A 72,089-nucleotide genomic window follows, 5' to 3' on the forward strand; every position below is an offset into this window, starting at 1 on the left:
ACATGTACTTGGCTTGGTGCAGAAGGTAGACTTTCCTTCCTTTTCTACGGACAGGCAAAGAGAGCAGCTCTTGAGATGGTTGTGGTGGGTTTGAAGCCATCGAATGGCTCACATGTTTCAAAATATCCCCTTTCCAGACCTGGGAATCTGAAAGATGCTTTTCTTGCCATTAAAATTGTTTCTTGGGTGCCTGCTGAAGACAGGCAACTTTGACTAAGCCAAGCTGGGGACCACGGCGTTATCTGGCGTGAGTGAATGCAAGTGTCTACACGACACTTGTACGATGTGGTTGGAATACTTCCTTCTCCCCTTTGGCATAATTTCTGTGAGGACAGCAACCCTGTCCTCACAGTGGAGCATAGTGTGGGTATGTTTTTATGGGCAAGTCAAGGTCTGGAATACGGATGGACTCCTGTCAGGAGGATGGTGGAAGGCTCTAGTCAAGCATAGGGCAGCATGAGGACACTGTGTGTGTGATGTGCATGTTGGGAATACAGAAAGGGGATGGAGAGTGAGAAATGAAAAGGGCCAGTTTGTGAGACAGATATTTTTAATTTCTCACCTGGCAGTACCACTTATTTCTTGACTGTACCATCTTAATTTATGAGCTTTTTCTTTAGTGGTTCCTCTAGGAGGAATTATTACTGTGAAGGAGACTATGTTTTAGAGCAGTTTTAAATTTTTCAGAAAAACTTGAGTATGTAGTATAGAGATTCACACCCACCCCCACAGAATTCTCCTATTATTATCTTGTATTTGTGAAGTACATACGTTAGAATTAGTGAGCTGATATCAACCCATTATTGACTAAAGTCCATAATTTACATTGTTTCATGCTTTGTTTTGTATAGTTCCATGGGTTTTGGCCAATGTATAATGTCATGTATCCACCATTACAGTATCATACAGAATACTTTCACTGCCTGAAAAATCGTTGTGCTTCACTTAGTCTTCCCTCCCCCAAGGTTCATCCTTTAATTGAATATGGTGACTAATGTAATAGTCAATTAAAGGTATGTGCATGTGATATATGAATGTGCAAGTATATGTGTGTGTATATATACAGAAACACACAAACTTGCTTTTAAGTGATGCAATTTCCTTCTGGCTGCTTTTAAACTATCTCTAATAAAATCAGAAGCTGCATATATGCATATATGCTCTACCTTGAGTCTGAGGTGTTTTCTTTGATGGGACAGTATTATTGTCTATCATTAAACCCATGGAAGGTCACACATATCACCTTGACACCATCATTGTGATCCTTAAGATGTCCTTGTAAATGCTGGATGCCATGGCAACCGGTGTTATATATCAGGATCCAGTGCTGCTGAACTTCTCTTAATAAATCAGGCATAATTGGCATATATGCATTATAATGAATTAAAAGTTGTTCAAGTGGAATGATTTTATATTGTGCAATATTAAGTCATTAAATTTGCTTGTCCTGATCTTCCTTCAATGTTGGTATTTTTGCTTAGCTTAAAAAAAACCTTACATTTTACTACCAATTGCTTTCAGAGTAGATAGTCAAAATAACATATTGTAAAATAGCTTCATGCATTGTTTATGTATTTATATATATATTTTTTGCTTTTGACAGTTAAACTTAAATTCTGATGGGTTTAGGTCAGAGGGGAATGAGTTACAAGACTGTCTTTTTTCTTCTTCAGTGCATTGAGGATGCTTGCAGGGCACATCAAGGCACCTGACCTCTGCCTGGTCAGTCATGGTGCTAGTTAGTCGGGTTGGTAAATAACTCATGGACTGAGTGCATGTGCCAGAAATGATTAACCCACCCACTATGCTCTCATCTTATCTTCTTGGTTGGCTCCAAATCTGGGGAGACACCAAGAAGAACTAGCTGTTCAAAGCCTAAAGGCATGGCAGAAATTAGGAAGTGTGAATGGCACAGTGTTTTGCTACTGAAAGAGTAATCAGAGGGTGAGCACATCCATCTTCTGGGAGCTTGTGAGAAATGTGGAATCTCAGGCCCCTCCCCAGATTGACTAAATCAGGATCTTCTTGTAATCATGATCTCCAGACCATTTGTGTGCACAGTGAAGTCTGAGAAGCACTGGCTTAGGGGTTAGGGTTAATGCATTGCAGAATAGGAAGGCCATGGACTTGAATTGCGGCTCCACTACTCTTTAGTGGTAGAAATCAGGCAAATTTCTCAGTTTTTGTTTCTTAATCCTTTAACATGGGTATCACAGTATACTTACTTGTTAGGGGCAAAATGACATCATGAATGTAACGTGTCAAGCAGAGCGCCTCGTGCATAGTGACGTTTGTTTCAGCTGCGATTACAGCTGGTGGGAGGGTCCATGTGACTGGGGAATCCCAACATACGTGAGAGAGAATGAGCCCCAGCTGGAAAGTGTGAAAATTAGTAAAAAATGATGAACAACCTTAGAATTTAGGAGATGCTGAGAGAGAGGAGGAACTCTAACCAAGTTCCCTAGTGACTTACAGGGCCAGGGTCCACCTTCCTAGTACATTTTGGCTTCTCTAGTATGTGCGAAACATCTTGGGTATTCAGGAATTCAGTATCGTTGAAGGTTCTTGGGTTCTCAGAAAGTAGAAAGAGGGTGAACAGGCAGAGGAGAAAGGACGCATTCCTTTAGAATCAGAGGAGGCCATGTCTGGCAGGACCTGAAATGTTATCTGGCCCATACATCCATTTCATGTTTCAGTTCCCACTGAGGTGTTGCCCAGTCTATGACTGAATACCGTCTGTGACTGAAAACCCACCACTTCTACTGAATTCACTGAGATGTGTCTGCTGTCTGTGGGCAGAGAAGTGTTTTAGAAGTTGGCTGACTCAGATATGTAATATCCAACACACAGAAAAAACAACCAGAGAATTTCAAACAAGTTATTGATTTTCGCAATCACATTTATTGAAGCATCTACTTGTTACAGGCATCAGGTTAGCTGCTGGGGACAAAAATCTGAATACAACATACAGATCATACTTCTGTTGAGTTCTTGGTCTAGATGAGGGATAGACATATAAATAATAATTATAATGCAATAAAGGCAATAATAGAAGAATGAATAAGTGGGCAGGGTAATAGAGAAAAGGGTCATTCATTTTGTTGAGGCATGTTGGGGATTGTTTGATAAGATGATTTTTGAATTGGGTCTTAATTATAGGCCGCTAGTATTTGCTGAATGAATAGATGGACATGTGAATTGTGTGCATGTGTGTGTGTCTGAAAGTGTGCATGTGCTCTTGAAGGGAACATAGCAGATGTCTAGTATCTTGTAGTCCTGAGATGGGCTCCTACTCCATCCCTCCTTCTCATCTATGAATGTCAAAACAAGGACAGTTCTTACTGTTTTCTAATAAATAATACTGTTTTGCAAATCCCACTTTAACACACTCAATGTGTGATGATAGAGATTTGTAAAACACAAATAAGAGTGTGATTAGACACAGAAAGTCGTTCTTCACTTTATAGAAGGATTTATTTTCAGAATGTTTATAATTTCTCTTTGTACATTTCAAATGTAATTTGACTTTTACTCTCCAATATTTTTTACTTAAAAATTTTTTTTTCTCTTTTTTTACTCTCCAGTATTTTGAATCTCTGTACGTTATCTTGTGATATACTAACTACTTTCAATGCAAATATTTTGTAATTCATTTGACACATTTCACCATGTTCACTTAAGAAAAACTTCTAAATATCTGAATACTTATAAGGTTGTCTTTGGCTTTTTGGACATTAGCTTAATACAAAACAGTGCTTTGTTACAAAAGGTGTAAATGACTTAGAAACAGATGAATTATATTTCTGTGAATAAATACAATTAAATGTTTAAAAGCTTGGAGAAAAATAAGTGCTCAAAACCAATGGCTGAACAGATAGGCTGGGGGTGTATGTAACCTCAAACAGGTTAGGGTTCCCTTCCAAGTCCATCTCAAAGTGTATATTTGGCTACTCATATCTGTTTATCCACACATGTTTAATGCTGGTTAGTGTTTGTAATGGACTTGGAACTGTCAAACAGAGTTAGACTACTTGGCACACACATGAAAGGAACCGTACCTTAAACCACTTTATCATACCATAGACCTACCAGGTATGGCAGGCAGTCAGTAATCCCTTATCATTTCTAGCTCTTGGCTCTCTTGCCAATGTACACTTGTTGCATCCAGAAATTGATTCTGGATTCTATTGCATCTCTGGAGTGGGCATTATTGAATCAGGTCCAGAGTTTGCTCAGTTAGATGGGACCAGTAAGCTGAATTCCCAAGCAGATCTGATGTTTGATATCCAGAAGAGGGCAGTAGGACACAGAGATTAAATTACAGTCAACCAGCCACTACAACAAACAATGGCTGCCAGCACCTTCTCAGTGTTAGACCAAACGCTTACCTTCCCTTTGATGCACCATGGGCAACATGGTGTCACTAAGAGAAGACACTAACACTTTCTGCAACCCTACTATGTGTCAAGCACTAACTAGGTATTTTTCACATGTGTTAAATCAAAACAATCCCGAGATGTAGGTGATATACTATTTCCCTTTATAATATTAATGAGAAAATCAATGCTCAGAGAACTCAAGCAACTTGCCTGAGGTCACACAACAAGTGGTAGAACCAAAATTAAAATCCAGATCTGACTCCATAGGCTCTGTTCAACCATATCAGAATTTGACTACTGACCCCACCACTCATAAACTTACTGACCTTGGGCAAGTAATTAAACCATTCGGAACTCTAGTTTCTTAATCTTTAAGGTAAGACTAACAATATCCTCTTATTTTTAAGAATTAGTGTCTGGATCAATTTTTCCATGATAATCTCTGTCCAACTGGGAAGGTTTTGTTCATTGATGACATTTTAAATTAGAATTATAGAAAATTAAATCTAGAAGAGACACAGGAGAGTTATCTAACACTTTAGAGATGATAAAAATAAGACTGGAGTGTTTATATGACTTGCATATGATCAGAAAACTTGACAGTGACAGACACTGGAACTCAGGACTGGCAACTCTTAGCCAGCTTTCTTCTCTCATCTCTCTGCATCATTTGTTAGGGATGCAGACACATGGAGATGTTGATGACAGTAACGTTGTTGATGGGGGGTGAAGATAACAATAAACGTGCCTGAGGAAATTATAGAAGAGTTACTTCATTTTAGAAGGAAATTATTATATTAGTAAATCCTGCTTCCCTTGCTCTGTTCATGAGGGAGGCCAGTATATGTCTAAGACTACAAGATTTGTCCAAGACTGTTGATTGACAGGAGGATGGGAAAAGCCAGGGTATGTATATTTATGATAGTCTCCAAATAAGAAATGCTAAAATGCAGACTCCAATCAATGCTAATCTTAGATTTACACGATTCTCTATCAGTCAATGTTACTGGCTTTCCCAAGGATCTGTGATGGAGAAGTTGGCTATTTGGAAACAATGTGGGAGATTGATCTAATGTAGCAGTGACTCCTTCAAGAGATTTTTAGGTAACCCACCATATTTTATTCCATTTCTTATAGCTTCTTCCTTTTTGAATTTAGTATAATCTTTCTAGTCCTCCAAGTCTTACACTCATAAAAAATTGGATAAGAGGAAGGCAAAGGGAAGAAAGAAAGAATGGGAAGGAGGAAGAAATGGTTTACTTTTCACCATCAAGAGGCTGAGAGGCCAAAGCATCTTGCATAAGTGTTTGAAGAATTCCCCAGATTCCACTGGCTTCTGGATTTACTGACTAGAACTAGGAAAAATGATAGTCAATTAAATGAATGCAGAGAGCTTTCTATGTAAAGTACTGGCAATCAGAATGACTGGTTTCCTTAATTCACCCAAAGATGGCTTTTTGTGTTAAAATTGTTTGAAAATAGAGGTTTATACTAGTTTAAGTGATCTATCCCATTGCTCAACCTGGGGATAGTTTCCCAGATCTTATACATTTCTTTTATTTCATCAGATCCTTAGAACTCTCCCTTCCCCTTGCAGTGCTGGGAAAAGAACTTCTCAGGAGTCTGGAGAAAGGCAACTAGGGTGGTGAAACATGAACATATGTTCCTGGAGCTATAATATGGCTGTCCTGGAGGTCAAGGGACAGGACAGGTAGAGACCAGTGATGTTATTGCTTCCAAATTCACACTTGAGCATCTGCATTGCTCATTGACTATTAGTCATACAATGCCTGTTCCAGTTTTCTGTTATCACTTGCCAAATCTCGTACAAGCATACCTCAAAGATGTTGTGAGTTTGGTTCCAGACAACTGCAATAAATTGAATACTGCAATAAAGTGAGTCACAAAAATTTTCCGTCTTCCCAGTGCATAAAAAAGTTATGTTTACACTATACTGTGTCTATTAATTGTGCAATAGTATTATGTCTAAAAAATGTACATACCTTAATTAAATAATACTTTATTGGTAAAAATTGCTAACCATCATCTGAGCCTTCAGCAAGTCATAATCTTTTTGCTGGTAGAGAGTCTTGCCTCGATGTTGGTGTCTGCTGACTAATCAGGGAGATGGTTGTTGAAGGCTGGGGTGGCTGTGGGAATTTCTTGAAACAACAGTGAAGTTTGCTGCACTGATTGACATTTCGTGAATGATTTCTCTGTAGCTTGCAATGCTATTTGGTAGCATTTTATCCACAGATCTTTCAAATTTGGAGTCAATTCTTTCAAACCCTGCTGCTGCTTTATCAACTGAGTTTATGAAATATTCTAAATTCTTTGTTTTAATTTCAATAATATTCACAGCATCTTCACCAGGGGTACATTCCATCTCAAGAAGTCACTTTCTTTGCTCATCTATAAGAAACAACTCCTCATTCATTAAAGTTTTATTATGAGATTGCAGCAATTCAGTACCATTTTCAGGCTCCACTTCTAATTCTAATTCTCTTGCTATTTCTACCGTATCTGTAGTTACTTCCTCCATTCAAGTCTTGAACCCCTCAAGGTCATCCATGAAGTTTGGAATCAACTTCTTCCAAACTCTTGTTAAGGTTGATATTTTGATCTCTTCTCATCAATCACAAATGTTCCTAATGGCATGTAGAATGGTGAATCCTTCCTAGAAGGTTTTCAATTTACTTTGCCCAGATTCACCAGAGGAATCACAATCTATGGCAGCTATAGCGTTATGACATGTTATTTCTTAAATAATATTACTTGAAAGTCAATATGATTCCTTGATCCATGGGCTGCAGAATGGATGTCGTGTTTGCAGGCATGAAAACAACATTAATCTCACTTTACTTCTCCATCAGAGCTCTTGGATGACCAGATGCATGAGCAGTAGTATTCTGAAAGAAATATATATATTTTTCTGAGCAGTAGGTCTCAACAGTGGGCTTAAAATATTCAGTAAACCATATTATAAACAGATGTGCTGTCATCCAGGCTTTATTGTTCCATTTATAGAGCACAGGTGGAGTAGATTTAGCATGATTCTTAAGAGCCCTAGGATTTTTCCAATGGTAAATGAGCTTTGGCTTCAACTTCAAGTCACCAGCTGTGTTTGTCCCTAACAAGAGATTCAGCCCATCCTTGAAACTTTGAAGCCAGGAATTGACTTCTCCTCTCTAGCTACGAGATCCATAGATGGAGTTTCCTTCCAATGTCAGATGGTTTCGTCTACATTGAAAAATCTGTTGGTTTCGTGTAGCCACCTTCATGAATTATCTTAGTTAGATCTTCTGGATAACTTGCTGCAGCTTCTACATCAGCATTTGCTGCTTCACTTTGCACATTTATATTTTGGGTATGGCTTCTTTCCTTAAACCTCATGAAACAAGCTCTGCTAGCTTCAAACTTTTCTTCTGCGGTTTCCTTCCCTCTCTCAGCCTTCATAGAATTGAAGAGAGTTAGGGCCTTGCTCTGGATTAAACTTTGGTTTAAAGGAATGTTGTGGCTATTGGATCTTCTATCCAGATCACTAAAACTTTCTCCGTGTCAGCAATAAGACTGTTTTGCTTTCTTATCATTTTGTGTTCACTGGAGTAGCACATTTAACTTCCTTCAAGAACTTTTCCTTTGTACTCACAACTTAGCTAACTGTTCGGTGCAAGAGGCCTAACTTTCAGCGTATCTTGGCTTTCGACGTGCCTTCCTCACTAAGCTTAATCATTTCTAGCTTTTGATTTAAAGTGAGAGACATGTGACTCTTCTTTTCACTTGTACACTTAGAGGCCACTGTAAGGTTACTAACTGGTCTAATTTCAGTATTGTTGTGTCTCAGGGAATAGGGAGGACCAGGGAAAGGGAGAGAGATGGGGGAATAGCCTGTTGGTGGATCAGTCAGAACTTACACAATATTTCTTAATTAAGTTCACCATCTTATATGGGCATGGTTTGTGGTGCCCTAGAACAATTGCAACAGCAACATCAAAGTTCACTGATCACAGATCATCATAACACATATAATAATAATGAAAAAGTTTGAAATATTGTGAGAATTACCAAAATATGACACAGAGATGGGAAGTGAGCAAAAGCTTTTGGCAAAACGGTGCCGATAGACTTGCTCAACCCAGAGTTGCCACAAACATTTAATTTGAAAAAAAATAAGAACAATATCTGCGAAGAACAATAAAATGAGGTCTGCCTGTATTTTATTTGTGTTTTATAATTCAGTATCATGTCTCCATATAGACATGCCCAACCTCAACTCATACCCAGCACCTAGAATAGTGCCCTAAACACAGGTTATGATAATGCTTATTAATAGTTTTGAAAGACCCTCTGAACAGGACAAAACTTCTGACTTCTATCCAATCCGTATGGACTGATTGGGAAGATGGATTTTGGGATGTGAAATATAAAGAAATAGGAAAAAAACACCAGTGGATTGGTAAGGTAATCTGGTACCTTTGAATGCAGAGTTTAGTATATTAACAAATGACAATATTGCCTGTGAATTGCTGAAAAAACTCCTCATATGTTGCCTGATGAATGGCAGCAAATTGTAGTACAGCACTGCTAATGGTGTGGGGTGTGAGAGATGATAGGTCCTGGAGGATGGAGCCTGCCCATGTTTCATTGTATAGAGGGCCTGTTGCCTCAGGACAGTGTTATTTTAGCATGGTTGATATGTTATGGAAGTTATAATAATTTTATCTTCCATAGCATTCCTGTAAGGAAGTTGATAAAATACATACACACACTCATAAATGTGTGTGTATAATTTTTCGCTAGACAGCCTTTACCCATAGACGTGTTGAAATTTTAGATATTAGAATGACCATAGAAAATAGGAGATAATAAAATATGAGAGTGAAATGATCACAATAAATATTGAATATTTGTATTATCTATGATAATAAATAAGGCACTGTTTCTCCTTGAAATGTGGTCAGTCATATAAAAGGTTAACATGGCCAGTGGTGTTTAATACAGATTAGTGGTGTGTTGAGTTATGGGAAGAACAAAGGTCTGACTTTGCCATTTGTACAGTGGGTCCAATGATGGATATTCAGAATATCTTATATCTCATCATTCTGTAACACCACTATCACTTTTATCATAAAAGAATTATGTTACTCCATACATGAAAAATGCATTCTTGAACCACTGTGAATTAGTTTTTAATGTACTGTGACCTTGGATTGCCCTGGGATATTAATGCTAAATGATTACTTCTGAATGCTTTTTGAATAGCTGCATAGTACAATTAAATATGCAATACATCATGGATGACATCGTTAAATGCCTCTTCTGGTCAAGGAACCCAAAGAGGTCTTTGGAATGATGGTAATTCTGCACTGCTGAGGATGGGAGAGAAAAGAATCTCTTGTTAGTACTGAAATAAGTACAGGCAGAAGTAGGTGATAACCTTCTTTGGGGGTTAGTCAATGGGAAATAAATTTTTGATTAAGAACCATAAAGGAAGATGATTTTTGATCACTGCCAAAGTAGTGTCCCATTATATCTGCCAAATGCTCAAGGTGAATAATTGTCATTAGTCTTTCTGAGTGACAAGTTGACAAACAGTATGTATGGATATTTGTATGAGCGTACGTGTATGCATGTGTGTGTAAAGGTATAGATAAAAGAGTAAAGAATTTTGTTCATATTCTAACCCTTTTTCGAGAATGGGCTTATATTGAATTACAATTTGTCTCAATGTAGAACCTCATAAATCTTACACTTAATCAAATCTCTTTTCATCCAATTATTGGGCCTGGGACAACAATGACAGATGAAAGGGTGGTGTAGAAGAGCCAAGATGCAGTAAAGGGTCTTTTACCTATTGGTCAGTGGTTTAAATCCAAGCTTGTTGGGCGGTGGCTGAAAGTGATTTGTTGTCCTGCTGGCTGTGAGCTGGTGGCCAGAACCTAGTCTTTAGCTGACTCTATAGTCTACAGAAAAGCTCTGAATCCAGTCCACCCTACCCAACCCCCAACAGAACTGGGCTTACCTGTCTAGAAGATGATCTTTATCTTGAGGAGATATAGAGTTACTCTGTGAAAAGGCTGCTTCAAAATGGCCCACCGCTAATGCTGTTTGGTGAGTGATTTGTGGATTTCAATCTCTGAGCTAGCAATAAGGGGAACTTACAACTAATGAGGAACTCAATTTTTCTTTAACTGGAGCTATTTTAAAAAGAAAGCATTAAGAAGGATTTTGGTTCTGTTTCATGAAAATGAGCTGCAATTGTGCAAGTCAGCCCAACTTCAGAACTCAGCCCTAAGTGCACAAAACTTACCAGGTCCAGCCTCGCCATGACCTCATGCAAGACCTACTAGAGGCATTGAATCAATACTGAAATGCTCCAGTGAGTGTCTCCCAGAGATGCCCTGAGCATTACGACCTCAGTGAACCCAGAGATGGAAGCCACATTTCCTAACCCCCCACTCCCTGCCCCTGCAATTGTGGGCCTTGCTAGCTAGGAAAATGTGACCTTGTATTTTAAATGTTAGTATTTTGGGGTAATAGCACCAGCTTAGATGTACCAATCCTTCTTTTCTAAAATGATACTGATGTAAATTAAATGTAAACATATTAATGCTCCCATCTCAACTGATTGACTTCTTCGGTGAGCCTTTTAGGACATTGCCATGAGTACACGTGCATACCTGCCATTCTAGCATTCAGTATTCTGCTGCTGTTTATTCATAGGGATTTGCATTTTATAATTATTTATTTGTTTGTATATTTATCATGTGTTTCTCCAGTAGGTTGACACTTCCAGGAGGCAAGGACTTTGTTCTGTGTTTTTTTAGGTACACTGCATCTAGCCAGTGCCTGCTACATAATGGGTACCCAATAAACAGTTGTGGGATAAATGAATGAATGAATGAATGAACACACTTGTTAGAAACATATTTACATGCCTGTGTGAATGGAGGAGGGCGTCTAGGAAGAGGAAAAGTGTGGGAGAGTAATTTTATAACTAGTCAAGTTGTGAGCATGGAACTTAATTACAAAAGAGACAATATAAATGCAAAAAATTCAGAGCTCTTCAGTGACGCAGAGTGGAATCAGAAAAGCTTTGGTGCTTCCTTGCTGGCTTTGCAGTTCACTAACTATGAGCTAATTTTCTTCTTAAATGTGTTTGAGAAGCTTTATTTCTTTCATATTTCAGAGTAGGAAACAGGTTCTATGTCAGTTCAGATTCTCACAATTTCTCACTTGGGTTTATGGCAAGAGTTTTCTAACTAACTTCTCTGGTCCAAAATCTTCCAGCCCCATCTCAGATCCCTCCTTCCTGGAACTGACAAGGAAATCTTTCTAAGATGCAAATCTGATCATGCCATACCGCAGCTTAAAAGCTTTCAATTGCATCAGATTGCCTTTAGGATAAAATCCAAACTTTTAGTGTGGCTTTTAAGGCCTTTCTTGATCTTACCCTCCTCTGTTGCTCTACTCTCATGTCTCATACCTTCTGTTCAAACATGGCAGCTCTCCCAGGCCTAGCTGCCCCACTGCTCTGTGCTTTTGCAAATGATAGTTCCTTACTTCCCTTTGTCTGATTAACTCCTTTCCTTCCTTCAACACTGATTCAGGTTTCACTTCTTCCAGGAAGTGGGTCTTGATACCACTCCTCAACCCTCCCAAGGCCAGGTCCCCCCAGACATCTTTCTCTCATGCTCCATTACTCTGTGGTAGCCCAGAGCACCCAGATAAGTCTATTTTGATTGAGTGACTCTTGTCTGAGCTTTCACCAGCTGTTGAGCACCTTCAGGTACTTTTTTCTTCCATCTCTGATTCTCTGGTGCTCGTGGAACCTATGCATAATAGATGCTTAATGAGTGTGTGTTGAGGGAATTAGGGGCTCATTTACTGCCTGGTGGCACTTCGGTTGGCTGTGGATGACAGACTTTGAAGTGTGTAGGGACTGAGGGTCAAGTGCAAGGGAGAGAATGAGGGAATGATTGTTGGTCTGCTGAGGTTAGCTGATTAGTTAGTTGTCAGGTCTTTGTTTTACTCAGTGTTAAATCTAAAGCAAAGCCAAGCAAAATAAAACAAAAAGCCACTGGAAGAAAAGGTGAACATTTTTTGGCTGGGCTGATGATAATGTGACCTAGAAATAAATGATCTCTTTCTCCTTTGAAATCCCATATTTCTCTTATAGACCTGACCTTATATTGTGGTTACATATGCTCTCAGTTTGTTGTAGCAGTCAGCTTACATTAAGTTATACTGTGTAACAAACAACCTCAACATCTTTCTGGCTTACAGCAACAAAGGTTGACAATGTGCTTGTGTTACACTTCTGTCATGATTTGTCATGGCTCTGCTCCTTGTCAGGACCCAGGCTAATGGAGAACAAGCCCTATTTCTGTCTGGGATATTATTGGCCTCATTGCAGAGGAAAAAGGGAAATCATGGCAAAGTACACATCTGGCTTTTTAAACAATTGAAATATAATTGACATATAACATTATATTAGTTTTAGGCAAACAACATAATGATTTGATATATGTATAATATTATGAAATGATCACTTCAATTAGTCTAATTAATAACCATCACCACATATAAAAAAATACAAATTTACAAATTTTTTTCTTGTGATGAGAACTTTTAAGATTTTCTCTGTTAGCAAATTTCAAATATACAATACAGTCTTATTATTTACAGTCATCATGTTATACATTATGTCACCAGGGCTTATTTATGTTTTAACTGGAATTTTGTACCTTTTTACCACCCTCTCCACCCCCTGCCTCTGAAAACCACCAATTTGTTCACTGTATCAATTTGTTTGTTTGTTTGTTGTTAGATTCCACATATAAGTGAGATCACATCTGGCTTGAATTCTTCTGCCTGGAAACACTGCCTCTGCCTGTATTTCCTTAGCCAAAACAAATCCTAAGTGAAGATGTATTATACTCTCATGGGAGGGAGGGCCACCAAAAATTATGAATAGTAATGCAGTTTATCACACTCTCCCACTGGAGTGTAAACTCTTGGAGGGCAGGAGTTTTTGTGTTCTCTGCCTTACAAGCCTCAAACGTTGCCAAAGCACATTACTTGTTTTTTTGAAATAAAGAGCAGAGGTGGTATGCTTCAGAAATAATGAAAATTTATTTGGAATGCCACTCTCTTTTGTCATCAGTTATGTTTCAGTTTGTGTGATACTAATTACTTAAAAGCCCTTATTATTTTTTCCATTAAATATTTAATGATTAACATTAATTTGAATATGTTAATCTGTTGCTTGCAACAGAATTCTACATCATTGACAGAGGTATGTCCCATTTCCCCAACTAGTCTTGACCAATTGCTTGACACTAGTTCTCCATTATTTCCTCCATAGCAAATTCCATACCTTGTACTTAAGGCCCTCTGTGATCTGGCACCAAATGACAACATTTCTAGCTTTATTGCTGGCTACTTGTGCTGCCCGCCACGACCAGTTACAATGAGTTGCTCCCTTTCCCTTTGTGTGTTCCATGCTTTCCCACCTTAGTGTCTTTGCTCTGGTTGTTCACTCTGCCTGGAATGACTTTGTCCCATCAGCATATGTTCAATTCCTTCTCAGTCCTCACAATGAAGATTAAGTACTACTTCTTTCATAAAGTCTTCCCGGATCACCTAGGGGATGTAATCAACACCCACACGTCATGCCCTTTATATTCTTCTTTTGGCAATTAATTTGCTTTATCTTGTCAAGGAGGTTAGGACACAGGCTTTGTATAATTAGAACACAATTTGAGGGCCTACCACTGAACCTCTTCTCAAAACTTGGCTGAATTTCTTATCCCCTGAGTCTTAACTACTTCATTGTAAATAGAGAATAGGAATAATAACATAACATATTGGATAAGTTACGTGAAGTGATCTATCACCATCCCTGACATATAGGAAGTACTCAATAAATGAAAGTCATTACCTAATATAGTTATGTATTCACTGGATAGGATTTCTCTGCTTCATCTTTTTAGTTCCCTCAGTGACATCGCACAGAGTAGGTACAATGTAGATATTTGTTGAGTGAATGAATAAATGAATGAATGTGAAATGATGCTAGAAAAATGACCATGAGGCTCACCTTTCAGTGAAATCAATGATGCTAGACTGAGTCTTCGTTCTTTTCCCTGTGGCTGAGATTGCCTAGATTTTTAATAACTTAGGTCCAGTGGTGGCTGGCCCATATCCAGTGGTAGGGAGGGGAGAGAGATGGAAACTGTTACAAAAACACTTAGAAGGTGTCCCCTGGTGGAGGATCAAAGAAAGTGGGATAAATATTCTCTCAACATATTTGCAATAGGAAATTACTGTCCAGTGAACCCAGATAAAAGTTTTTTGTGTCATCCCAATAGTTGATTAGAAGTGTCTTATTTTTTCTTCCTCTTGTTATGGCAGACTGAATAAATAGTTATATCAAAAACTGGGTCAAGAATTTACATTGTAAATCCTTGATGCACTGCAAACATTTATTGAATGGTAAGTGGCAACCCTTGAGCGATCATTTACCAGGTCAAGAGAATGCTGTTTGGAAAAATCACAAGCTATATATTTTGGAAATCTTGTGATACATTAGTGCCTTCAAATAAATGCAGTTTCTCTTTTATAAGCCAAAAATAATATCACAGCTCATTTTAGAACACTATATTCATTTAACTCTCCCAAAAGGGACTCTTCTAAATCAAGCTAAATATCACTCCTTTCTTAAGTTGACAATGTCAAATTTTTGGATCATTGTCCCCCAGAAAGACAACTACAGGAACTGCTTAAGTGGCAACAGAGGAGGCATCTAGGTCATGATTAAACTGGAAGCATCAACTCAAAGCCAGAGTGGAGCTCAGCCACTGGGTTAGTTCTCAATATGAAGGTAACTTGATCTTTGGACACACTTTTTAGTAAATCAGGCTCTTTCCCTGTGTTTTAATTTTCTGTTGTCAGTGTAACAAATTTCCATAAACTTAGTGTTAAAACAACACTAATTTATCCTCCTATCATTCTGGAGATCAGAAGTCTGAAATGAGTCTTACAGGGCTAAAATCAAGGTGTCAGCAGTCTTGGTCTTTCTCAAGGCTCCAGGGGAGAATCTGTTCTTCACTTCTTCCACTTTGAGAGGCTGCTAACTTTCCTTGGCTTGTGACATCTCTCTAATCTCTGCTCCTGTGGTCACATCACCTTCTCTTCTACTATAGTAAAAACTTCCTCAACCTCCCTCTTATAAAAGCATTGTGATTACATTTAGGGTCCATCCTGGTAATCCAGGATATCTCCCTACTGCAAAACCCTACCATTTAATCACATCTGCCAAGTCCCTCCCTTTGCCATATAAGGTGGCATTCCCAGGTTCCGGGAACTAGGACACCAACATCTTTGAAGTACCATTATTCAGCCTACCACACATTGCCTTTCAAAAGGTTTTCTGTATCCAGACTATCATGTTGACTTTTTGAAAACAAAGAATAAAGTACTGGCTTTCCCAGAAGGGAAAAATAAGGCATTTCAAAAGACTATAGATTGGGGAATATTCTGATTTTGCCTCTAAAGTGTGACTTGTGGTTTGGCGACCACAGCACAGTTTGTTCCTGTCATTGTGTGAGTTTGGATTTGTTTCTACATTCACATTCAAGGGGCACAAATCCACTGATGTGATGTTGAGCTATGAGAACCATCACGGGACTCACTTCATCTGGCACAAAACAGATCTGCTGGCACTTAATAGTCTAATCAGGTATTTATATAGTCCCTCCCCCATACCACCTATGGTAACCGTGTAATCCCAGGAGACTAGGATCACGCTGCAAACCTAGTAAATTACTGTTCAAAGTGGAATTGATTCTTAATCTGCTTGAAATTAGATGTGGAAAAATTCATCTCCACCTTCTTCAATTATTCTATCTTTCCTTATAACTCTGGGTAGAAAATAGTTTAAACCTTAATTCTGATGGTTCTTAATTTTATGAGTTTCATTAAAACCCCTGAGAGTCATTTCATTTGATGGAGTTCAATGCTGATATTCAAATACATTTCTTCTGAAATAGATTTTTACCTTGTATTATAGAGATTGAGCTCCCATTTTTAACACATATGTTCTTAGTGCTTATGCTAATTTCATTGCTTATCTTTAAAACTGGCATATCATTGTTATTGTTATTATTATTATTGTTATTATTATTATTGTGTATTGACCAAGTTGAATGCCTCATTCTCAAGGGATTGCTGTCAGAGTTATATAATACAAGAACAATGGCTGAATGTTGTTCATTTTAAATGTGAAATTATAAATCAATTACAGTGGTGGCTAAAACCCCTTCATGACATGCCACAATTTACTTCCAATGACATTTAAACCTATCTCACACGCTGAACAATCTGTAATAAATTATGATTTTTTTTTTGCATCTGAAATGAAGCTATAATTATGACAGTTGAATTCTTGTTCTGGGAAATAAGGTGGCATTTAATTCCTTGAGAACAAATGACACTCACAAAAGAACAGTTAATTATTCTCAGCTGCAAAGGAAAGGAGGAGGGGAGAGAAAAATTATGAAAAAGAACATGGTAGCACTTTATGTGAAGTATCTATTAAGTAATCCTTAACTAAGGCTGAACTACAGTTGAACTTCTGGGCTGCCCCTGAGCCCAGGTAACACTTTTTGTTATTTCAGTTCTCAATAAAATCCAAACAGGAGGAATTAGCAACTTGAAACCTTCTCTATTCCTTGCACATGATAATATAAATGTTCTCACAATCAGCCTTGGTTCCAAGAATGCAGACCTACATTCTAACGCAGTTAAATAAGACCCAGGGGGTAGCATGGTATTAGTTTTCAATTACAGCCTTCCTAATTCAGGCCTTTAACTGCTGTAGTTATTCAATCCATATTGCAAATAAAGGGAAAGGAAAGCATTGCACCTCCAGAATTTGTTGTGTTGTTGTTTGTTTCTAGTTTAAACAGCAACTGTGCTTCCATTGGCTTTTCTCTGCTGGCCCTTTCCTGTTCATTCTGGCAAGAAGCCCCAGTGCAATTGAATATGCCAGCAAACAGGAGGCCACTCTTCCTTGCTAGTCCTGACACCATCAGCTGCGATGTTAGCAGCCTGCTATTAGAGACGCCTCTTTCTTTGACTTCCCTTTCTTCCTTGGGAGGAATAGATACTCTAGAGAAGGGCCCTGCTGAGTGGAATTCCCCATTTTGACTGCAATTAGGGATTGTGACTTGATTGATTTGGGGGCTCTCTGAAATGTAGCAGGATCAACACAGTTGCACACAAAACAAGGCATAATCCACTGGGTTAAATTAACGTTAAATCAAAGATGATTGGATTAATTGCTATTACATTTTATCTTCTGTGCACATGTGCTCTTGGCAGGCTTTCAGAACCTTTTTAAAATTAGCTTAGAACTGGATGGAAATGGTACAGGTGCAAATGATTTGTGCACTGGGTCTTTCAAGTACACAGTGGGCTCATAACAAGGTGCATTTTTTTCCAAATCATATTTTGGATGTGATTTACAGAAAACTGCACTGAGAATAAACTTGGCATCACAATACAGAAGGTATAGATGTGTTAAATGGCAAAAGGACCCTGTTGGCTAGAATATAACTTGGAAAATGGATCTCCTTCATACTGTGGCCTTGGCACTATACCTCTGTTCAGTTTTCTTCCCTTACATGCTTTTCTGCCCTCGCGGGAGTCTGTAGGGTTCTGGAGACCGATGTAACAGAGCACTTAGTATGGCATCTGATACCCCGGAATGTATTCTTCAAAACCTACATCCCTGCAACAAATTTTAAGGGTGAAAAGTTGATATGATGGTTGTTAACAGGATGAATCTGTTTAAAGAAAAAGTGTGGAATGATCAGTTCAGGGGCATAAGGCAAAGATAATCAAAGGCTGGTATCTTTTATGTACCCTTTTGCCCATCAGCCAGTGGCTCAGGCTCACTGCCAGGCTGATGGTCTAGAAACCTGCTAAGCCACTGGGAGGAAAGTTTACATTTTTATACTTTAGGAAATGGGGTGCATCAACAGCTCCTTTTTAAGACCATTGTGTGCACAGCACTATAAACAGGTACTGTGGAGGAGACAAAGACTTCATTCTGGGGCTGGTCATATATTGGATCAATACAAATAAGTAGGTGAGAGCATGATTTCTTCTTTTTCTTGGCTCATTTCACTCTGCCAGCAATGTCAGGCTCCTGAGAGCAAGCAGCGAATGTCACAGGCATTTTCCCACCCTGGGAAGTCTCCCTTCTGTAGGCCCTTTGCCTCTCATGTGTTTGCTATTGTCTAGTTTCCCTGACCGGAGCATCTTGGTTATTTCTCTGGCCTTGCCTGGCTCATCCCTGCTGCAGGCCCTGTTCAGACAGGGGATCTTCTCCATGGGACCTGGCTTCTCAGACATGTCTCTGCTTGACCCCTGTCTTTCAGCCTCCCTTGTTTCCCTTCATGGACACTTGTTCCCAGCCTCTATTCCACGCTGTGTCAGTTTCCCAAAGAAAGTGCATTTTGATCTATGCAAATATCCAAATGCAACAATAATTGGGAACTGAGCTCTCAAAATTATTTCAGCTTATTAAAAAATATATCTCACCTTTTAATATATTATTTTGAAAGGTAACATATTTGTGATTATGTTCACATGATGCCAACAGGTACAGTGAAAAGAAAGTTTCCTTCCCATCCGTGACCTCTGGTGTTCCAATACCCCACTTCAGAGACAACCACTGTTACTGGGTTTTATTTTTCACCTGTTCTTCCAGAAACATTATATGCATATAAAACACACATACATGTATCCTCCACCTCAGTTTTACACACAAATGTAATTCTAGCATACTCTGCACATGGTTCTATGTCTCTTGCTTGTTGTTGGCTTAAATCTATGTTGAAGATTGTCCCATATCAGTACCATTCTTTTACAGTGTCCACAGTGTTCCTTGATGTGTTATAATTTACTGAACCTGTCATCTACTGATGGGCATTTAAGCTGTTTTCGGTTTTCTGCTTTCATAATGTTTGAAACTAATTTTTAATATTCTTATGCATTATATCTAAGAATAAAATTCCTATAAATAAAAACTTAAAGATATTATTACAAAACTTCAACTGCATTTTATGTGAAGTTGTCACACTTAAGAAAAGGGCACAGAAACATATGTACCCCTCAGTGAATCATCACCAGTGGAAAGCCTGTGTAACCACGGTTGGGGTCAAGAAAGACAGTTTGCCATCACCTCAGATAGCTCCTTCCTAGTCCATTCCACTTCTTGCCTGTTTCCCTCCTCCACTTCCTTAATCTTAATACTATAATTTAGTTTTTCTTGCTTTGGAACTCTATATAGTTGATTTATATAGCGATATAGATAATGTTTGTGTCCCCCCACAATTCATATGTTGAAACCTAATCCCCAAAGTGATGGTGTAGGAGGCAGGTCCTATGAGGGGTGATTAGGTCATGAGGGTGGAGCCACTGTGAATGGGATTAGTGCCCTTTTAAAAGAGGCTGACATCTCCTTCACCTCTTCTTCCATTTGAGGACACAGTGAGAAGACAGCCATCTGTGGACCAGGAAGAGAAGCCTCAGACTCTGAATGCGCTAGCAACTAGCAACTTAATCTTGGACCTCCTGGCCTCCAGAACTGTGAGAAACAAATGGTTCTTGTTTAAGCTACTCAGTCTAGAGTATTCTGTTATAGTAACCTAAACAGGCTAAGACACAAAGTGTGCAATTTTTGTGTCTTGCTTCTCTGCTCATTATATTTGTGAGGGTTGTCCATGTTGTTTCATGTAACTGTACATAGGTAAATTTTATTGGTGTGTATTATTCCATTGAATGAATGCACCACAAATTATTTATCCATTCTGTTGGTGAACTTTGGGTTCTTTTCAAATTTGGCTAATTTGAATAGTGCTGCTATGCATACACTACTACTGGGTATATGATCTGGGAATGGGGTTGTTGGATGATGGGCTCTGTTTAAGTTCAACTTTAGCATATAATGAGAAACTGTTTTCCAAATTTATATTCATAACAGCATGTATAAGAATTCCCATTGCTCTACATTCTTGCAAATACTCCATAACATCATTCTTTCTTTTAAACATTCTGGTAATTGCATAGTGGCATATCATTGGGGTTTTAACTCATATTTTCCCGATTACTAACGAAGTTGAGTATGTTTCCTTACATAGATATTCTCTTTATGAAGTGCCTGTTATAGTCTCTTGCCCATTTTTCTTTTGGACAGTAAGAGCTCTCAGATTATTTTATATATTCTTGCCTGTTGTTGGTTTTATGGATATAAAACAAACATTTTCTTCCCATCTATGGTTTGCCTTTTCACTTTCTTAATGTTATCTTTTGATGAAAAATGTTCCTAGTTTTAGTGTAGTCCAATTCAAAGACTTTCCCTTTATGGTAATTTTTCTTTCTTTGTGGCATGTGTGTTGCTTAAAAAATATTTCCTTAATTCAATGTAATGAAGATATTCTCTTATATCCTTAAGTGTTACTGTTTGCCTTTATCTTCTGGGAATTGATATTTTGCTTGGCAGGAGGTAGGAGACAAGTTTCCTTTTTCCCACAAGGATATCCAACTGACTCAGCACCGTTTACTTAAAAGGCTATCCTTTTACCTCTGATTGCATTGTTATGTTGTCATAAATCAAATGACTGTATATTTATGGATCTATTTCTGGACTTTCTTTTTTATTCCATTGGTCTATTTGTCAAATTGTCACCAATATCATATTTCTTAATTATAGTAGCTTTATAATAAATCTTGCTATCTTGTGGAGCAACTTCTTTCATCTTGTTTAACTTGAAGAGAGCTTGCATATTCTTAGCTACTTGCATTTCCATATAATTTTAGAAATGGATTGTCAGTTTCCTCAGAAAAAAATGTTGGGGTTTTAAATATGATTTCTTTGACTCTATAGAAAATCTAATGGAGAACCAATATATTTGTAATACTGAGTCTTGTATTACTGGAATCCTATGCTCATGAATGAGATTGGTCCAATCTCATGAATGAGATTGGTTAATTATGGACCAATTATGGACCAATTATGGACCAATCTCCATTCTTATAATGGTTTTATCAGGTTTTGGCATCAAGATCATGCTAGTCTCATAAAAATGAACTATTTTTATATTCTCTAAGGGGCTTGTATAGATTTGTAGTTATTTCTTCACCAATAAAACTTGGATCTGGAGTTTTCTTGGTAGGAAGATTTTTATTTACTGATTTAACAAATTTAATAATTATAGGACTATTCTTACTTTCCTATTTCTTCGATTTTTTTTTTTAGGATTTGTGCATTTCACTATATATATTTAAATAATTTATTTTTTAGAGCATTTTTAGTTTCATAACAAAATGTAGAGGAAGGTATAGATATTTTTCATATACCCCCTGCCTCCACACATGCATAGTCTTTTCCATTATCACTCACCAGAATGGTACATTTATTACCAAGGATAAACCTACATTGATGCATCATAATCATCCAAGTTTATAGTTTACCTTAGGGTTCACTTTTTGTATACTCTGTATGGGTTTGGACAAATGTATAATGATATATATTCATTGTTATAGTATCATAGAGAGTATTTCCACTGTCCTAAAAATACGCTGTACTCTTCCTATCATTCCTTCCCCAACCTTCACCCCCTGGCAACCACTGATCTTTTTATAGTCTCTACAGTTTTACCTTTTCCAGAATGTCATATAGTTGGAATCATACGGTATGTAGTATTTTCAGATTTGCCTCTTTCATTTAGTAATATGAATTTAAGTTTTCCTCATTTCTTTGCATGGCTTAACAGCTCATTTCTTTTCAGCACTGAATAATATTCCACTGTCTGGATGCACCACAGTTTATCCATTCACCTACCAAAGGACATCTTGGTTGCTTCCAAGTTTTGACAATTATGAATAAAGCTGCTATAAACATCCATGTGTAGGTTTTTTTGGGAGGACATAAGTTTTCCACTCCATTGGGTAAATACCAAGGAGCATGCCTGCTGGACTGTGTGGTAAGAGTATGTTTACTTTTGTAAGAAACTGCTAAACTGTCTTCCAAAGTGGCTGTATGACTTTGTGTTCCTACAAGCAACAAATGTGTGTTCCTCTTGCTCCAAATCCTTGCCAGCGTTTGGTGTTGTCAGTGTTTCAGATTTGGGCCATTCAAAAGATTTGTAGTAGTATCTCATTTTTGTCTTAATTTGCATTTCCCTGATGGCATATGATATGGAACATCTTTTCATATATTTATTTGCCATCTACATGTCTTCTTTGGTGAGGTGTTTGTTAAGGTCTTTGGCCCATTTTTTAACCTGGTTGTTTTCTTATTGTTGAGTTTTAAGAGTTCTTTGTATATTTTCATTAACAAAATATTTGGTCAACCATCCTTTGTCAGTTCTATTTTTTGCAAATATTTTCTCCCAATCTTTGGCTTGTCTTCCAATTCTTTTGAATTGTCTTTTGCAGAGAAGAAGTTTTTAATTTTAATAAAGCCTAGCATGTCAACTATTTCTTTCATGGATCATGCATTTGGTGTTATATCAAAAAAGGCATCACCCTAGTCAAAGTCATCTAGGTTTTCTCTTATGCTATTTTCGAGGAGTTTCATAGTTTGCATTTTACATTTTGACCTATGATACATTTAGAGTTAAGTTTTGGAAAGAGAGGTCTGTGTCTAAATTCTTTTTTTCTTTGTTTGTTTTTTTGCATGTGAATCTCTGGTTGTTCCAGCACTATTTATTTCTTGAACAGATTATCTTTGCTCCATTGTATTATCTTTTCTCCTTAGTAAAAGATCAGTTGACTATATTTATGGGGGTCTATTTCTGGGCTCTCTATTCTGTTCCATTGATCTATTTGTGTATTATTTTTGTCAGTACCTCACTGTCTTCATTACTATAGCTTTATAATGTCTTGAGGTTGGGTAGCATCAGTCTTCCAACTTTGTTCTTCAATATCATGTTGGTTATTCTGGGTATTTTGCCTCTTCCCATAAACTTTAGAATCAGTTTGTCAATAACCATAAAATAACTTGCTGGAATTTTGAATGAGATTGCCTTGAATCTGTAGATTAAGTTGTGAAGAACTAACGTTTTGATACCATTGAGTCCTCCTATCAATGAACATGGAATATCTCTCCATTTACTTTGGTTCTTTGATTTTGTTCATTAGAGTTTTGTAGTTTTCCTTGTATAAAGCTTGAACATATTTTGTTACATTTATACCTAAGTATTTCATTTTTGAGGGTGCTGATGTAAAGGATATTGTGTTTTTAATTTTAAATTCCACTTGTTCATTGTTGGTTTATAGGAAAGCAATTGACTTTTGTATATTAATGTTGTATCCTGCAACCTTGCTGTAATTGCTTATTAGTTGCAGAAGTTTTTTTTTTTTTTGATTCTTTGAGATTTTCTACATAGACAATCATGTAATTTGTGAACGAAGACAGTTTTATGTCTTTCTTCCCAATCTATGTACCTTTCATTTAATTTTCTTGTCTTATTACAGTAACAAGGATTGCCAGTACAACTTTGAAAAGGACTGGTGAGCATTTTGTTATAGTTTCAACAATATCTTCTTAAGATCTTTTTCACAATATTATCTTGTCATTTTAAAAAAATATCTTCTGATGTTCTCCATTTCTAGCTTAAATTGATTATTTGTGGCTTTTCTCTTTTTTTCTTGATCTGTGTCTTGGAGAGGTTTCTCAAATGTATTGCTTCTTATAATGAAACAACTTTCGGTCTTGTCAATCCTGTCTATTTTATGTATGTTTTCTATTATATCAGTTTCTATTCTTATCTTTCAGTTTCTTTTCTTTTATTTAGGTTTGTTTCACTGTTCTATTGCTAACTTCATGAGACAGATGTTTAGCTTTTTGATTTCATCTTTTCTTCTTTTGTAATGAATACCCTGCATTTCCTTCTGAGAATGGGCCTAGCTGCATTCCACAATATTTTGGTTATCATAAGTTAGTCAAATAATAAGTATACTTATTAATTCATATATATATATATATGGAGATTTTCTAGGGTTTTTTGTTAGTGATTTTAAGTTTAATAGAATTGTAGTTATAGAACATATTTTGATCATTAAAATCCTTTGAAATGTGTTGAGTTTCCTTGATGACTTAACATATGGTCAATTTTTAACAATGCATAGTGTGTGTGTGAAAAGAATGGGTATTCTGCAGTTGTTGGGTACTGTTTTCTACAAGTCAATTAGTTTAAGTCTATTAATTAAAGTCTATTAAGTCTATTAATCATGCTGTTCAGATCTTCAAATGTTTACTGATCTTTTCTCTACTTCTATCATTTACTGAGAAAATTGTGATTGTGTTTTCCACTATGATTATTGGCTTTTCTACTTCTCCTTGTAGTTTTATATTTTATTTCTATATTTTGAGATTGTGATATTAGGTAAACACAAATTAAGAAAGGATTAAAATGGTTGACCCTTTCTTTTTTTTTTTTTTTTTAAAGATTTATTGATTGATTGATTGCTATGTTGGGTCTTTGTTTCTGTGCTAAGGCTTTCTCTATTTGCGGCAAGCGGGGGCCACTCTTCATCACGGTGCATGGGCCTCTCACTGTCGCGGCCTCTCTTGTTGCGGAGCACAGGCTCCAGACGCGCAGGCTCAGTAGTTGTGGCTCACGGGCCTAGTTGCTCTGCGGCATGTGGGATCTTCCCAGACCAGGGCTTGAACCCATGCCCCCTGCATTAGCAGGCAGATTCTCAACCACTGCGCCACCAGGGAAGCCCAACCCTTTCTTATGTTTACCTCTTTGTCTCTAGTTATGTGTTTATCTATTTTGATACTAGTATAGTTTAATTAGCTTTTTTTGTATTAAACAATCATTAAGATTGCAAGTTGTGGGCGGCAGTAGTGTCAGTGGTGACCACGGCTGTGGCAGCACTCCAACTCACTCCTAGCTCCAGTCTCCACCATAGAGCCAGGGAGAGAGCCTCTGCCAGCAACCCAGGGCAGCACAGGCACCCAGACCCGAACTCCAAGATGGGAGGCAAGTTGAGCAAGAAGAAGGGGTACAATGTGAATGATGAGAGGACCAAGGACAAAGACAAGAAGGCCAAAGGAGCTGGGACAGAAGAGGAGGAAACCCTGAAGGACAATGAGACCCAGGGTGCTGCAGAGACCCCAGAGGTGAAGGAGGACAAGGAGGAGAAGCTGGAGAAGGAGGCCTAGGATTCTGCCAACAAACCTGAAGACAAGGAAGGTGAGAAAGACAAAGAGGCGGCCAAGGAAGACACTCTGAAGGCAGAGCCAGAGCAGACGGAGGGAGCTGAGCAGAAGCCGGAGCCCCCAAACGATGCTGAGCAGGAGCCGGCGGCTGCCTCCGGCCAGCTGCAGGTGGCAACGCCCCCAAAGCTTCGGAGACCTGGGCTGCGGAGTCCTTGGCCCCCACCAAGGATGACAAGAGCAAGAATGGAGAGGAACCTACAAAGCCTTAGGCTCCTGCAGCTCCTGCCGCGCAGGAGACGAAAAGTGACAGGCCCCATCTTCAGACTCAAAACCCAGCAACACTGAGGCTGCCCCATCCTCCATGTAGACACTGGCAGCCACGGAAGCACCCAGTTCCATGCCCAAGGCCAAGCCCCTGCAGCCCCCACAGACGAGGTCAAACCTGCCGAGACCCCGGCAGCTAATTCCGATCAAACCTTAGCAGTGAAAGAGTAAGAAGGACAACCAATGGAATGAAGAATACCGCTTAACAACAACCTGTCTCTCTGTCTCTTTCTCTGTCTTTCTGTCTCTCTGTCTCTCTCCTATACTAACTTGTTTCAAATTGGAAGTAATGGTATGTATTGCCCAAGAACAAGCATGTGGTCCCATCAAGGGAGGTAGGGTGTTGGGAGAATCCAAATAGTATTTTTGTGGGTGAATACCTAATATACTTTCAGTCAACTCTACCAATCAGTCCTGGATTTTAAAGATCAATGTCTGAAAGTACAGTACATCTTTTGTACCTGAACTGCTGTTGCATGCACTCCACCACTAAGATCCGAACATCTTGCCTTCTGCAAGTGGAGTTGGGAGTGATGCGTTTGATTCTGCCCGCAGGGCCTGTGCTGAGGCAATCGGATGTTTATGAAGGCAACATTTTCTGTTTTCTTTTTCATTTATAGCCTTTCTTATTTTGAAATTTTTTTAATGTTGTGGATGAATGCCAACTTTCAGACAGCCTGCTTAACCTGTTCACATGTGTCTTGATGCCAATACTCCATTCTTCCTTCCCAGGTCTTTTTGGGAGTAACAAACATTCTTTCATCCTACTTAGCCTCCTTAGATTTCTCATGACCAGTTAATGTATGTCCATGGTTGGGTGTACCTGTAGTTCTGTTTACTGGTCAGTGCAAATGAAAAAAAAAAAGTCTGCATTCATTGCAGTTCCAGTTTTCTCTTCCATCCTGTGTCAGAAACTCCAACACACCACTCATTAGAAAATGGAAAAAAAAAACAGAAAACAAAAAAAAAATGTACAACAGATGCACTGAAATTATATGTAATTGTATAAATGGTGCAACAGTAATAAAGATAAACAATTAAAATAAAAAAGATTGCAAGTTGTATCTTTTCCACCCTTTAATTTTCAACTTTTTGTTCCTTATTTTGAGATGTATTATTTATAATCAGCAAATAGTAAATTTTACAAGTTCAATATGACCACTTTTGTCTTTTAATAGGAGCATATAATTACTGATATTTTGGGTTTAAATCTCCTATTTTATATTCATCTCCAATTAACCTAACATTCTTTATGCTGTTTTCCTTCTTTCTTGCCTTGTTTTTTTTTGTAGATTTTTCTTAATATCCTATCTTTGCCCTCCTCCCCCCAATCAACATCAGCTTGGTAGCCATACAATTACTATTCTTTCGTGGTTATCCTGAAGAATACAAGGTGCATCTTTAAATTATCAAAAACTAATATTGCTTGATTCTTTTAGCCATTTTCTTGACATTATAATGATCTTGAAATACTTTAACTCCATTTACTACCCTCTCAACTTTTGTGCTATTTTTTGCCTTGTATCTCAATTCTATAAGCACTGCTTCTCTGACTTTCTGTGTTTCATGTTTACTATTTTCTTCTTACTTTACTTTCAAAAACAGAAAAAATCCTATCTTTACAGAACTTATATTGCTATTGGAAAATAGCAAAATAAGTAAAAAATAAAAATAAATAACAAAACATATAGTATATCAGATGATGATAAATACTTCAGAGAAAAACAAAGCAGGGAAGGATGATATGAAATGTTGGGAAGCATGGTTGAAATTTTAAATGAGGGTGATCAGTGAAGACCTTGAGGTTTGAGCAAAGATCTACAGGAGTTAAGAAATCTAGGAAGAAATCTATAGAAGAGTATTTGTAGACACAGTATTTTCTATTTGTAAATAGAAAGGCTCTGAAGTAGAACTGTACCTGACATCTTCCAATATCAGCTAGGAGGCCGGGATGGCTGGAGTTAAATGAGTGTGAGAGTAGAAGTGATGATATCAGAAGGGTAGTGAGGTTTTTATGAAGCGGTAACAAGGTGGGAGTCAAGTGATTTAACTAGGGCTTTGGTAGAAGGATTTTTGGCTTTTATTATGATATAAAACCCAATTTAAGAGAAACAATGGTAGTTGAATGCAAAATACAACTTTTTTTAGCTTACATTTTTAGAGGGCTTATTATACACCAGGCACTGTTTTAAGTTCCTTATGTGCAGGATTTTATTTCATAGTGTATAAGAAGAATATAGATTTCACACAGGTTAATTAACTTACCCAAGCTCACAGCTTGTATGCAACAAAGCTAGGAGTCACGTCCATGTGGTCTCTTGCTTGTAATTCTACATTTCTCTGAATTGTCATTTAATGACAGAATATTTACCAATCATCTGGAGAGATCTAGCTCTGAACTCTGTCGATGAGCTTTTCTGCTTCCTCTTCTTTCAGTGCACATAGCGTCAGCAAATGATCCCAAGATACTCAGTTGGTTTACCATGTGGATTATTTACTTGTTCTATGTTTTACTGACACATGTCACACACCTAATTCTGGGCCATTTTTTTCAGAAATGCCTAATGCCAGTCCACAAGAATGGAGAAAGTTACCATAAATGGATACATCCAAACTAAACATCATTACTGAAAAAAAAAATTGTGTCTCATAGAGAACATTGGTATATGAGTTATTTTAACCTACCATAAGATCTTTCACCTATATCTGAGTGACCAGTTATGTTCCTTTTACACTTTTTATAATATAAAATACAAATTAAATGAATAGACTATGCAAGAAAAACCTGTACTTGAAATAATCCCATGTTACATTTGTAATGTCACAAATGAGTAGTATATGCATTCTTTAGTCTATCACCTTTATCTTCATGCCTGATTAGCCCTCCTCAGAAGGAGGGATGCTGGCTAACCCAACCCCTGTGGTACAATCAGGAGGTTGTGCAATTCATTATGTTTTGTACACAATTTGGCTAGAAAGCTGAAGATTTATTGATGCAATGTAAAATATTAGCTGGTAGGTAAAAATAAGCCTGTTAATGAATGTGATTAGAACAGCAGCTGGAATGAATTGCAGTATTTGCAACATCAATGGAATTAATAGACCTTAAAATATTCAGGGAATCAATTAAAAGTCTTCTTTGGGATTCAAAAAATGTGTGTTCATGTGCTTAACTTTAAAATGAGCACCGGGAGAAGAAATGGCCAAACCTTCTGTCAGAAAAGTGTTTAAAGATTCCACAGGCGTCTGACTGTTTCTGGGTCCAACCAGCTTCTGAAGGAAGCCCTCGTGGGCTGAGCGGCAGGCAGCTCGGAACACAGGCTCCAGACTGTGCTTCCAAAAATTAAACAAGAAAAGCACGTGAGAGCAATTGAAATGGGTGTCCTGGCCACACTCCCTGAGGTTCTGCAACCTCATTAACCTTTGAGAAGAGCACAGCTTCCTACCAGGATGAAAGAATAAAAGAAGATGATAGTTTCTTAAGCGTGTTCTTCTCTAATGGTCACCCCAAAGACCTTGAAAAGTTTCAAGCCAGAAGTTTTGGGCTGAAGAGTCTTGTATAAAAGTCCTTGGGAGGAATTAATTGGACAGCATCATGTACAAGCAATGGAACATAGATATTATCTAGCATTCCCAAAACTAGATTAAATAACACCCATTCCCCCAACTAACAAACAAATTAAATAGGCTTTTTAAAGCTATGCCTTTATGCCTTTGCCTCCAGGGAAGAGGCAAAGAAAGCACCCATTGTCCTCATAATTGTTCTACAATGCAAAGTTGAAAGTTTCTCTTTAAATTAATACAAAGTAGAAGCATAGGATAATAAAGCGGGGGAAATTATTTTGTTTAGACTATGATTGTCTAAAACCGTATTTTAATTTTGGGGCTATATTCATGCCTTATTCCATGGCTAAGTTCAAAAGATATCTACTTGTTCGCATGTTAACTACCTCCTACACGATTTCTTTTTCTTTTTTTTTTAATTTCCCTCATAGACTTTATTTATTATTTTTTAAATTTTTCATTTTTTTGGCTGCGCTGTGGGGCTTGTGGGATCTTAGTTTCCTGACCAGGGATTGAACCCAGGCCCTCAGCCGTGAAACTGTGTTGTCCTAAACACTGGACTGCCAGAAAATTCCATCCTACACAATTTCTATGATATTTGTTTCTTATTGCATCAGTAGGGAGCTGGGCAGGGTCAGAAATCGAGCCGTCATAACTTTTGCGAAGATGACTTCAGGATTTCTGAACCTGTAAAACATCCTACTGGTTTCTTAGTGCCCATGGCTCCAAGCTACAATGTTGCCCCTAAACCTAAGCAGACAGGGTCCTGCCTTGGCCCCATACTACTAGTGGCCATCTGCTGGCTGCTCTTCCTGGGGACAGGAGACAGTGAGGAGATGGCTGCAGGGATGTGCCCACTCAGTGCCTAGGCTCCTCTTCTAGACCATGCTCTAGGGAACTGGGACCGCCAAATTTCTGCTTAAACCTGTGAGCTAGTTTTTAAGACCACAACATGTCCTCACGAGAGTGGGCTGTGACACTAAGTGTGTGTGTACCCATAGATCTAAGGGGTAGGCAGTGTGTGGCTGTTTATGGGGGGAGAGTGTGCATGGGGGGGTGAATGGAGCCTAGACATGCGGATGCACCCAGGCCCACAGGAGGGCAGTGGGAAAATTGAGGCTGACCACACAGTTAGGGGGGCCTCTATTTGTGCTCTTGCCCCAGGCCCCACAGGCCCTGCCATGCTGCAGCCAGCCATGGGCATGACCACACGAGGAGATGAGCTATCTGTGCCTTGGGTGACTAAAGAAGACACTGAAGACACAATTTGCCTTCTCACCAATTTTCTCTAGTTGTTTTCTTCAGCAACTGGAACACCCATTCAACACTTTACTGCTGAGAAACTATCAGAGGCAACAAGGGGTAACTCACTGTTTACTCTACCTTCGTTCTAGTCTCAACAACTTGTTCCCTATTTCAGCATCTCCTATGGCTCCCCCTATTTGGATATTCCTTTTCTGGCGGAGTTTCCCTCCACGATCCAGCCATCGTACTTCACCTCACCCTCCTCAACAAGGTTTTTCTCATGGTATTACTCCCTATGATCTTCCACTTAGGCCCCACAAATGGCTTCTATTATCTTTGCTTTGGTCTAATCCACAGTTTGCATGATGAAATTTTCAGGTGGAAGGGGAGTGTGGCATCATCCTAATGTGTATATATGTTTGTGGGTAGCAGAAGGAGGAGAGAGGAGGAGAAAGCACAGTGTGTATTCTGGAGTGGATACCTTGAAATCACAGAGTCTTGAGGCTGTATATTCTTCTACTGTTTATGACATTTGTCGATTAACCATTTGAAGACTTATAAAAAGAAAAATGCATTCCTTGTGAAGAACACTAAGGAGAGCAAATTATTATTATTATTTTTAAACAAAAAATGAAGAATTAACATATAAACCTCTTAGCCAAGAGCTCAGATCCTGATCTGGGGACAGGAGGGATAGGTAGATAGAAGGTAGGTTTTTTTTTTTTTTTCAAATTATACTAAGTGTGTGTGTGTGTGTGTGTGTGTGTGTACTTTTTTTTTTTTTACACACACACACACTGTATTTTATTTTTACAAGAGATAAATAGACTGACACCAAGCATTGTACATGGATGACCACAACAAAAGCAACAATGGTACAAAGGTAGGTTTAAATCCCCCTAATTCAGGAAAAAAAAAGACAACTTGAGACCAAGAAAGTACATGCATTGTACTGGTGAAAACAATACATTGAACTGTCATCAGGTAGGAGGACTGAATTCTGGCTCTTAACATCCAATTCTGGCTCTTAACATCCACTACCTGTGTGACTTTGAGAAGTTTACTTTCACCTTCAGGTTACTCATTTGTAAACTTAGCATATCTTCCCTGATACCTTACAGGGTGGTTGTGAAGAGGAAGTGAGACAATGACCATGAAAATACTTTGTCTACTGGAATATGTTATGCATACATGTTTGGGCTCCAAGTTTTCTTGCACACTCAGAAATGTCTAAGACCCAGACCCAGTCAAGGCTAGTAAACATGGCAGTGCCTGTGCTTGTGTTTTTCCCACAAACTGCTGTCTCCAGGTCATAAAACTTGTTGGCAAAATGAAAATAATACGGGACAATATTCTGCTTCTGTCACAAATGTTTTATCTCATTTTTCATTTGTTTTGTTTTGTAAATATATTCTGGTGAGACAACAAGATCATACCAAGGATCCCCCAAATAGCTCCTTGGTGTGGAAAGATAAGCTATCTGCCCCAAGGAGGCCGAATTCTATTAGGTATCAGTGGTTTAAGGGTTAGAACAGGAGCCTGGATATTATCCTGCTGTGATGGACCTTGGGCATCATATTATCTGGCCTATTGGAACCTAGTTTCCTTGGCTATAAAATTAATATGTTGAATAACATAACTTCTAAAATCTCTTTCAGCTCTAATTTCTGATTCTAAGTCTACCATAAACACATGCTCAGCTTTTCTTTTTCTTTTCTTTTTAAAATGATGAATAAGCAAAGGCAAAGCCAACCAGAAGCTAAATAATCAAAATCATTAACTGACTAATTAAATATTTTAGTTGTTCAACAATTGTTTCTTGAATATCATCTTTATGCCAGTTCTAGGTACTGGGGACAATGGGGAAAACAAGATACATAAGATCCCCACTCTCATGGTGCTCACTGCTTAGTAGAAAAGAAAAAAAAGAAGCAGATAGTGAATAAGGAAAATGTTGAACAGAGACATGTGCTATAAAATGGGAAATTTTAGGTTCACCAGGTTAACTATATCTCCTCCCTCCCCCAAACCCCAAGATTTCTGATGAAGTATCATCTTTTAAGTAGATTTAGAGCATTTGGTTTGCCTACATGGTGACAAGGAAGAGAAAATAAATTGAAAGGGGTTTAAAGTTCTAAATCTTTGAAATTATTAACTCTTTCCATTTTGAGAGCAGGAAATCTAGAACCCAAATGAGCAACTCTTGGTCTTAGTTACAGCATCAGATAGATGAGGTTTGTCTGTGGGGAAAATACTCATACAGTTGTCAACTTACAGTGGGTCACAATAGAGGCATTAATTTGCATCTTGAGTGAGTCTATTGATAGGAAAAATATCCCACATGTGATGGAACTAATTTGAAAGCTTGCAAAGCCTTATTAGTACAGTGAAATTAGTCACTATATATTTGCAATTAAAAAAAAGAGAGAGAGAAAGCCATCATGTATAGTGCTAAAGCACAAAACAGAAAACTTGAAAATAGGTAAGAAATAGTTTTGAATTTAATTGAATGTCAGCACTAGAAGCAAATTGGTCAAACCAGAAGAACATATGACATTAAGTTAGACAGAGAAGCCTTTGTGGGTGTTTCAAGGAGCTCAGCGGTTGAGGTGCTTATCCCTTATTATGCCATGTTTTGTGTCTAAATATATGTCTTTCCTTTCCCTTGATTTAGTGATGTCATGGATGCTACACTTATGCTTCACAGTCTTGACTATAGTCTTTTTATTTGACACATAAATGGAACAAAGTAAGAAGAAAAAAGAGTATGAAAAATTTCTGAAGTAATAGAGAAAGAGTTGAAGGAAGGGATGGGGAGAGACGAGGGTGTGTGGACACTTCAGAAAGAAGGCCTGACATACAACCAATAGATAACTAAGTCTTGGAGATGTAACACACAGCACAGTGACTGCAGACCACAACACCATATTATAAACATCAAACTTAAGAAGGTACTAGATGTGAATTATTCCCACCACAAAACAGAAATGATAATTATTTCATGAGTGGAGGTGTTAGCTAATGCTATAAGGGCAATCATATTGCAATACAGAAATGTATCAAATCAACGTGTTGTACACTTTAAACTCACACAATGTTTATATGTTAAATATATTCCCACTAAGAAAAAAGAAGACCTGTTTCAAATTCACCCAGCTGTGAGGGGTGAAAGGCAAGAAACAGGAGAGTGGGGAGAAGAGGTTGGGGAAATGAGAGTATTTATCTCATGGCCATGAAGGAAAAGTTAGAGACTGTAGCCAGGGTGGTGGAAAACAGAGCTGAGTATCGTAATGGTGCTGGTGACAGATTGCAACCTACGATTTACATTTGGGAATCTTTGTAAATCAGATGTTGGTGCGTTAAAGAGTGCTTATTTTTTGAACATTTGCCTTGGATGTACCAGTGGTTTTTTTAAAAATTTTTTAAAAATTAATTCATTAATTCATTAATTTTTGGCTGTGTTAGGTCTTCGTTGCTGCACGCAGGCTTTCTCTAGTTGCGGCGAGCAGGGGCTACTCTTCGTTGCGGTGCATGAGCTTCTCACTGTGGTGGCTTCTCTTGTTGCAGAGCATGGGCTCTAGAAGCAAGGGTTTCAGTAGTTGTGGCACACAGGTTCAGTAGTTGTGGCTCGTGGGCTCTAGAGCGCAGGCTCAGTAGTTGTGGTACATGGGCTTTGTTGCTCCGCAGCATGTGGGATCTTCCTGGACCAGGGCTCAAACCCGTGTCCCCTACACTGGTAAGCGGATTCTTAACCACTGTGCCACCAGGGAAGTCCCTGTACCAGTGTTTTTAGCCACACTGCATTTTCTTTTAAGACAAGCTTAATGCTCTTCTTTGTCATTCAACACATCTACTGTCAGAAGTGGATGATTTGCTGACGTTTTAGCACCAATCAATCTACTTACTCACTAAATGCTGAATTAGAGATTTTATGCACAAAATATGGATTTCAAGAAATCTCCCTGCAGAGGTTAATGTGCTTGAAGGTCAATGAAGTAAGGTGTGTTTTGGAAGAACATAATATAAAGCATTTAAAAAATATAGATTTGAGAGATCTTTTGCAAGCCTTATTGTCTAAAATGCAATGCTTAGTTTCTGTGAGATTAATATACCCACAAAAGAAATCATTACTTGTACTTTGACTGAGTTGTTTCTGAAGCTACTGTAACACCCAATCTCTATTGAATACAATATGCCCGGGCAGCAGTGAAACTATAACTTGGCCTGGTGTGATTATGTTGTTTAAGTAGAAAGCAAGATTCAGGCAAGTTGTTTTGCAACAATGTGTCCTCCAAATAACAGAGTATTTACTGATTCACCAAGAAAACGCCAGTGTTCAAAAGGACTGTGGATGTCACAAGCAATTAGTGTGTCTATGAAGGATCTTTTGCAATTCCCAGGGAAGACAGGAAAACGTTATATAGAATGTGAAATGTAGGGGTCATTTCAAAAGTAATGGATACCGACACAGAGCTACAAACAATTTTAAGGTTTACACATCACTCAAAGAAATTGGATTAGAGCCAGAGAAAGAGATGTTTTATATTACAGTTTCAAAAAAAAATCTTAAGGTCATTTGATACAAGACAGGATAATATCTACCTTCTTTTGAAATGTAATGTACATGAAGGCAAAGTGTTCTATGTCATTTCTGAGGTAAAATGTTACCATTTTGAGCATATTTCTTTCCAAAAGACTTCATACCAACAATAGCCTATACATAATAAAATAGTTTATAAGTGGCATGTAAATAAAGTACCTAAATCCTAGTGTCCAAAAGTCCTACCTTCTGCTGAAAGAATTGCTCATCAGGTATTTCATAGCCTTTGTCTAAATTGTCAAATAGGAGCAGACTGCCATTTGCTTTTCTTAGAAACACATTAACCAATTTAGTGCTTTGACTTAGACTTGAGATGATATTTGTGGGCACTGGTTGGGAGAATGGTTGATTCTTTGAGGCAGGACACTGGCAGCCATCATGAAAGTTACCTCTGTCTCTGTGGGCCTTGTAGTGCTTTGCATGGTGGCCTCCAAAAAGATATGCTCACATCCTAATTCCTGAAATCTATGGATGTTACCTTATTTGGAAGAAGCATCATTGCAAATGTAAGTCAAGGATCTTGAGATAAAGAGATCATCTTGGATTATGTGGTGTGCCCTAAATCCTTATGATGTCCTTATGAGAGAAAGGCAGAGGGAGATTTGAGACAGAAGAAAGGACACAGAGGATAAGGCAATGTGAAGACACAGAAGAGATTGGAATGATACGGCCACAGCCACAGGAAGTCGGGAAATGCCAGTGGCCACCAGAAGCTGGAAGAGGTAAGGAAGGATTCTCCCCAGAGCCTCCTGAGGGAGTGTGGCTTGGTGGAAACCTTGATTTTGGACTTTCGGCCTGCAGGACTGTGAGAAAATAATTTTTATTGTTTTAAGCACCAGGTTTGTGGTATAACTTGTTATGTATAATGGACACAGGAAACTAATACAGAAACCTTTAACTCCTATGGTTCCTATGTACCAAAATAAAAAGAACAGTGTGCCATGTAGAACGTGGTCTAGTTTGCTCAACTTCCGTGTCTCATTCTGCACTCACATGAGGTCATAAACACACTGGGAGGTGACAGAAAAGATGGAGCAAATAGTTCTAAATTCCAAACGCATGAGGAAAGATAGGAACCATTTCTAACTGCATGCTTACCACGATATCCCTCCTTGTTCCTTTTTACTTGCCTCCTGTCCACCATTTTGGCCTTGAGAAGAGGAGGGCAGGTGAGACACAGGAAGAGGAAAGGATTAACAGGAAGCAAGAAATAAGCTGAAAATAGTAAAGACTCTTCTCTGACAAGAAAGCACAATTTTGGTAAATAGATGAAGAAACTGTGAAAAATAAATACACAAACACACAAACAAAGAAAACAGACACAAATCTAGGATAGGTATAAATTAACAATGAGAAAGTAATGTGACTTTTTTTTCCACAACCTTAACATTTGATGAAGTAGGTAGATTATACAATCAAATTAGGAGACAAAATATTACTATGTCTTGCCAAAGCTGCTGAATAAAGAAACACAACAGTGTGCATAACATCATTTAATTTTAAACAGTTTTTTTTTTTTTTTTTGGTCTGGAACAGTCTGGAGTATATTGTTTTGGCCCTTATTGAAGACTTTGTTCTTGGTCCCTAGTTTCTGTTCTCTCTCTTGCTCTCTCTTTTGCCATACCTTTGAGGTGGGGTTCCTCAAGTTTCCCTTAAAGGGGATAAGTCTTCTTGATCTTATTTCTAGATCTCCTCAGTCAATTCAATTTAGGATGTTAGTTTAACAAATTAACTTGTCCCTTCACTAGTGTATTTTAGCTTTTGGCCCCTTGGACTTAAGTAGGTTACATATTGATGTTTTATTAGGAAACTTTGACTTCATACAGGCTTCATAAAATAGCAGCCCTGTCCTCTAAAGTCTAAAGTAATGGAGGTTCCTCTCAGTGAAAAGAAATACATATCTAGACAACCCTGCATGCTCACTCAAGCTGGCTCATATTCAGGTGCTGTGAGGGGACTGGGAACATCTGAGAATGCATCTAGATATTTGCCCAGACTGCTGCTACTGGTGAGGAAACTCTTGTCTTCTTTGGGTTAAGAAGAAGAAGACAGCGCTCTCAAAGTGAAGATAGATTCAATTTGCTTCAACGCAAACAGTTGTAGGAATAATTTGCTGAGTCGGCACATTGCAAATGGCTTTGTGGAATGCTGTCATGGGGACCACAGTTGCTCCAGAAGATGTCTGCTCAAACTGCTCAACTGGCATGGCCTGAACCTGGATCTTCAGGTCTTCCTGATCTGTCCACCATTTTTCTTTCCTTCACTAGGTCCCTCTGCACACGTTCTACTTTGACTAAGCCTAGCCAATTAACAGTAAAGTCATGCTCCTGGGACTTTGTCAGAGACACCTGTCCCTTCATCCCTGCTTAATTGAGATCCTAGTCATTTCAAGGTCTTGCCTAATCCAAACCTCCCAAACATAGCTACATACTTCCTCCTCAGCAGTCAAGCATGTCCCACTGCTGGATCCTCTATCTTTGTCCTTCTCTCTTCTGTCCTGATTCACAACTGATGCTCTTTCTGACTCTTTCCTACTAAACTGTGACTTCCTGGGGACTTGGGTCTTACTCATCTTTGTATAACTCACAGTAACTGACAGGGGACTTTTTCTCTTGTATCTGTTCAATAAATATTATTTAATAAATTTAAAAATTCATAAGGAGCTTCTAGAGAAAAATGTGATTTGGACAGTTATAAATAATTTTAATCTCTCAGAGTTGCTGGAGAGCCCTGAAGGAACAATTGCCTGGAATACCCAAAGATCAAGTAAATGTTTGAAAATTAAGAAAGCAATTCATTGTCCATAATTATATAGACAAAAATGTTGGAATTAGCTCAGAATTTGCCTTGTGCAATTTACTGTAGATGGGAAAACCAAAGATCATTGTTGCCAAACTCCTAATCGTTTAGAGTGTCTTGCTTGGGTTGTGGCAACAGTCTCCTAGCTGGTCTCCATCCTGCATGGTGTCTCCTCCAAACCACAGTCTCCACACAGGAATATTTAGAAAATAAAAAGGTGACCCTGCCTTAATCCTGCTGTCGAGATGATGTCCAGATGCTGTGGCCTGGCATGTAAGGCCTCTATGACCCTCCCTTGCTTGCCTTTCCAGTGATGTCTCTGTATATTGTTCACACACTCCTTTCAGAGTCATTGCTTCTTCTCTGATTCCATGCTCTCTCAGGCCTCTGTTTCTTGGGGGATTTTTTTTTTCCTGAATTTTCTCCTTCTTCTCATCTTGAAAGCAATTCCTTCTTATCCTTTCAACTCAGTTGAGGCAAATTTTTCAGACTGAGTGTGCTCCATGTGCAAATGCTATCGTAGCACCTTCCAGGACAGCACTCTGTCCTACACTCTGTCCTAGTAATTGATGTCTTTTGTTTTTTTCCCTATAAAGAGCCAGGATTGCGTCTTATAAGTCTGGAGCTTCGGGAATCCTTAGTGCAGAGGAGCTGTTTTAGGCAATGATACAGATAAGTTTCCCCAGAAAGAACACGTAGACTAAAGAGCATCAGGCTGAGAAAGGAGACCCAAGGAAGACCAGCTTTCACACGGTCAGCAGAAGAAAAGTACCCACCAAAGGAGACTAAAAAGGAAGAGGAGAGTCAGAAAAGAACCAGGTTTGGAATCCAAGGGATGAAAAAGTTTCACATTGAAAAAAGGTTCAGCTGTGTGAAATATTGTAAAGAGATCAAGTTAAGTAAACACTGAAAGGTACTCATTGCATTTAGTGCTTAGGAGCTCATTGGTGGCCTTCACAGTTGACCACAAGTTCTTTTTCAAGGGATTAGAAGGCACACAAACACTCTCTCACACCCAGATACATAACACATGATTTGGTTTGAGCCTTTGGGATGCCTAGGTTGGCATGTTTACTATACTTTTGTCATTAGGGACATAGTCCAGGCTCGAAGCACAAAGAGATATTTGGTAAAAGTTGAAGGAGGATATATTTCTGTGCTTTGGATATGATTTTAATCCCAACTCCTGTTGTATAGTATAATCTTATATACTTCATCAGATTCTCCAGACCTCACCTGCTTTCCAGGCCCTCAGCTGCTAATGAGACTGATTGGTTCTGTGTGGGCCTGTCCAGTTTTGCCACCTGAGGCTGGCCAGCTGTACCCCTGGGGTCTCTGGCTCCTCAGCCATATCCAGGCTTGGATGCAGCAGGTCACTGCATCACTGGGATGGGCTTTTTCAGCAGCCATTGAGGGAGTTGGGTGACCTGACTTGGAAATTGGTGAAGGAACTCCCTGTGTGGTGAAGCTGGGAGACTGAAGATGGGAAGGAGCTGAACAGAAAAATTTCCTCTCCTTCCTCCTTGAAGGAACTGCTTTGAGTAGCTTCTCTGCACAGCCCATCTGGAGACATCCCAGGTGGCTGAGTAGCTGCACCTGCTGAGCCACCAGCTGTGTGTATTTGTTGCTTTGGTAAAGCGGTGGTCAGTGCAGTGACACGCTGTGGCTTCCCAAACCTGCCCTGTCACATTCCCCTTTCATTAACTCTCACTGCCTCTGGACTCCACTTTTCAAATAAAGCACCCCTGTCCAGGTTCTGTTTCCAGGCTGAGACATTTCTTTATCTCCCTCTGTCACTAAGGCTGCTGGTGATTGTGGCAATACCAACAGCAAAGCCCAGACTTTTCTAATCAAGAACTGACCTGTCCTTTTCTTCCCAACCTCATGGCAATTGATAGAGCAAGGATGTCACATGATTTGAATGATGTGAATAACTGGTCAGGATTCATTTTGACTGATATCCTGCCTATTTTGCAAAAGTTAGAAAATTGGATTGAATAAAGAAATTATTGTTTATTTGGGGCACGAGAATGCAAGATCCACGTGCCAGCTCATCACTACAGCACCAGGCTCTGACTTACTCGTCTTGGCTGCATATAGCAGGAGAATAGGACCATTCAAACACCAGGAAGAAGATGATTTTATCAAAACTCCACCAATCTACTGAGTCTTCCATCAGTTGGGCTCCATCTGCACAGATGTGAAATTGTATTCTGTTGAAACAAGAGTCCTTTAGGTTAAAAGTAATAAATATTATTTTACTTAATTGAGAGGTTTTTAGAATTGTTTCTTAGGCTTTTGGCCACCCACCCTCTCCTCCCAAGAGGAAAAGTGAACGCAGATATCCTGGAGGAGAAGGAATAAATTAAGTGCTGGAATCTGGAGTGGATCCCTTAGCAGCTGGACAAGAGTTGAGAGAGTGGGTGGGGATTCTGAAGAGGAATTGAGGGGAGAAAATAAAACCAGTAAGTGCCAAATTCTATTTCTAGGAGTTTGGTTATGAAAGTTAGGATACATAGGATGGTTGCTTGAGGGAGAAGCTTTCATCCTTTTGTATTTTACTTTTTCAATATTGGGTTGACTTTGTCTATTTACATACTGAAGGGAAGGGGCCATCCGTTGAATTAGAGTGTTGCCACAAAGAGAAAATGTTTCCCTTGTTATCAGATGACTTTTGGGATCTCATGTGAGTTCTGAAATTTTATGGTCATTTTACCCCTCTGGGCCTCAGTGTCCCTGATTTGTAAAATGAAGACACTGCACTAGGTGGTCTCCATGGTTGTTGGGACAGATGGAAGTTTCACGTGCATTCATTTTGCTGTGTAAGGCTGTGTTATGGGACCTGTATTGACTTGTTTTCAAGTCCCCCACTCTTTCTTCCATCTCTGAATCTCACAGCAGAAATATGTAGTATATCACTGACCACCCTTATTCTAATGGCAAGGTTACCTTTCTGAACACTGTATGTGAGGGAAACATAGGGTGGGTTAGTAACAAAAAATTAAAAGTAACAAAAGAATACTTTGAGAGATTGGTTGCACATATTTTAAAGTACTGATGTGCCCAAGGAAGATGATGGAAGTACAGATAAGTAGAGATTAGGCCAGCTGTAGACAGAGGGAGAATGGGAGAGAGAGAGAGAGGGAGAGAAAACTAATGACTTTACCATTGAAATAAACATCAGGAGCCCCAGGTTCTCTTCCTAGTTGGGCAAAGCTTTGTTAACTCTCAGCCCTACCAGCCCTCTCTAAAATTAAAACTATCACATCTCCCTTTTGTCTCTCTGCAACTTGGTGGGAAAGATATGCACAGTCAATCCTGCAACTTTTTCTTGGTTCTTCTTGTTCATTGTCCCAAACAGTTTCTGTGACTGTTAGCTGATTGATGCTGCAATGCCTGGGGACACAAGTGAGATAGCTTCTTAAATAGGAGAAAAGCACCTATAATTTGGGTGAGTGGGGGTCATAGGCCTACTAACTTGATTCTACATTCTGAGAACCTACAATCTATCAAGGACTGTGACCCAAGCTGGTGCACAGCAGTGAACAAGACCACTGGGGTCCATGGAGCCTCCATCCTGGATCAGGCTTTCTCATGGGGACATGATCATGTATTCTGTATAATGTTAAATAATTATTTCTCATTTTTTCATAGACGATTTAGAAGAATGATGATTTTATTCATTCAATGAACAAACTTTTGTTGAACACCTACTGTGTATCAATGAACATTCAAGATGTTGGGGATAAAATACAGAACAAGGCAGACTCTGTTCTGCCTCTTTGGAGTTCGTGCTTGAGTGTGGAAAACAGAGATTGAGCATGTAATTATATGTGGAGTGGTAAGTGTTATGAAGAAATACAGAAGATTGAGAGGCCCACACAGGCATGTATAACTGGAAGGTCAGAGAGCAGTTGCTGAAGAGGTCATATTCAAGAAGCTTAGAGCTCATTCTCAATTATTTGAGTTTGGAAAATGTAATGCATAGTAAAATTTTAATCTCTCATTTGACTTCCTACTCTTATCTAGTATGACTATGGGTCATCTCTGTAATCAATTGCTGCTTGTTAGAGAGCTACATCCTCATTTAAAAGTTAATATAAGCAAAACATTATTAGAAAGGTAACTTTGGTGCAAATAAATAAATAAAGGGTTCTAAAGACAAATACTATTTAAAAATTAACTGCTGTGTTCAGTTATCTGTGTCACTTTTTCTGAATATGGATAGTTGAGAACTGACTGTAAAATACTATTTCTAGCAGTCAATTGATCTCTTCTATAGATCAATTTTAATTTTCTTATTTGTGCTTCATTCTTAAAGAGACTTAATGTTTCCCAATTTACTTTGTTGTGTATCAAATTAATCATATCCTATGACACTCTATGAAATCATTTCTGATCTTCTAGCTTGAGATACTAATGACTTACTTGCTGTGACCATTAGCAGGCTGATGCTGCTAGGGACAGATAGACAATCAGATAGCCTTTCAAATGGAGGAAAATACCTATGATTTGGGTAAATGGAAGTGGTTGGGCTACTAGCTTCATTAAGACCTGATGCTTTGGCCTTCCCACTAAAATCTGGAACAAGACAAAGATGCCGACTCTCACCACATCAATTCAACATAGTATTGGAAGTCCTAGCCACAGCAATCAGGCAAGAAAAAGAAATAAATGTTATCCAAATTGGAAGGGGAGAGGTAAAATTGTTGCTATATGCAGATCACTAAGGACTCCACACAAAATCTACTAGATCTAATAAATGAATCCAGCAAAGTAGCAGGATACATGATTAACATTAAGAAATTGGTTGCATTTCTTTACAATAACAATGAAATATCGGAAAGAGAATGTAAAAAAAAAAAATACCTTTTAAAAATGCACCAAAAACAAAAAAACAAACAAAAAAAACCTGGGAATAAACCTGACCAAGGAGGTGAAAGACTTATATGCTGAGAAACATTATAAAAGGAAATTAAGAGGATTCAAAGAAATGGAAAGATGTCCCATGCTCTTGGATTGGAAGAATTAATATTGTTAAAATGGCAGTACTACCTAAAGCAATCTACAGATTTAATGTGATCCCTATCAAATTACCAATGACATTATTCACAGAATTAGAATAAATAATCCAAAAATTTATATGGAACCATAGAAGACCCAGAATTGCCAAAGCAATCCGAGGAACAAAAACAAAGCAGGAGGTATAACACTCCCAGACTTCAGACAATACTACAAAGCTACAGTAATCAAAACAGTGTTGTACTGGTACAAAAACAGACATATGGATCAATGGAAGAGAATAGAGAGCCCAGAAATAAATCAACAAAGAAGGGAAGAACATAAAATGGGAAAAAAGACAGTCTCTTCAACAAGTGTTGCTGGGAAAGGTGGACAGCTGCATGTAAATCAATGAAGTTAGAACACACCCTCACACCATGCACAAAAATAAACTCAAAATGGGTAAAGACTAAACATAAGACATGACACCATAAAACTCCTAGAAAAGAGCAAAGGCAAAACATTCTCTGGTATAAACCATGCCAATGGTTTCTTAGGTCAGTCTTCCAAGGTAATAGAAATAAAAACGAAAATAAACAAATGGAACCTAATCAAACTTACAAGCTTTTTGACGACAAAGGAAACCATTAAAGAAAAAAAAAAATGAGAAGACAGGCTACAGAATGGGAGAAAATATTTGCAAATGATGTGGCCGACAAGAGCTTAATCTCCAAAATATATAAACAGCTTATACAACTCAACAACAACAAAAGAAATGACCCAATCGAAAAATGGGCAGAAGACCTTAATGACATTTCTCCAAAGAAGACATACAGATGGTCAGTATGCACATGAAAAGATGCTCAACATCACTAATTATTAGAGAAATGCAAATCAAAACTACAGTCAGGTGTCACCTCACACCAGTCAGAATGACCATCATCAAAATATCTACAAACGATAAAGTCTGGAGAGGGTGTGGAGAAAAGGGAACCCTCCTACACTGTTGGTGGGAATGTAAATTGGTACAGCCACTATGGAAAACAGTATGGAGGTTCCTTAAAAAACTAAAAATAGTGGATGGACCTAGAGTCTGTCATACAGAATGAAGTAAGTCAGAAAGAGAAAAACAAATACCATATGCTAACACATATATATGGAATCTAAAAAAACAAAAGGTTCTGAAGAACCTAGGGGCAGGACAGGAATAAAGACGCAGATGTAGAGAATGGACTTGAGGACACAGGGAGGGGGAAGGGTAAGCTGGGACAAAGTGAGAGAGTAACATTGACATATATAAATTACCAAATGTAAAATAGATAGCTAGTGGGAAACAGCCACATAGCACAGGGAGATCAGCTTGGTGCTTTATGAACACCTAGAGGGGTGGGATAGGGAGGGTGGGAGGGAGACGCAAGGGGGAGGATATATGGGGATATATGTATATATATAGCTGATTCATTTTGTTATACAGCAGAAACTAACACACCATTGTAAAGCAATTATACTCCAATAAAGATGTTAAAAAAAAAAAAAACTAAAAATAGAATTACCATATGATCCAGCAATCCCACTCCTGGGCATATATCTGGACATAATAATTCAAAAAGATACATGCACCCCTATGTTCATAGCAGCACTATTCACCATAGCCAAAACACGGAAACAACATAAATGTCTATCGACAGATGAATGGATAAAGATGTGGTACATATATACAATGGAATACTACTCAGCCATGTAAAAAAACAAAATAATGCCATTTGCAGCAACATGGATGCAACTAGAGATTATCGTACTAAGTGAAGTAAGTCAGAAAGAGAAATAAAAATATCATATGATATCACTTATATGTGGAGTCTAAAATATGGCACAAATGAACCTATCTACAAAACAGAAACAGACTCACAGACATAAAGAACAGACTTGTGGTTACCAAGGGGGAGGGGGGACGGAGAGGGATGGACTGGGAATTTGGGGTTAGTAGATGCAAACTATTAGATTTAGAATGAATAAACACCAAGGTCCTACTGTACAACATAGGGAACTATAACCAGTCTCCTGGGATAAACCATAATGGAAAAGAATATTAAAAAAGAATGTATATATGTGTAAAACTAATTCACTTTGCTGTACAGCAGAGATTGGCACAACACTGTAAATCAACTATACTTTTTTTTTAAAATAGATCTTTTTTGGAGTATAATTGCTTTACAATACTGTGTTAGTTTCTGTTGTACACCAAAGTGAATCAGGCATATGCATACATATATCCCCATATCCCCTCCCTCTTGAGCCTCCCTCCCATCCTCCTTATCCCACCCCTCTAGGTTATCGCAAAGCACAGAGCTGATCTCCCTGTGCTATGCTGCTACTTCCCACTAGCTAGCTATTTTACATTCAGTAGCGTACATATGTTGATGCTACTCTTACATCGCCCCAGCTTCCCCTTCCCACCCTGTGTCCTCAAGTCCATTCTCTATGTGCACGTCTTTATTCCTGCCCTGCAACTAGGTTCATCAGTACAACATTTTTTTTTTTTTTTAGATTCCATATATATGTGTTAGTTTACGGTATTTGTTTTATTTAATGATTTTTAAAAATTTTTATTGCAGTATAGCTGATTTACAATGTTGTGTTAGTTTCAGGTGTACAGCAAAGTGAATCAGTTTTACATATACATATATCCTCTCTTTTTTAGATTCTTTTCCCATATAGGCCATTACAGAGTATTGAGTAGAGTTCCCTGTGCTCTACTGCAGGTCGTTATTAGTTATCTATTTTATATATAGTAGTGTCTATATGTCAATCCCAATCTCCCAATTTATCCCTCCCCCCTTTACCCCCTGGTAATCATAAGTTTGTTTTATTTTTTTTTAACGTCTTTCTTGGAATATAATTGCTTTACAATGTTGTGTTAGTTTCTGCTGTATAACAATGTGAATCAGTTATATGTTTACATATATCCCCATATCCCCTCCTTCTTGTGTTTCCCATCCACCCTCCCTATCCCACCCCTCTAGGTGGTCACAAAGCACCAAGCTGATCTCCCCATGCGATGCAGCTTCTTCCCACCAGCTATCTTACATTTGGTAGTGTATATATGTCAATGCTACTCTCTCACTTTGTCCCAGCTTACCCTTCCCCCTCCCTGTGTCCTCAAGGTCATTCTCTATGTCTGTGTCTTTATTCCTGTCCTGCCCCTAGGTTCATCAGAACCTTTTTTTTTTTAAGATTCCATATATATGCATTAGCATATGGTATTTGTTTTTCTTTTTCTCACTTCCTTCACTCTGTATGACAGACTCTAGGTCCATCCACCTCACTACAAATAACTCAATTTCATTTCTTTTTATGGCTGAGTAATATTCCATTGTACATACGTGCCATATCTTCTTTATCCATTCATCTGTCGATGGGCATTTAGGATGGTTCCATGTCCTGGCTATTGTAAACAGTACTGCAATGAACACTGTGGTACATGTCTCTTTTTGAATTGTTTTCTCAGGGTATATGCCCAGTAGTGGGATTGCTTGGTCCTATGGTAGTTCTATTTTTAGTTTTTTAAGGACGTTCAATACTGTTTTCCGTGGTGGTTGTATCTATTTACATTCCCACCAACAGTGCAGGAAGGTTCCTTTTTCACCACACCCTTGCCAGCATTTATTGTTTCTAGCTTTTTTGATAATGGCCATTCTGACTGGTGTGAGGTGATACCTCATTGTAGTTTTGATTTGCATTTCTCTAAGAATTAGTGATGTTGAGCATCTTTTCATGTGCCTCTTGGCCATCTGTATGTCTTCCTTGCTGAAATGTCTCTTTAGGTCTTCTGCCCATTTTTTAATTGGATTGTTTGTTTTTTTGATATTGAGCACCGTGAGCTTTTTGTATATTTTGGAGATTAATCCTTTGTCCATCATTTCATCTGTAAATATTTTCTCCCATTCTGAGCTTGTCTTTTCATCTTGTTTATGGTTTCCTTTGCTGTGAAAAAGCTTTTAAGTTTAATTAAGTCCCATTTGTTTATTTTTGTTTTTATTTCAATTACTCTAGGAGGTGGGTCAAAAAAGATCTTGCTGTGGTTTATGTCAAAGAGTGTTCTTCCTATGTTTTCCTCTAAGAGTTTTATAGTGTCTGGCCTTACATTTAGGTCTAATCCATTTTGAGTTTATTTTTGTGTATGGTGTTAGGTAGTATTCTAATTTCATTCTTTTACATGTAGCTGTCCAGTTTTCCCATCACCACTTCTTGAAGAGACTGTCTTTTCTCCATTGTATGTTCTTGTTTCCTTTGTCATAAATTAGGTGACCATATACGCAAGGGTTTATCTCTGGGCATTCTATCCTATACCATTGCTCTATATTTCTGTTTTTGTGCTAGTATCATACTGTCTTGATTACTGTAGCTTGTGGTATAGTTGGAATTTGGGGAGTCTGATTCCTCCAGCTTCATTTTTCTTTCTCAAGATTGCTTTGGCTACTCCAGGTTTTTTGTGATTCCATACAAATTGTAAAATTTTTTGTTCTAATTCTGTGAAGAGTACCATTGGTAGTTTGATAGGGATTGCATTGAATTTGTAGATTGCTTTGGGTAGTGTAGTCATTTTCACAATGTTGATTCTTCCCATCTAAGATCATGGTATACCTCTCCATCTCTTTGTGTTGTCTTTGATTTCTTTTATGAGTGTCTTATAGTTTTCTGAGTACAGGACTTTTACCTCTTTAGATAGGTTTATTCCTAGATATTTTATTCTTTTTGTTGTGATGGTAAATGGGATTGTTTCCTTAAATTCTCTTTCTGATTTTTCAGTGTTGGTGTATAGGAATGCCAGAGATTACTGTGCATTAACTTTGAATCCTGTAATCTTAACAAATTCATTGATTAGTTCTGTAGTTTTCTGGTGGCATCTTTAGGATTCTCTATGTATAGTATCATGTCATCTGCAAACTGTGACAGTTTTACTTCTTCTTTTCCAATTTGTATTCCTTTTATTTCTTTTTCTTCTCTGATTGCCGTGGCTAGGACTTCCATAACCAAGTTGAATAAGTGGCGAGAGTGTACATCCTTGTCTTTTTCCTGATCTCAGTGGAAATGCTTTCAGTTTCTCACCATTGAGTATGATGTTTGCTGTGGGTTTGTCATACATGACCTTTATTATGTTGAGGTAGGTTCCCTCCATGCCCATTTTCTGGAGAGTTTTTATCATAAATGGGTGTTGAATTTTGTCAAAAGCTTTTTCTGTGTCTCTTGAGATGATCATATGGTTTTTATTCTTCAATTTGTTAATGTGGTGTATCACATTGATTGATTTGCATATATTGAAGAATCCTTGCATCCCTGGGATAAATCCCACTTGATCATAATCCTTTTAATGTGTTGTTGGATTCTTTTTGCTAGTATTTTGTTCAGGATTTTTGCATCTGTGTTCATCAGTGATATTGGTCTATAATTTTCTTTTTTTGTGATATCTTTTTCTGGTTTTGGTATCAGGGTGATGGTGGCTTTGTAGAATGAATTTGGGAGTGTTTCTCTCTCTGCAATTTTTTGGAAGAGTTTGAGAAGGATCGGTGTTAGCTCATCTCTAACTGTTTTATAGAATTTGCCTGTGAAGCTCTCTGGTCCTGGACTTTTGTTTGTTGGAAGATTTTTAATTATGGTTTCAATTTCATTACTTGTGATAGGTTTGTTTATATTTTCTAATTCTTCCTAGTTCAGTCTTGGAAAATTGGAACTTTCCAAGAATTTGTCCATTTCTTTTTGGCTGTCCATTTTATTGGCATATAGTTGTTTGTAGTAGGCTCTTATAATCCTTTGTATTTCTCAGGTGTCAGTTGTGGTTTTTCCTTTTCCATTTCTAATTTTATTGATTTGCATCCTCTCTTTTTCTTGATGAGTTTGGCTAGTGGTTTATCAATTTTTTTAGTCTACTCAGAGAACCAGCTTTTTGTTTTATTGATGCTTGCTATTGTTTCCTTCATTGCTTTTTCATTTATTTCTGATCTGATCTTTATTATTTCCTTCTTTCTGCTAATTTTGGGGTTTTTCTGTTCTTCTTTCTCTAATTTCTTTAGGTGTAGCCTTAGATTGTTTATTTGAGATTTTTCTTGTGTCTTGAGGTGAGATTGAATTGCTATAAACTTCCCTTTTAGAACTGCTTTTGCTGCATCCCATAGGTTTTGTGTCATCGTGTTTTCATTGTCATTTGTGTCTGTGTATTTTTTTATTTCTTCTTTGATTTCTTCAGTGATCTCTTGGTTATTTAGTAGTGCAGTGTTTAACCTCCATGTATTTGTGTTTTTTATAGGTTTTTTTTCCTGTAATTGATTTCCAATCTTATAGCGATGTGTTCAGAAAAGATGCTTGATATGATTTCAATTTTTAAAATTTTCCAAGGCTTGATTTGTGACCCAAGATGTGATCTATCCTGGAAAATGTTCTGTGTTCACTTGAGAAGAAAGTGTATTCTGACGCTTTCAGGTGGAATGTTCTATAAATATCAATTAAATCTATCTGATGTATGGTGTCATTTAAAACTCGTGTTTCCTTGTTTATTTTCTGTTTGGTTGTAAGTGAGGTGTTAAAATCCCCTACTATTATTGTGTTACTGTCAGTTTCTGCTTTCATGGTTGTTAGCTTTTATCTTATGTATTTTTTTTTTTTGCAGCTGTCTCCCACTAGCTGTCCATTTTATTTATTTATTTATTTACTTTTACATCTTTATTAGAGTATAATTGCTTTACAATGGTGTGTTAAGTTTCTACTTTATAACAAAGTGAATCAGTTTTACATATACATATGTCCCCATATCTCTTTTCTCTTGCATCTCCCTCCCTCCCACCCTCCCTATCCCACCTCTCTAGGTGGTCACAAAGCACTGAGCTGATCTCCCTGTGCTATGCAGCTGCTTCCCACTAGCTATCTATTTTACATTTGGTAGTGTATATATGTCCATGCTACTCTCTCACTTTCTCCCAGCTTACACTTCCCCCTCCCCATATCCACAAGTCCATTCTCTAGTTGGTCTGCATCTATATTCCCATCTTGCCCCAGGTTTTTCACGACCTTTTTTTTTTTTTTTTTTAGATTCCATATATATGTGTTAGCATACGGTATTTGTTTTTCTCTTTCTGCCCTACCTCACTCTGTAAGACAGACTGTAGGTCAATACACCTCACTAAATATAACTCAATTTCGTTATTTTTATAGCTGAGTAATATTCCATTATATATATGTGCCATATCTTCTTTATCCATTCATCTGTTGATGGACACTTAGGTTACTTCCATATGCTGGTTATTGTAAATACAGCTGCAATGAACATTTTGGTACATGACTCTTTTTGAATTATGGTTTTCTCAGGGTATATGTCCAGTAGCAGAATTGCTGGGTCATATGGTAGTTATATTTTTAGTTTTTTAAGGAACCTCCATACTGTTCTCCATAGTGGCTGTATCAATTTACATTCCCACCAACAGTGCTAGAGAGTTCTCTTTTCTCCACACCCTCTCCAGCATTTGTTGTTTGTAGATATTTTGATGATGGCCATTCTGACTGGTGTGAGATGATACCTCATGGTAGTTTTGATTTGCATTTCTCTAATGAGTAATTATGTTGAGCATTCTTTCATGTGTTTGTTGGCAATCTGTATATCTTCTTTGGAGAAATGTCTATTTAGATCTTCTGCCCATTTTTGGAATGGGTTGTTTGTTTTTTTGTTATTGACCTGCATGAGCTGCTTGTAAATTTTGGAGATTAATCCTTTGTCAGTTGCTTCATTTGCAAATATTTTCTCTCATTCTGAGTGTTGTCTTTTCGTCTTGTTTATGGTTTCCCTTGCTGTGCAAAAGCTTTTAAATTTCAATAGGTCCCATTTGTTTATTTTTGTTTTTATTTCCATTTCTCTAGGAGGTGGGTCAAAAAGGATCTTGCTGTGATTTATGTCATAGAGTGTTCTGCCTATGTTTTCCTTTAAGAGTTTGATAGTGTCTGGCCTTACAAGTAGGTCTTTAATCATAAAGATCAGATGAGAAATAAATGAAAAAGAAATGAAGGAACTGATAGCAAAGATCAATAAAACTAAAAGCTGATTTTTTGAGAAGATAAACAAAATTGATAAAACATTAGCCAGAATCATCAAGAAAAAGAGGGAGAAGGCTCAAATCATTAGAATTAGAAATGAAAAATGAGAAGTAACAACTGACACTGCAGAAATACAAAGGATCATGAGAGATTACTACAAGTAACTATATGCCAATAAAATGGACAACCTGGAGGAAATGGACACATTCTTAGAAAAGCACAACCTTCTGAGACTGAATGAGGAAGAAATAGAAAATATAAACAGACCAATCACAAGCACTGAAATTGAAAGAGTGATTAAAAATCTTCCAACAAACAAAGGCCCAGGACCAAATGGCTTCACAGGCGAATTCTATCAAATATTTAGGGAAGAGCTAACACCTATCCTTCTCAAACTCTTCCAAAATATAGCAGAGGGAGGAACACTCCCAAACTCATTCTACAAGGCCACCATCACCCTGATACCAAAACCAGACAAAGATGTCACAAAGAAAGTAAACTACAGGCCAATATCACTGATGAACATAGATGCAAAAATCCTCAACAAAATACTAGCAAACAGAATCCAACAGCACATTGAAAGGATCATACACCATGATCAAGTGGGGTTTATCCCAGGAATGCAAGGATTCTTCAATATATGCAAATCAATCAATGTGATACACCATATTAACAAATTGAATGAGAAAAATGATATGAACATCTCAATAGATGTAGAGAAAGCTTTCAACAAAATTCAACACCCATTTATGATAAAAACCCTTCAGAAAGTAGGCACAGAGGGAACTTACCTCACATAATAAAGGCCCTATATGACAAACCCACAGCCAACATTGTCCTCAATGGTGAAAAAGTGAAACCATTTCCACTAAGATCAGGAACAAGACAAGGTTGCCCACTCTTACCACTATTATTAAACATAGTTTTGGAAGTTTTAGTCACAGCAATCAGAGAAGAAAAAGAAATAAAAGGAATCCAAATTGGGAAAGAATAAGTAATGCTGTCACTGTTTGCAGATGACATAATACTATACATAGCTAATCCTAAAGATGCTACCAGAAAACTACTGGAGCTAATCAGTGAATTTGGTAAAGTAGCAGGATACAAAATTAATGCACAGAAATCTCTTGCATTCCTATATGCTAATGATGCAATATCTGAAAGTGAAATTAAGAAAACACTCCCATTTACCATTGCAACAAAAAGAATAAAATATCTAGGAATAAACCTACCAAAGGAGACAAAAGGCCTGTATGCAGAAAATTATAAGACACTGATGAAAGAAATTAAAGATGATACAAACAGATGGAGAGATATACCATGTTCTTGGATTGGAAGAATCAACATTGTGAAAATGACTATACTACCCAATGCAATCTACAGGTTCAATGCAATCCCTTTCAAACTACCACTGGCATTTTTTACAGAACTAGAACAAAGTAATCTTGAGAAAGAAAAACGGAGCTGGAGGAATCAGGCTTCCTGACTTCAGACTATACTACAAAGCTACAGTAATCAAGACAGTATGGTACTGGCACAAAAAGAGAAATATGGATCAATGGAACAGGATAGAAACCCCAGAGTTAAACCCACGCACATATGATCTCCTTATCTTTGATAAAGGAGGCAAGAATATACAGTGGAGAAAAGACAGCCTCTTCAATAAGTGGTGCTGGGAAAACTGGACAGCTACATGTAAAAGAATGAAATTAGAACACTCCCTAACACCATACACAAAAATAAACTCAAAATGATACTTTTTGATTTCCTCTTTGATTTCTTCAGTGATCTCTTGGTTATTAAGGAGTGTAATGTTTACCCTCCATGTGTTTGTACTTTTTACAGATTTTTTTTTCCTGTAATTGATATCTAGTCTCATAGCGTTGTGGTCAGAAAAGATACTTGATATGATTTCACTTTTCTTAAATTTACCAAAGCTGGATTTGTGTCTGAAGATATGATCTATCCTGGAGAATGTTCCATGAGCACTTGAGAAGAATGTGTATCCTCTTGTTTTTGGATGGAATGTCCTATAAATATCAATCAAGTCCATCTAGTTTAATGTATCATTTAAAGCTTGTGTTTCCTTATTTATTTTCATTTTGGATGCTCTGTCCTTTGGTGAAAGTGGGGTGTTAAAGTCCCCTACTATGATTGTGTTACTGTCGATTTCCCCTTTTATGGCTGTTAGAATTTGCCTTATGTATTGAGGTGCTCCTATGTTGGGCACATAAATATTTACAATTGTTATATCTTCTTCTTGGATTTATCCCTTGATCTTTATGTAGTGTCCTTCTTTGTCTCTTGTAATAGTCTTTGTTTTAAAGTCTATTTTGTCTGATATGAGAATTGCTACTCCAGCTTTCTTTTGATTTCGATTTACATGGAATATCTTTTTCCATCCCCTCACTTTCAGTCGGTATGTGTCCCTAGGTCTGAAGTGGTTCTCTTGTAGACAGCATATATACGGGTGTTGTTTTTGTATCCATTCAGCCAGTCTATGTCTTTTGATTGGAGCATTTAATCCATTTACATTTAAGGTAATTATCGATATGTATGTTCCTATTACCATTTTCTTAATTGTTTTGGGTTTGTTATTGTAGGTCTTTTCCTTCTCTTGTGTTTCCTGCCTAGAGAAGTTACTTTAGTATTGCTGTAAAACTGGTTTGGTGGTGCTGAATTCTCTTAGCTTTTGCTTGTCTGTAAAGGTTTTAATTTCTCCATCGAATCTGAATGAGATCCTTGCTGGGTAGAGTAATCATGGTTGTAGGTTTTTCTCCTTCATCACTTTAAATATGTCCTGCCACTCCCTTCTGGCTTGCAGAGTTTCTGCTGAAAGATCAGTTGTTAACCTTATGGGGATTCCCTTGTGTGTTATTTGTTGTTTTTCCCTTTTTGCTTTTAATATTTTTTCTTTGTTTTTAATTTTTGATAGTTTTATTAATATGTGTCTTGGCGTGTTTCTCCTTGGATTTATACTGTTTGGGACTCTCTGTGCTTCCTGGACTTGATTAACTATTTCCTTTCCCATATTAGGTAAGTTTTCAACTATAATCTCTTCAAATATTTTCTCAGTCCCTTTCTTTTTCTCTTCTTCTTCTGGGATCCCTATAATTTGAATTTTGGTGCATTTAATGTTGTCCCATAGGTCTCTGAGACTGTCCTCAGTTGTTTCCATTCTTTTTTTTTATTCTGCTGTGCAGTAATTATTTCCACTATTTATCTTCCAGGTCACTTATCTGTTCTTCTGCCTCAATATTTCTGCTACTGATCCCTTCTAGAGAATTTTTAACTTTATTTATTGTGTTCTTCATCACTGTTTGTTTGCTCTTTAGTTCTTCTAGGTCCTTTTTAAACATTTCTTGTATTTTCTCCATTCTATTTCCAAGATTTTGAATCATCTTTACTACCATTATTCCGAATTCTTCTTCAGGTAGAGTACCTATTTCCTCTTTATTTGTTATGTCTGGTGGGTTTTCGCCTTGCTTCTTCGTCTGCTGTGTGTTTCTCTGTCGCCTCATTTTGCTTAACTTACTGTATTTGGGGTCTCCTTTTCACCAGCTTCAGGTTCGTAGTTCCCGTTGTTTTTGGTGTCTGTCCCCAGTGCCTAAGGTTGGTTCAGTGAGTTGTGTAGGGTTCCTGGTAGAGGGGACTAGTGCCTGTGTTCTGGTGGATGAGGCTGGATCTTGTCTTTCTGGTGGGCAGGTCCACGTCTTATGGTGTGTTTTGGGGTGTCTGTGGCCTTATTATGATTTTTGGCAGCCTCTCTGCTCATGGATGGGATTGTGTTCCTGTGTTGCTAGATGTTTGGCATAGGGTGTCCAGCACTGTAGCTTGCTGGTCGTTGAGTGGATTTGGGCCTTGGCATTGAGATGGAGATCTCTGGGAGATTTTCGCCATTTATTATGTGGAGCTGGGAGGTCTCTTGTGGACCAGTGTCCTGAACTCGGCTATCCCACGTCAGAGGCACAGCCTTGACGCCTGGCTGGAGCACCAAGTGCTTGTCATCCACACAGCTCAGAATAAAAGGGCAAAAAAAGGAAAGAAAGAAAGAAGAAGATAAAATAAAATAAAATAAAGTAAAATAAAAGAAAATAAAGTCATTAAAATAAAAAATAATTATTAAAAAATTTTTATATGTAATAAAGAACAAAAAAAAGAAAGAAGAGAGTAACCAAACCAAAAGCAAATCCACCAATGATAACAAGTGCTAAAAACTATACTAAAATAAAAAGAAACAAAACAGCTGACAGACAGATCCCTAGGACAAATGGTAAAAGCAAAGCTATACAGACAAAATCACAAATAGAAGCATACAAATACACACTCACCAAAAGAGAAAAAGGGAAAAATATATATATATCGTTGTTCCCAGCGTCCACCTCCTCAATTTGGGATGATTTGTTGTCTATTCAGCTATTCCACAGATGCAGGGTACATCAAGTTGTTTGTGGAGATATAATCCACTGCTCCTGAGGCTGCTGGGAGAGATTTCCCTTTCTCATCTTTTTTCACACAGCTCCTGGGGTTCAGCTTTGGATTTGGACCCGCCTCTGTGTGTAGTTAGCCTGAGGGCGTCTGTTCTTCACAGGCAGGATGGGGTTAAAGGAGCAGCTGATTCGGGGGCTCTGGCTCACTCAGGCCAGGGGGAGGGAGGGGTACGGATGCGGGGCTAGCCTGCGGCGGCAGAGGCCAACGTGACGTTGCACCAGCCTGAGGCGCACCGTGTGTTCTCCCAGGGAAGTTGTCCCTGGATCACGGGACCCTGGCAGTGGCGGGCTGCACAGGCTCCTGGGAGGGGAGGTGTAGATAGTGAACTGTGCTTGCACACAGGCTTCTTGGTGGCTGCAGCAGCACCCTTAGCGTCTCATGCCTGTCTCTGGGGGTCCACGCTGATAGCCGCAGCTCGCACCCATCTCTGGAGCTCCTTTAAGCAGCACGCTGTATCCCCTCTCCTCGCACACCACAAAACAAAGAGGCAAGAAAAAGCCTCTTGCCTCTTTGGCAGCTCCAGACTTTCTCCCGGACTCCCTCCTGGCTAGCTGTGGTGCACTAGCCCCTTCAGGCTGTGTTCACGCCGCCAACCCCAGTTCTCTCCCTGGGATCTGACCTCTGAAGCCCGAGCCTCAGCTCCCAGCACCCACCCGCCCCGGCGGGTGAGCAGACAAGCCTCTCGGGCTGGTGAGTGCTGGTCGGCACCGATCCTCTGTGCGGGAATCTCTCCGCTTTGCCCTCCACACCCTTGTTGCTGCGCTCTCCTCCGTGGCTCCAGAGCTTCCCCCCTCCGCCACCCGCAGTCTCCTTCCATGAAGGGGCTTCTAGTGTGTCGAAACCTTTCCTCCTTCACAGCTCCCTCCCACTGGTGCAGGTTCCATTCCTATTCTTTTGTCTCTGTTTTTTCTTTTGCCCTACCCAGGTACGTGTGGAGTTTCTTGACTTTTGGGAGGTCTGAGGTCTTCTGCCAGCATTTAGTAGGTGTTCTGTAGGAGTTGTTCCTCGTGTAGTTGTATTTCTTTTGTATTTGTGGGGAGTAAGGTGATTTCTATGTCTTACTCTTCTGCCACCTTGAAGCTCCTCTACCTTATGTACTGAGGTGCTCCTGTGTTGGGTGCATAAACATTTACAATTGTTATACTTTCCTCTTGGATCGATCCCTTGATCATTATATAGTGTCCTTCTTTGTCTCTTGTAATAGTCTTTATTTTAAAGTCTATTTTGTCTGATATGAGTATTGCTACTCCAGCTTTCTTTTGATTTCCATTTGCATGGAATATATTTTTCCATCCCCTCACTTTCAGTCTGTATGTGTCCCTAGGTCTGAAGTGAGTCTCTTGTAGACAGCATATATACGGGTTTTGTTTCTGTATCCATTCAGCCAGTCTATGTCTTTTTGTTGGAGCATTTAATCCATTTACATTTGAGGTTATTATCAATATATATGTTCTTATTACCATTTTCTTAATTGTTTTGGGTTTGTTTTTGTGGGTCTTTTTCTTCTCTTATGTTTCCCGCCTAGAAAATTATCTTTAGTACTTGCTGTAAATCTGGTTTGGTGGTGCTGAATTCTGTTAGCTTTTGCTTGTCTGAAAAGCTTTTGATTTCTCTGTCGAATCTGAATGAGATCCTTGCTGGGTAGAGTAATCTTGGTTGTAGATTTTCCTCTTTCATCACTTTAAGTGTATCCTGCCACTTCCTTCTGGCCTGCAGAGTTTCTGCTGAAAAATCAGCTGATAACCTTATGCAGATTCCTTTGTATATTATTTTTTGTTTTTCTCTTGCTGCTTTTAATATTTTTTCTTTGAATTTAATTTTTGTTAGTTTGATTAATATGTGTCTTGGTGTGCTTTTCCTAGGGTTTATCCTGTATGGGACCCTCTGTGCTTCCTGGACCTAGGTGACTATTTCCTTTCCCGTGTTAAGGGAGCTTTCAACTATAATTTCATCAAATATTTTCTCAGACCCTTTCTTTTTCTCTTCTTCTTCTGGGACCCATGTAATTTGAATGTTGGTGCATTTAGTGTTGTCCCAGAGGTCTCTGAGATTGTCTTCAATTCTTTTCATTCTTTTTTCTTTATTCTGCTCCTTGGCAGTTATTTCCACCATTTTGTCTTCCAGCTCACTTATTCATTCTTCTGCCTCAGTTATTCTGTTTTTGATTACTTCTGGTGTATTTTTCATTTCAGTTATTGTGTTGTTCATCTGTTTGTTCTTTAGTTCTTCTAGATCTTTGTTAAACATTTCTTGTGTTTTCTCAATCCACATCTCCATTCTATTTCTGAGATTCTGGATCATCTTTACTATCATTGCTCTGAATTCTATTTCAGGTAGATTGCCTATTTCCTCTTCATTTATTTGGTCTTGTAGGTTTTTACCTTGCTCCTTCATCTGTGATATATTTTTTGCTGTCTCATTTTTTTTTTTTTTTCAATCAGTGGGGCTGTGTTCCTGTCTTACTGGTTGTTTGGCCTGAGGCTTCCAAGACTGGAGTTTGTAGGCTGTTGGGTAGAGCTGGGTCTTGGTGCTGAGATGAGGAACTCCGTGAGACCTCACTCTGATGAATATTCCCTGGGTTCTGAGTTTCTCTGTTAGTCCAGTAGTTTGGACTTGGAGCTCCCACTGCAGGAGCTTCAGCCCGACCCCCAGCTTGTGAACCAAGATCCCACAAGCTGCGCGGGTCGGCACAAAAAAAAAAAAAAAAAAGAGAACAATAACAAAGTAAAAAATAAAATTAGACTAGGAAACTAACAGATATGTTAGAAAGAATATTAAAAAAAAGGGGGGGGAAAGGCCTTGGCTGTGGAGGGCTGGGCCTAAGCAAGGGTGAGGTTTGGGCAGTGGGTGAGGCCTATGCTTAAGACCCACAAGGCTGAAAAAGGTCCTGGTGCCTGTGGGGGGTGGGGCTTAGGCTCAATGGAACAGAAGGTACCCAGGTGTGCCCCCCCATTCCTGGTCTCAGAGGACAGGGGACCTCACCTCGGAGCCCAGCAGGCTTCCTGGACTTGAGTGGTTGGAGCAAATGCCCTCCTCTCCTCTCCTGCTCCTTTGGTCCTGAAGGGCTCCTCCCACCTGTCTCTCCTGTTCTCCCCTTGGCCTCCTTCCTATGCTCCCAGGACCAATGCAGCCAGGGAGATAGGGGGACTTGGAGGGCAGGGGACTGGCCTGGGAGCTCAGCAGGCTCCCTGTGCCCAAGTGGGCAGGGCAAATGCCCTCCACTCCTCTTCTGCTCCTCCTGGAGAGTGCCTCCCGCCTGCCTCTCCTGATCTCCCTGGCCTCCCTCTTATGCCCCCAGGACCCACGTGACCTGGATGGGGCTTTGGAAGGGAGGTACCAGCCTGGGAGCTCAGCAGGCTCTCTGGCCCGAGTGGGCAGGGCAATTGCCCTCGGCTCCTCCTCTGGGAGGGCCCCTCCCACCTGCTTCTCCTGATCTCCCCAGCCTCAGGGACACTGATCCTGTCTGGTCTCCACTTCTCCTCCCCACCTCAGTCCCACCACGTCCTACCAATTTGCTTGGGGGCTCCTCCCTGCTCCTTGGGCATCAGGGTCCACTAGCAGCTGGCAGACGCCCTAGCCGTGGGGAGATGCTAACTCTGCGTCTTCCCAAACCACCATCTTGACTCTGCCCCCTGATGGAGACCTGATGCTGTGGGTTAGCATTACCCTTCAGGCAGCAGCTAATCTCACTGTGGACACTAGAGAGAGGCCAAGGCCTTGGAAGGCCAGTAGTCAGGAACTGAGCATTAGGAAATCAGACCACTTGGGTTACATGCATTTTATGTCAAAACACAGGTTCGAAAACCATGTATGTCACAGTTCACTGAAAAGATTCAAAATGTAGTCAGAACAGAGGTAACCTCAGGGAGCCACAGAGTTCTTAGAAGATGTAAGTTTCTATAGCCTAGAAAACTATATCCTGAATTTCAAAGCTAATTTCTACCTTCTCCAGATCTAAACCATACGTGTCCTGAAACTATGTCAAAAGGGTTTTCTGGAGAATGGTCTAGTCTGTGTCCCATCTCTCAGGTCCTCTTTAAAATAGAATCAGCTGGGTACTGACCAATGTTTGTTTCTGGAGGAGAAACAAACCAGATCTAAAGCCGAAGTCTAAGATTATCTTGGATTCCAAAAGTTCTCTGATTTGGGAATAATTTTAAACTTTTTTTGTGACCCTGATAAAAGCTGTGGACTCTCTCTCCAGAAAAAGGCACATGTACATGTGTACATAAAATATTGCTTGTTCTTTTTAAGGGACCATGGACCTCAGGTTTAGAACTCTTGGCTAAGAGGAAGAATGCAGCCCAATCACTCTTATTTGGCTGGAATATTCTCCCATTGAATCTTCTTTGGTGTTGACATAAGAGGTCTAGAGTCATCTCTGGAGAGTTCATGTTTCATTCTATTCACTTTCATTCTATTCACTATTTCTCATTTCTAAGCACTTTTAGGTAATAGAAGTTCCTATAGTCCCATTCAGTCCCAAACACAGTATCAAGTAAATTCATAATATATCAATTCTAGTTTTATAATAATAAAAAAACTCTGATGTTTATTTAACATTGACATCTTTACTCCCAAAATGTGGAACTGGAGCCTGGGTCTCTTTCAGACTGGAGGCCCAAAGCTTATGGCAGGCAACAGTTTTGACTGGCTCCTTTGCACACTCCTTTATTCTCCCTGATCCTGCCAGCTGTGGTTTCTGAGTCCTTGAGGGTTGGAACCAGGTGAACAAGAAGAGGAAAGGTGGCCGGAAAGATCCATTGACAGGTATTGTTGTGATCTGGCTTCAAGTTGATGATACTATTGCTTTTCCACTTCTTATAAGATTTAGTAGACTTCATAAAAGTAAATTGAGGTAATTTCTGGACAGCAGATGCTGCTGGTAAAGGTTTGGTGAATTATTACCACTGTGGTTGAGGATCAATGAGCCTCATGAAGAAAAGGAATCCTTATTGATGTCTCTGGCTTGCTTTGGTACCACTGAGCCTTAGTAATTCCGAACATATATTTATAGTACAATATTCCTTTGAAAGAATAGGCATATTCAGATTTGACTTTCCCCATCATTAGCTCTGGAGACCCCAATCTCGGGTGGTCTTGGCATGCAGTAGCTTGAAGAAGGGTTTTTGTTCCTGGCCATAGACTGAGGTCAGGTTGCGGCAGTGAGAGTGTCGAATCCTATCCACTACACCACCAGGGACCAGTGGCCAATGACAAGTCCCTGGCCCTTTGGCTTTGCAGGAAAGAATTCCTACGAAGACAGAAAGTAGTGAAACAAGTAAAGAGTACAGTACATGTGGATAGACACACGGGCGGCCTCAGAGAGAGAGTCATGCCCTCGTGGTAGTTTGAATCACTTTTATGGGGCATTTCTTCTGGGTTTCCTTTGACCAGCTATCTTGCTTTGCCTGGTTCTGAGTCTGTATTTGGTATATCTCAGGGTCCTCCCAAGTTTGTGTGCACACCTCTTAGCCAAGATGGATTCTAGCAAAGAGGCCTATGGATAGTTGACATCACTTACTATGGGGTGGTGTCCCCTCCGTTTTTGACCTCCAAGGAGCCTTTCAGCACATGTGTAGTCAGGAGGTCTTCTTGATTTGAGAATGAGAAATATGTGGTCTTTTATCTCTTATATAGGCAGGGCCCAGCCTCCTCCATCATCTTGCTTTTATGGAGTTTCTGCTATTATGGAGTTTCTGTCCACAGGGGACGAACTTCAGCTATTAGGCCTGGGGCCCATCTATCTCCTGCCTCAACCCCAGTCAACTTTAGCCAGAAATTCTCTATACATATCTTAGCCTGATATATTCTCTCTCTCTCTCTCTATATATATATATACATATATATGCGTATATATATATACATATATATACGTATATATATACACACATATATATGTATATATATATACACACATCCCTCGATGCAGCCCCTGGCTATGATCTGCCTACTTAATGGAGTTGAGCAAACACAGGGAATCAACACTTGTCACTTTTAGCCTTTCTAGATGGATTGGGAAGAAAGTGTAATAAGCAGAAGGACTGTAGGCTTTGGAGACAAAAGAAGCCACCTCCCAAACTACCTTTTCCCTTTATCAGTTGTGGAACTTTGATGAGTCATTTTTTATCTCAGTGGTTAGTTTTCTAATTAGAAAAAATGAACACAATAATAACCACTTCATGACCATATTGGATAATCAGGGCTAATGTCTATAAGGTGTTTCACACTTTGTAGGCACTCAGTGAATGATAGCTCTGAAGGTTATTTTGAAAACATACCTCAAGTCCCTTTGGTGCAGATGTTTACAAGCAAAGCTCATCCACACCCTTTCTCAGTCTGTATCAAATATTCAGTGTGGCCTCCAACACATTTACTGCTTTGAGAAGAAAAATAATACTCAAGCTGAGGTTATTTTTCTCTCACACATGTGGTTTCTCATAGTTCTACATGTGTGGCTTGGTTCTCGGATTCCACTCAGTTATTATGCAACATCCTGATGTTCCAAAGATGTTGTGTTGGAGAGAGAAGTACATTTAAAACAGACACGAGTAACAGAGGCAGACTCGGTGGTAGTGGTGGCAGGAGATGAACTTGGCCAGATGTTCCCCAACCTCCCAGAGGCTGTGACTCACAGGTGGCCCCTGATGCCGTGTACAGTGGCTTGGGGGAAATAACCTGCTCTCCCAGCTGAGTTCCCCATCATGGTTAGGTCAGAGCCCAGATTTATGAGCTCCTGGAGAGGCAGAGTACAGATGGAGAAAATGTCAACTTCAGCTTTTTTGAGAGGATCAGGAAGGACCTTTAGGAACTGCCACTGCCATGACTTATTGGAGACTTTATGCTTCTGAACACTTTCTCCTGACTCCCCTCCACTGCTGACTTCTTCCCCTTCTGCCTCCGCACAACCTCTAATTATGCCTACGGACTGAATCCTTATTCTTGACAACCTTCTCTCTTATTATTTGTTGGAAGTGTCTATCTACCTTTCTGGATGGATCTGAAATTCCACATGGCCACGCGTATTCCTGATTGATGGCAGAACTCAGAATATGATATTACATAATTCAGAAAACTTGCAAATTGAAGTTGTCTTAGCTTTCTCTCCCTCAATGATCTTGACCTTGGTCTTGTACCAAATGAATTGTTCTCTTGGTGTGCCTTTTGATGCTGATGAAATGTCCTGGTATTGAACAATGGGTCTTGCCACACCAGTCTTTACCCTTTGTCTGGGGAAAGAACGAAAGAATGAGAGAAAGAGAGAGAGAGAGAGAGAGAGAGAGAGAGAGAGAGAGAGAGAGAGAGAGAAAGACACAAATGAACTTATTTATGAAACAGAAACAGACTTACAAACAAAGAAAACAAGCTTATTGTTACCAAAGTGGAAAGGGGGTGGGGGAGGGATAAATTAGGAGTTTGGGATTAGCAGATACAAACTACTATATATAAAATAAACAACAAGGTCCTACTGTATAGGAACTATATTCAGTATCCTGTAATAAACCATAATGGAAAAGAATATGAAAAATCACTGAATCACTTTGCTAAACACCAGAAACTAACCAAACATTGTAAATCAACTATACTTCAATTAAAAAAAAAAAAAGTAAAAAGAAAACATTTAATGTGAGTTGCTTGTTTTTCAATGGAAAAGAAATTAAATATTCTAAATAGTCCATGAAATAAAAAAAAGGTTCAGTTTGGGAAGTAGAACTCACTTTCCACAATATTCAGACACATCCTCTAGAAGTGGTTCTGTTCCACTGCTAGACTTTTTAGTGTGTGACTCCCCAGCCTCCATTCTAGCCAACAGCTGCTGGCAATTTTGCAGTGAATCTCCTCTTTAATTAATCAATTGGGGTCCACATGGAGGAGGTCTGTATCTACTGTGTCAAAATTTGACAAAAGCTTGCATGAAAGGGAATCAGGCATGCACAAAAAATCCAATTTCTTTTTGACTGTATTCAAATAGCAATCAGAAAACTGCACACAAGAAACATGGAACTGCTTTTGCATAGACAATAAATGTAGCATTTTTTTCTAAAAAGGGGGGGCATGATTGGTTACTAGAATAAACACAGTGGTACTATAAGATCAAGAACAGAATAATACGTTTAGGGAAGAAAAACAAAGGTCATAAATACAAGAACTGGAATAACTGAGAATTGTTAGGGAATGAGAATTACAGCAGAGAGGGGGGTTTCCCATTCTACCCCAACATAAGCAGAAAATATGTCTTAAAGTGCTATTAACTTGGGGTTGTTTTGCTGACTGAGAGTGAAGGACAGTTGGGGAAAAAGGAGGATATGAAGCCCACTTCCTGGCACACTTTAAGGCATGTGTAATGTAGGAGAATGAACCTACTCAGCTGAAAAGGCAGCAGGGGATGGGGTGGTCTCATGTGAGAGCCAGATTTCAATGAAGATGGGCAAGGAGAGGGGTGTTCTGAGAGGAAGTTCAGGATAGAAGGGTGTTTGTTAACAGGCGAAGGGTTTCCAGAAGGAGCAGCTATACCGTGGAATGCATTTTGCTTTATTATTTCCCACATGCCACATGCCAATATGTGTTACAATATATGTGTGCCAATACGTATGTTGCCAATAGGTGTGTGTATATGTGTGTATGCATGTGTGTGTGTATATATATATGGTCTATAAACTTACAACTTTATCAATTTTATTAAAAAAGTGAAGTTTCCACAACCTCAAGTCATTTGCAAAGGCTAGAAAATATCTTTAACCAAGATACTTTTATTTTCTTTAACCAAAAAATAGCTGAATTAAAACAAACTGAAAAAAAACACCTAAATATGATACAAGACACTCTCTGGATAAATGAGAATATATATATACACATACAAAATATGACCATTCTGGACAAAATAAAAGAAGGCAGTCAGGAAGTAGACGGGGTTGTGCAGAAGCATCTATCTAGATTCCCAGGGCTCTGCAATGACATGGTTTCTACTTTTGCTAACCCTTGGCCTCCAATGTCAGACAGTGCTAATATCAGGGCCCCTCTGGGGTGGCTTCCTGCCACAGGGAGCCAGGAGGAGAGAACAGGCAAAGTATCCCACCAGGATGTTTAGGGTACAGCCGGGGTGGGTGGGTTTTGTCTTTTTTTCCCTGCCTCATATATTGTTTCTCCCTCGTTAGAAATGACACTGCTGACAGTGTTCTTTCTCGGCAGTTTACATGCCACAGAATGTGCTGAAGTTGTCTGGCAGCTCGCATGATGAGGGTAATCATCCTCGCAGACGCCGGTCCTCGCGCACCTGCACTTGGCTCCAGCCCGTCGTGAAGGAGGCGGCGGGTCCTCACCCTCTGCGGCTCCCCCCTTCTCTCTGCTCAGCAGCGGGCCGGGCGGCTTGCTTCCCACTCGGGAGTGTGCAGTGAGGGATTTAGGGTGAAGGGGCGGGAGACCGAATTTCTGCTTACCAGTGTGCTATCACTTCCTGATATACTGGGCTCCTGGGAGTGCATGAAGGCTTCTTATATGAAGAGTAATGGGCTATCTTAACAGCAAGATGAGAGAGCACAGACCACTTAGCTCTCTAGCTGGGTAGAACCAGAGTCGGAGTCAAAACTACATGGTAGGAAGCAGCTGTTATGTGCAGGACTAACTTCTGTTTCTTGTGGAATGTTCTCAGAAACATCACCAAACATTTATTCCAAATAGGGAACAAAGTCATTGCTTGAAGCACAGAGGCAGTCCATTAAATGTAACAGGTAGTTACTGAGTCTATTGAGTGCTCTCTCCTCCCGGACACTGCTAGGGAGAAGCCCAGGCTGGCTCCTAGGAACATTCCAAGGAAAATGTATGAGACAAGCACTTATTTTCTATTGTTACAGAAAACATGTGCTCCAAGAATTAAGAGGAGGGTTTATTAGCTGAGTGACAGGGATAGGATGCTAGATAGGCAAGGAAAGGTAGGATTTATATAGAGGTAGAGAAAGGGGGAGCATGAGATAGGCATAGATTTAAAATTCTTCCAGCCCATATCGGATTTGTTGGAGTTAAGGACCAGTGTTAAGTCAGGAGCCTCTTTCACCAAAGCAGAGTGGGAAGGCGCCAGATCTGGCTCAGGGAGGTGTTACTATACAGCACAGTTCCCTCCAAGCAAAGACGACTCAGAGGGTAGGAACACATATGAAAAGGGAGAGGAGGGAGAGAATGAGATAGAGTTGGAGGGAGGGACTAATTACTCCAAAAAGGAGAAATTAAACCTTGAAATTCAAAGAGTTGAGACATTGTTGTTCTTAGAAAGCTTAAGAAAATGTTACAGCAGTGTTTTAACAGGTGTAATTTCACCTGCTTGACAGCTGGAAAGAAGCCTGACAAAGAGTCCCTGTATTGGACTGCAGCTTGAAGGAGAGGAGGTAAGGTAAATAAAAGAGAAAATGAGGAAATGACTTCATTGTGAATGGCACCACATACCTTTCCTTTTTGCTTCTGAGACTTTATTTTTAAAGTACCTGTATATTGATTTGAATTATTTGGAATCTTTTAAAGTGATTTAGCTACTTCATTGTCTTGTTCCAGTAAATAACACTTTTCCCTAACAAAAATGCTAGTGAATAGGCTATATGGTGTGGAGCTACTATTGTTCTGTTTAGGAAGTTAAATCCCTAGGTCTCTGTTAAAGTAACGAGCACCTGAAATCATTTTTGGCAGCCTCCCAGCCCCCAGTTGCCATGTTTTACTTTTCCCCCTGCCATTGCCCTGCATCTAATGAGCTGCTCCATCTGAAAGATTCTCTTTCTGTTGTATGCCACAGCTTTCTACTCCTCTCCATGCCCATGGCAACTACCCACACTAAAATGCCCCTGCCTTTCACCTGGACATCAGCATATCCTCCTTCACCCCAAACAGCACCATTTGAGCATTCAGGTAAGAGCTGGGATTGCAATTATGCATGAGACACAGTCTCTGCTTTTAAGTTACCCTTAGTCTAGTTAAGGAGCAGGACAAGCAAGCTGACAATGGAAGTATTGTACTATTTTAGAGCAAAGAAACGGAGAGGTTTTCAGTACACCTAAGAGGGCCACCCAACCCAGGCAGGGGTTCAGGGGTGATTTTCTGGAGAAGGAAGGGATGCCACGTTAGTTAGAGAAAGCAGGTGAAAACGAAGTGACCCGTGTATTGGTGTGGAGGCGTGAGTGAGCATGGCACATTTAGGGAACTGTGAGGAGTTCCGAATAACATACCCCCAGGAAAGTGGGTAATGGGAAGACAGTAACTGAGCAAGGAGACGGGAGCTGGCTGTGTTGGGTCTGTGTTACATTCATTTGTCACTGTCATTCATCTGTTCATGGTTTTGAGTGTTTACCATGCACAAAGCAAGAGACTAAGTACCATATCTTTAAGGAAAGTGAGAATAATTTCAAAAATTTGTTGATGAGAAAGGTCACAGGTGAGGTGTTGGCACTTGATGCAGAGAGGAGAAAGGGGTTGATGCCTATGTACTGACCAGCGTCGTCCTCCTGCCTCTGCTGTGCCCAGCCAGACCCCAGCTGCCGAGTGCAGCTTCAGTGACACTGAAACTAAATGTCCGGTTAATTTTCCTTTTCCCTTATGAAAATATAACTGTGGGAAGGATGATGGGGCATTCAGTAGTTAGGAAATGAGTCAGGGACTAAGTAGAAGCAAGCTAGATGGTTGAGCAATTTCCTTAAATGATATATGAAAGGAGAATCTTGAAAAGGAATAGGGCTTGACTTGACTCCATATCAGAACTTATAAACATGCTGGGCAATGTGCACTCGGCAGAGCATCAGTGCATTAGGAGCTATAATCTAGTTGAGTTTCTACAAAGTAACTCGAAGAGAAATGAAAAATGAAGGTGTTCGATTTCTGCAGAATCAATTTTTGAAAAAAAAGTAGTGAATAATGGATGCAATAGAATGGAATAACTGAATAATACAGTGGGAAGGAATTAAGAGCAAAAAAGGGAAAAGAGAGTGCTCAGAGATAGTCTGATCCATGGCAAAGGGTTATAAACTACCATTTTTAGCAATAAAGGTGCTTGTCCAGGGAAAAGAATACAAAAAATAAAAAGTAACTTAAGATAAAAAAAGAGAGAAACATGAAATATTAAACACTTGGGCCATGCAATATTGAAAAGATGGAGCAAAATTAAAATAATATATAAACTTTGACAGTTTCCACTTTTGTAAAAGCCATGTTGCCTCAGCCTGGCTCCCAAACTACTGCCACCTTCCTGGTGGCCTCTGCTCAAAGCCCTTGGTGGAAACACTGAGATCTGCTAGACTCTCCTTTCTCTCTCTCTTCACGCAGCTCAGAATTACCCCTTCTCTCTGCATCCACCACACCAGTCACTCAGTTGGATGAGTTCCTGTTAAACTTCAGGTCTTGCTCCAGTTCTTGGGATTCTGGGATAAGAGAGAGTGCCTGTTTCTGAGACAGACCGGCCAGTGTTCTGGAGATAAAATGATGAAGTGTGTTAAAGGCAAATGAACTCTCAAAAGAGATGTGATCCCCTTCTTCTGGACTCTGTGTTCTGATGCCATCAAAGTCTCTTTTCCCTTTGGTATTTTCTCTCAGAGGATTTCTTTGCCTCAGAGGTCCTTGAACTGTAACTCCCAGACCAGCAGCATCCGCGTTACCTGGGAACCGATTAGAAATGCAGATTTTCAAGTCCCGTCCCAAACTTACTGAACCAGAAGCTGATTCGGGGTGAGGCCTAGAAATCTGTGTTTGGAGGCCCCTCCATCTGGTTCTGACGCTCATTCAAGTGTGAGAAGCCCTGCTCTGTCTTCCGGCCCAGCTTTTTCTGACCATTCATCTCCACTGAAGCCCAGGCCAGAGTCAGAGGCTTCACACACGTGCTCTTTCTTAATCCTCAAAACAACCCTATGAAATATTTCTTTTTTACTTGCCATTTCCACAGAAGACAAAACTGAGGCTCTATTTGGTAGAGGTGCTTCCCCAAGGAATCAATGATAATAAGGAAAGAGCTGGACCTTGAATCTATGTCTGGTCGATTCCAAAGTCCACGCTCCTTTCTCTACACGTTGTCATTTTCTCTGAGCATCACAACCTCTTCCAATTCAACTTTTCATTTTCCAATCAACAGTTACTCCCATATCTACCTCAAAATATGTCTGTACTTGTCTGCCCTTCACTGCCTCCTGCTTAGAGAGAGGGAAGGAGGCTCTTTCCAAATGTAAGTCTTCCAATCTGTGCTCTTCAATGAGATTCTTCTTCCTCCCTGATGTCTCTGCCATTTCTCTTTCCCTCTCCTTTATTTTCTCTTCATTAGCCCTTCTGATCCTGTTTATCTCTTCCAAAAATTAGTTGTCTTTTTCCCTCTTTCATTTTTAACCATCAAACTCCCTTGGCTTCCCTTCTTGTTTCATATTCTCTCACTGAGTATCTCGCGCATTCCCAGGATTTCTCTTTGGATGAAATCCAAATCTGTTTCTGGTCTTGCCTCTTTCCCATGCTCCAGACCTATGTATCAAGCTTCTTCCTGGATATCTTATTCATCCTCAGCCCAACGTGCCTAAAACAGAGCTGAATGTTTTCTCCCCAGATCTGCTCCCTATCTGGTTAGTAGGATCATTTTCCATCCATTCTGTCAGGAGAGAAAACCTTGTACTCAGCCCTCTCTTTCACACTGTTTATCCAATCAGTCTTCCTTAAAATAGTGTTCAGATCTGGTCCTCTTAGTTACATTCCTCACCTAGATTACAAGCTCTTTGAGGGATGGACAGGATCTTATTCCCCTTATACTGCTACATCTAGCTCATTGCTTTGCATGTTATAGGTGCTCAAAAATTATTAAGTGAATATATAGAAAAATTAAGGGATTAAAAAAGTAACAATTGTTATTCTCATAGGAAAAGGAGAGAAATAGCAGACACTCTAAAGGTAAGTTAAAATAATTCAGTGACAGCCAAGGTGTCTGTTAAAATGTTCACTGAATTATTAGTCCAAGAGGAGCAAGAGGATGGAGACCTGAAAGACTTATCAAATAATGAATCAAAGGATGGTCCCTGTAGCCTTCTGTTAAGAGGCAGAGATATTTCAACATCTCAAGAATCAAGTGCTACAATCTTTTATGAGACTAGAAAATCATTGTAGGTCTCATAAATTTCCCTCTTCTTATTGTTCCAAAGGCTTAATTTAGGATGAGTCACTCCATAAATCTAGGCAAAGGTGACTAATGATTATAATAACAATATCATAAATTATATAGTGCTTTTCCTCCAAAGGAAAACTGTATCTAATTTATTCTCACAATATTGCCTATTGGCTGCTGGGGCCAGGGATCATTATTTCTATTTTTCAGCTACCTGGGCATGGAAATGTACCTTCCCATTTTTCCTCATTGCCATGCCGTACCCTACGGCTGCATCCTCATGTCTAGGCAAGCTTACTTCCAAGTGGGTTCCTACTCTTTCCTCACCTTCTTCAGTCACCAAACCTTAGATTGTTTTTCTTTCCCTTTATTTGTCATACCACATTCCCAACCTGATATAAAAACATTTTGTAACTTATTCATTGCCGAACTCATTGCCACAGAAATTCAGAAAACCTAACCAAAGGTGAATAAAAATGGTAAAAAACTATGAAGAATGAATTGTAGGTCACTTTCTTGATAATTATAATGCACTCCTCTCCTATAACAGATATTTAAAGTTACTGCAGTTGAAGGTTTCCTTTTTGATATATCATTTCAGATAGCCCAACCTACTCTTGTCTATTGGCTGTTAACTCCAGTGAAACAGGAATTATGCACTTTAATCACTGTTTATCAGATTGTACAAGGAGGATATTAAGCACATAGTTATTTAGTAAGTGATCAGGTTAAAGTCACAGGTTCAGTAATACTTATCACAGTATTTGAGTCATTAGAACATGAATCCATATCTTTTGATACTAAGTTTTATTATTTGGTCCATAAATCTATTATTTTGTAAAAATTTAAGCAGAACTTTAGAATATTTTCCTTAGTAAACCCTAGCAATGAGTTAGTTAATCTTGAACAATTATGTTAAGAATCTAATGGCAAAAAATAATGCCTTGGATTTTAAGAATTATTTCTTTATGAATTCAATTTACTTTGTGTGTATTATTTTAAATAACTTCATAAGATGGTAAGGAAAAGTGATATTCTTATCTTTCCCTTCATAGATGGCATTGTTAATACTTCATTCATCCATTCATTTGTTCCACAAATATTTGTTGGTTGCCAGCTGTATGCCAGGAGGTCTGCTGGGTGCTGAGTGTATAGTACTGAACAAACCAAATAGTCCTTTTCCTTGAGGAGCTTAGAGTTTAAAACAAGATACAGACATTAAGTGAAGAAACACATAAAAAGATGCATACCTTCAGATTATGATGAGTGTTATGAAGTAAAAGAATTGAGAGGAATCCAAGAAGGCCCCTTTGAGAAAGAGACCTTTGTTATGGGATGAAGGGTAAGAGTTAGGCTGAGTGGCATGCAGATGACTCAACACATGTGGATGACCAGAATGCAGCTGAGAACCTGCAAAGCAGGGAGTGGCCTGATGGTAGTGAGAGGGGGCAGTGTCACAAAATGAGGCGGCGGAAGGAGGCAGGGAGGGCCTCCATCCTCTTATTGTCCATGGTAAGGATTTGAGATGTTATTTTAAGTGCAAAGGGAAACCACTGAAGGATTTTAAGCAGAGGAATAGGTAGAATCAAATTTTTATTTTAAAGGAGCACTCGGGCTGATTTGTGGGAGCATAGGTTGGAGAGGTATGAGAGTGAAGGACCAATTAGGAAGCTCTCAAGTCAGTCCAGGTGGGTAAATTTCAGGGTGGTCACCGTAGAGGTAGACAGATTTAAAATATATTTTCAAGTCACTTCAGTAGAACTTAGTGATTAATTGGAAAGAGCTGAGGTGAGGGATGTGGGAGAATGTGATGCTCTAAGTCCTTGATATGGCTCTGAGATTAGAGCCAGAAGGAACCTTGGATACTCCTGATTCAATGACCTGTTTTAGAGAAAACAGAATTGAGGTTCCGAGAGGCGAGGTGGTTTCCCCACACAAATAGTGATTTCACTACAGGTAAAGAAATGAGTGTTGTTCAAGGCCAAAAGGATGAGGCAGGGGAATTAAACATAGTCTGTTTATATTTAATTCTTACAGCTAAGAAAAATACTTGGGATAACTATTATGAGAAACTCACCACTTATTTTATAAATATTTGCAATGGGTCTGAGCATGTAGGAAAAACTTTCCAGTTCCTTTTCCTGTACATTTAAGTGATTCATCGGTTGGGGGAGCTGTCTCCTCATCTGGTCAGTTTTACAGTCTAATGATGCTAAATAAGTCCTTGATATTTCAGCCCAGGTTTTCACTTGTCCAATG

The 72,089-nt window shown here is 39.0% G+C and overlaps 1 pseudogene; it reads left to right on the plus strand.

Moving 5' to 3' along the window:
• The first annotated feature begins 25,411 nt into the window (after window positions 1-25,411).
• LOC118883276 lies at window positions 25,412-26,118 on the plus strand (annotated as a pseudogene).
• The last annotated feature ends 45,971 nt before the right edge of the window (window positions 26,119-72,089 follow it).

This window comes from Balaenoptera musculus, chromosome 17 (genome assembly GCF_009873245.2).
Source record: "Balaenoptera musculus isolate JJ_BM4_2016_0621 chromosome 17, mBalMus1.pri.v3, whole genome shotgun sequence".
Classification (NCBI taxonomy): domain Eukaryota; kingdom Metazoa; phylum Chordata; class Mammalia; order Artiodactyla; family Balaenopteridae; genus Balaenoptera; species Balaenoptera musculus.